Here is a 72089-nt window from a genome sequence, read left to right as displayed (position 1 = left end):
GCCACCCGTTTCAAACGAAAAGGCCATTTCTTCTTGCGTGCTTCTACTACTCGTAATTTGTACCAACATTTTGGTGTCCATACTTCAGGGATTTTTCTTTTCATCTCTTCTATAACACCAAAGTCATGGTCACAAGATAGTAATGTATGCCCATGTATAGGAAATTTATGTTCAACTGCATGAAAATTTCCATACATGAACACTATAGTATGAGATGGATACCAAATTTGTCAGAATATGAAATTACTGAAGGTTTCAACAGAGTAGACTCCATGGTTATCTATAAATAATAAATGGTACCATGTTGAAACCACTGACATGTTAGTCATATGTTTATCCAGTCAACAATATATTTCAATATTTTAGATCCAAAGTGCATTACCTGAATTATTAAACTCCACAAAAGTCCAAAAGTCAAACTTTCTTTGAGCAGAATATCTCTTGTTCTTTTGTTCAGTCATTTTCTAAAGGTTGCCTGGCTCTTGCACTAGAGAATGCTTAGTTAAAAATACACACAACAACTAATGGCCTCTGCGGTGTAAGAATGATGATAATGTTTGGTTTGTGGGGCACTCAACACGACGGTCATCAGTGCCCATACAAAGTCCCAGTTCTTACGCAATCCATTTTTCTTTTTTCTTTTTTGTACAGTCCATTCTAGACACAGTCAAGAATGATAATGATGAAGTGATGAGGACAACACAAACAACCAGTCCCTGGGCAAAGAAAATCCCCAACCCAGCCGGGAATCGAAACCTAGACCCCATGATCCAGAGGCAGCAATGTTAGCCACTAGACCACGAGCTGCAGACGTCGTGTAAGAATGGAAACAGATACACTATGTGATCAAAAGTATCCGAACACCTCCAAAAACATACATTTTTGATATTAGTGCATTGTGCTGCCACCTACTGCAAGGTACCCCGTATCAGCGACCTCAGTACTCATTAGACGCGATGAGAGAGCAGAATGGGGTGCTCCGCAGAACTCATGGACTTTGAATGTGGTCAGGTGACTGGGTGCCACTTACGTCATACGTCTGTATGCGAGATTTCCACACTCATAAACATCCCTAGGTCCACTGTATCTGAAGTGATAGTGAAGTGGAAACGTGAAGGGACATGTACAGCACAAAAGCATATGGGCCAACCTCGTCTGTTGATTGACAGAGACCACCGACAGTTGAAGAGGGTCATAATGTGTAACAGGCAGACATCTATCTAAACCATTACACATGATTTCCAAACTGCATCAGGATCCACTGCAAGTACTATGACAGTTAGGCGGGAGGTGAGTAAACTTGGATTTCATGGTTGGGTGGTTGCACATAATCCACACATCACGCCAGTAAATGCCAAATGGTGTCTCGCTTGGTGTAAGGAGCGTAAACATTGGACGATTGAACAGTGGAAAAACGTTGTGAGGAGTGACGAATCACGGTACACAATGTGGCGATCCGGTGGCAGGGTGTGGGTGTGACGAATACCTGGTGAACCTCATCTGCCAGCATGTGCAGAGCCAAGAATAAAATTCGGAGGCAGAGGTGTTACGGTGTGGTAGTGTTTTTCATGGAGGGGGCTTGCATGCCTTGTTGTTTTGCATGGCAATAACACAGCACACGAATACATTGATGTTTTAAGCATTTTCTTGCTTCCCACTGTTGAAGAGCAATTCAGAGATGGCGACTGCAGCTTTCAACACGATCAAGCACAGTCTGTGGCGAAGTAGTTACACGACAATAACATCCCTGTAATGAACTGGCCTGCACATAATCCTCACCTGAATCCTATAGAACACCTTTGGGATGTTTTGGATCGCCGACATCGTGCCAGGCCTCACTGACCGACATCAATACCTCAGCTCAGTGCAACAATCAGTAAAGGATGGGCTGCCATTCGCCAAGAAACCTTTGAGTCCCTGATTGAACATATGCCTGGGAGAGTGGAAGATGTCATCAAGACTAAGGGTGGGCCAACATCATACTGAATTCCATAATTACCAATGAAGGGCGCCACGAACTTGTAAGTCATTTTCAGCCAGGTGTCCAGCTGCTTTTGATAACAAGTGTAATGTACTCCATTATTTAGCAAGTGATAGCAGATGGCATCAGCAGTCACTCAATTGTATAACGTCATTTTTTTTTTAAAAAATGTGGTTTATGTAAGGGCCACAGCCTTGGACGCAGCCGCCTTGTGCGAGAGGGAGCTGAAGTTGTCTTGGAATGCTGATAAACTTCGATGTCAGTATACACCAGCCACAGAGCACCTTCATGCACACAGTAGTCACATCGGGCCACTGGCTGCTTGCACGGGCAGAACTGTTTCCAACACGAGTGGTTTCGTCGCTGAATTTATGTCCTTTCTGGCTCAAAATGGAATCTTGACAAATTCTTGTTTTTTCATGGTAGGTCGTCAGACACAGTTATGTCAGGTCATCGTAGCAAGCACATTATTGTAAGTTTTTTTATAGAAATAAAAATGTGATGGTTAATAACTCGTAGTTCTTGTATTTCTGTACCTCATGGACCCAGTAATCCTGAGGAGGCTATCAGCCGAGGACATAAAACTCGTAACCACCTTATAGTTATCAGCTTTATGCACAAGAACACAAAATTGTAAGATTTATGAACAGGAGATATCACAATTGGAGCACCAATCAGACAGGGGCTCCCACTGATTCCTTGAATAGGTGTGAGCTGTTGCGGGACCCAGTGGACGGCGCACCTCTGTCACATTCAAAATGCCATGTGGGATGTTGATAACTGATCCACAAGCGATTTCCACAATGCCTCGATAATGATTCTGTCTTGTTCACAGAGCGATCACTGCCACATTATTCTTCATCATTGAGACTTGTGCGCCACCAAATCACTCTGTCGTATGAACCTCCATTGTTTCTGTATACTTCCACCCAAGAAAGGCTGTTGCTTCGCTGTTCCCCTTTAAATCAGAAAACGGATTAACATGCGATTAAAAGCACCTCATTTTAAACATGCAAGCCCTGAGTAGTATTTGGATGAACAGACACAGAGAGACGGACAAAAGGGCTCTGCGAAAATAATGTTAACCGCTTTGATAGATCTGTAAAAAGCACTGAAAAGTACTGCATCAGAATTTTTTGTGTGAAATTTCTTAAGGTTTTTTTAAAATTAAATAAACGTTATTAACATTATATACATTTATTCTTTACATTCACATATTTGCAGCCCTCTGCCGCTAGAAGGCCTCGAATTGTAGTGCATAACATGGCGGTGTGTAACGTAACTGTCGGTACATGAGAAACAGTGTGCTGTAATAAGAGTTTCGAATTCCAAGAGTTCGTCCACACATGATGCACCCTTTCCTTCTGCACAACAATGCCAGGCCACACACATGCATTGCGACATCTGCAATAATCCAACGCCTTCGATTCACTGCCATCAATGGTCCTCTATACAGTCCCGACTTTTGATATCGAGGCCTTCACTATGGTAGTGATGAAGCAGTGCAAGCAGAGGTGAGCCTATGGCTCCATCAACGAAGTCAGACATTCTGCAGTAACAGTATCAACAATTTTGTCTCTTGTGGGAGTAATATGTTCGTTGCCACGGTGACTATGTTCAGAAATAAATATGTAGGCATGATAAAATTACGACGCAGAATGTTAATAACGTTTGGTTTATTTAAAAAGCTCTAAGAGTTTTCACATAAAAAATTCGGAGGCATTACCTTTCAGCACGCGGTTGTAATACATTTTCTAAATAAAATATTTTTTATTATAGTGTTTGAATCACTGGTTGGAACAGATAAAAGCTTTTCGTTTTTTATGGATTTTTACTGACTACAACAAAGCATATGGAGGATTTATAATATGTCTTAGCCGTGTATTTGTGTATGTAAGTGGCTATGTTAATACCGGGTGATCAAAAGTCAGTATAAATTTGAAAACTGAGTAAATCACGGAATAATGTAGATGTTGTTGTTGTTGTGGTCTTCAGTCCTGAGACTGGTTTGATGCAGCTCTCCATGCTACTCTATCCTGTGCAAGCTTCTTCATCTCCCAGTACCTACTGCAAACAACATCCTTCTGAATCTGCTTATTCATCTCTTGGTCTCCCTCTACGATTTTTACCCTCCACACTGCCCTCCAATACCAAATTGGTGATCCCTTGATGCCTCAGAACATGTCCTACCAACCGATCCCTTCTTCTGGTCAAGTTGTGCCACAAAGTTCTCTTCTCCCCAATCCTATTCAATACCTCCTCATTAGTTATGTGATCTACCCATCTAATCTTCAGCATTCTTCTGTAGCACCACATTTCGAAAGCTTCTATTCTCTTCTTGTCCAAACTATTTATTGTCCATGTTTCACTTCCATACATGGCTACACTCCCTACACATACTTTCAGAAATGACTTCCTGACACTTAAATCTATACTCGATGTTAACAAATTTCTCTCCTTCAGAAACGCTTTCCTTGCCATTGCCAGTCTCCATTTTATATCCTCTCTACTTCGACCATCATCGGTTATTTTGCTCCCCAAATAGCAAAACTCCTTTCCTACTTAAAGTGTCTCATTTCCTAACCTAATTCTCTCAGCATCACCCGACTTAATTCGACTACATTCCATTATCTTCGTTTTGCTTTTGTTGATGTTCATCTTATATCCTCCTTTCAAAACGCTATCCATTCCATTCAACTGCTCTTACAAGTCCTTTGCTGTCTCTGACAGAATTACAATGTCATCGGCGAACCTCAAAGATTTTATTTCTTCTCCATGGATTTTAATACCTACTCCGAATTTTTCGTTTGTTTCCTTTACTGCTTGCTCAATATACAGATTGAATAGCATCGGGGAGAGGCTACAACCCTGTCTTACTCCCTTCCCAACCACTGCTTCCCTTTCATGTCCCTCGACTCTTATAACTGCCATCTGGTTTCTGTACAAATTGTAAATAGCCTTTCGCTCCCTGTATTTTACCCCTGCCACCTTTAGAATTTGAAAGAGAGTATTCCAGTCAACATTGTCAAAAGCTTTCTCTAAGTCTACAAATGCTAGAAACGTAGGTTTGCCTTTCCTTAATCTTTCTTCTAAGATAAGTCGTAAGGTCAGTATTGTCTCACGTGTTCCAGTATTTCTACGGAATCCAAACTGATCTTCCCCGAGGTTGGCTTCTACTAGTTTTTCCATTTGTCTGTAAAGAATTCGTGTTAGTATTTTGCAGCTGTGGCTTATTAAACTGATTGTTCGGTAATTTTCGCATCTGTCAACACCTGCTTTCTTTGGGATTGGAATTATTATATTCTTCTTGAAGTCTGAGGGTATTTCTCCTGTTTCATACTTCTTGCTCACCAGATGGTAGAGTTTTGTCAGGACTGGCTCTCCCAAGGCCGTCAGTAGTTCCAATGGAATGTTGTCTACTCCGGGGGCCTTGTTTCGACTCAGGTCTTTCAGTGCTCTGTCAAACTCTTCACGCAGTATCATATCTCCCATTTCATCTTCATCTACATCCTCTTCCATTTCCATAATATTGTCCTCAAGTACATCGCCCTTGTATAGACCCTCTATATACTCCTTCCACCTTTCTGCTTTCCCTTCTTTGCTTAGAACTGGGTTTCCATCTGAGCTCTTGATGTTCATACAAGGGGTTCTCTTATCTCCAAAGGTCTCTTTAATTTTCCTGTAGGCAGTATCTATCTTACCCCTAGTGAGACAAGCCTCTACATCCTTACATTTGTCCTCTAGCCATCCCTGCTTAGCCATTTTGCACTTCCTGTCGATCTCATTTTTGAGACGTTTGTATTCCTTTTTGCCTGCTTCATTTACTGCATTTTTATATTTTCTCCTTGTTGTTATTGTTGTGGTCTTCAGTCCTGAGACTAGTTTGATGCAGCTCTCCATGCTCCTCTATCCTGTGCAAGCTTCTTCATCTCCCAGTACCTACTGCAACCTACATCCTTCTGAATCTGCTGAGTGTATTCATCTCTTGGTCTCCCTCTACGATTTTTACCCTCCACGCTGCCCTCCAATGCTAAATTTGTGATCCCTTGATGCCTCAAAACATGTCCTACCAACCGATCCCTTCTTCTAGTCAAGTTGTGCCACAAAGTTCTCTTCTCCCCAATCCTATTCAATACCTCCTCATTAGTTACGTGATCTACTCACCTTATCTTCAGCATTCTTCTGTAGCACCACATTTTGAAAGCTTCTATTCTCTTCTTGTCCACACTAGTTATCGTCCATGTTTCACTTCCATACATCGCTACACTCCATACAAATACTTTCAGAAACGACTTCCTGACACTTAAATCTATACTCGATGTTAACAATTTTCTCTTCTTCAGAAACGATTTCCTTGCCATTGCCAGTCTACATTTTATATCCTCTCTACTTCGACCATCATCAGTTATTTTACTCCTTAAATAGCAATACTCATTTACTACTTTAAGTGTCTCATTTCCTAATCTAATTCCCTCAGCATCACCCGATTTAATTTGACTACATTTCATTATCCTCGTTTTGCTTTTGTTGATGTTCATCTTATATCCTCCTTTCAAGACACTGTCCATTCCGTTCAACTGCTCTTCCAAGTCTTTTGCTGTCTCTGACAGAATTACGATGTCATCGGCGAACTTCAAAGTTTTTACTTGTTCTCCATGAATTTTAATGCCTACACCGAATTTTTCTTTTGTTTCCTTTACTGCTTGCTCAATATACAGATTGAATAACATCGGGGAGAGGCTACAACCCTGTCTCACTCCTTTCCCAACCACTGCTTCCATTTCATGCCTCTCGACTTTTACAACTGCCATCTGGTTTCTGTACAGATTGTAAATAGCCTTTCGCTCCTTGTATTTTACCCCTGCCACCTTCAGAATTTGAAAGAGAGTATTCCAGTTAACATTGACAAAAGCTTTCTCTAAGTCTACAAATGCTAGAAACGTAGGTTTGCCTTTTCTTAATCTTTCTTCTAAGATAAGTCGTAAGGTTAGTATTGCCTCACGTGTTCCAACATTTCTACGGAATCCAAACTGATCTTCTCCGAGGTCCGCTTCTACCAGTTTTTCCATTCATCTGTAAAGAATTCGCGTTAGTATTTTGCAGCTGTGTCTTATTAAACTGATAGTTCGGTAATTTTCACATCTGTCAACACCTGCTTTCTTTAGGATTGGGATTATTATATTCTTCTTGATGTCTGAGGTTATTTCACCTGTCTCATACATCTTGCTCACCAGATGGTAGAGTTTTGTCATGACTGGCTCTCCCAAGGCCATCAGTAGTTCTAATGGAATGTTGTCTACTCCCAGGGCCTTGTTTCGACTCAGGTCTTTCAGTGCTCTGTCAAACTCTTCACGCAGTATCTTATCTCCCATTTCGTCTTCATCTACATCCTCTTCCATTTCCATAATATTGTCCTCAAGTACTTCGCCCTTGTATAAACCCTCTTATGTACTCCTTCCACCTTTCTGCCTTCCCTTGTTTGCTTAGAACTGGGTTGCCATCTGAGCTCTTGATATTCATACAAGTGGTTCTCTTCTCTCCAAAGTTCTCTTTAATTTTCCTGTAGGCAGTATCTATCTTACCCCTAGTGAGACAAGCCTCTACATCCTTACATTTGTCCTCTAGCCATCCCAGCTTAGCCATTTTGCATTTCCTGTCGATTTCATTTTTGAGATGTTTGTATTTCTTTTTGCCTGCTTCATTTACTGCATTTTTATATTTTCTCCTTTCATCAATTAAATTCAATATTTCTTCTGTTACCCAAGGATTTCTATTAGCCCTCGTCTTTTTACCTACTTGATCCTCTGCTGCCTTCACTACTTAATCCCTCAGAGCTACCCATTCTTCTTCTACTGTATTTCTTTCCCCCATTCCTGTCAATTGTTCCCTTATGCTCTCCCTGAAACTCTGTACAACCTCTGGTTCTTTCAGTTTATCCAGGTCCCATCTCCTTAAATTCCCACCTTTTTGCAGTTTCTTCAGTTTTAATCTACAGGTTATAACCAATAGATTGTGGTCAGAGTCCACATCTGCCCCTGGAAATGTCTTACAATTTAAAAACTGGTTCCTAAATCTCTGTCTTACCATTATATAATCTATCTGATACCTTTTAGTATCTCCAGGGTTCTTCCATGTATACAACTTTCTTTCATGATTCTTAAACCAAGTGTTAGCTATGATTATGTTGTGCTCTGTGCAATATTCTTCCAGGCGGCTTCCTCTTTCATTTCTTAGCCCCAATCCATATTCACCTAATATGTTTCCTTCTCTCCCTTTTCCTACACTCGTCTCCCTTCACAATCTGAATAATTTCTTTTATTTCATCATACATTTCTTCAATTTCTTCATCATCTGCAGAGCTAGTTGTCATATAAACTTGTACTACTGTAGTAGGTGTGGGCTTCATATCTATCTTGGCCACAATAATGCGTTCACTATGCTGTTTGTAGTAGCTTACCCGCATTCCTATTTTCCTATTCATTATTATGAAAGAATAAAATGACGATAACGATGTCATATTTGGTATCAAATGATCAAATGGAAGGTCTAGTAATGACCACATTTGATATATATATTGTTGTTGTGGTCTTCAGTCCTGAACAACAACAACATACATACTGTTCGAATATAAAGAGTCCTGGCACTGGCACTCTCTCTTACAATACATGTGTAAACCATAGGAGCTACAGCATTGTATTTGGTACTGAGTTGTAGCTATCAAGATCTACAAAAAGGTCACTGAGAGGACATATGTATGTGTTATGGTTCAACCACAAACATCAATTTTTTTGTTTCATAATGGTTGTGCCATGTGAACTCAGAAGTCACTTAAAAATGGTGATGATGGGTCAACTACCAAAGGTTGATGCTCTTCGAGACTTTTATGTAGATCTTCTTGAGATCAGCACTTGTACTGTTTCTCCTGGATGGACATGAAGGTGAAATGTATAGATTACATGTTTTTACGGTAAGTATTGTATGAGTAACTTGCGAATTTTACCAAGGAACAATATATTATGCTACAATGTGTGCCTATTCCATGGAACTGAGATTCTGTGAATAACACTGTCTTTTAGCAGTCTTGGTTAACAATTCACAAATATCAGACACAACACACATTCCAGTTGACAGATGCTCAAGCACGTTACCCAGCACCCATGATCTCTTGCAAGATGACTGGTCCAGCAGGGTACAGCCATACAGCAGTGTGAGGAGGGGATCTACCCACATCTTTCAGCTTCCTTCTTAGAGTATCATCACACATTCCAACGGATAGGTAACTTCCTGTCTAGCATTCACATCAAATCCTGAAAGATTGTTTCGTGCACTAAATATGTTGTTCAATACCTCCTTCACATCACTCAAGTCAAACAGCAGAAAATATGGAATCAAGTCCTCCAAACTTAAGCAGAAAGTACTATTTGCTTTGTTATAATGTTGCTCTTTTTATTTAAAACCCATTTTATTTTTAAATATGCAGGAATGGGAAAATGAGAATGTGTAAGAGAAAAACGGAAAGGGGCTAATTTTTTACAGAGGCTATAACTGGAAAGGCAGAAACAGTATTGCTAATGGGGAAAGTAAAAGAAAAGTTGCCGAGTCCTTGGGAACAAACGAATGTACGCTAAGGAAGTGATTATAAGCAGTTAAGTATTTCATTATTATTGTTGTTGTTGTTGTTCTTACTATTGTTGTGTATCTACAGTGTCTTCTGTTATTCTGCTGATATGTATGCATAATGCAACATATCTAAGTTGAAGGAGATTTTTATATATCTTTGCAGTGCTATGCCTCCACATCAGTTGGTAGATTCAAGAAGACATTCAGTCCAGTCATGGAAGAAGAACTTTCAGATCACTGTCTGCACCCAGATAACAGATTTTATAGTCTGATCAGAAGACAAATGATGAGACTGTTGTTCGATTTTGGAGAGCAGAATATTCTTAATCTCAGGCTCAACTGAACTCGAAAATTGGTTAGAAAAGCTTAAATGCTTAACTTTAACAACAGAGAGGGATTATCTCTCTGTAGTCCTGAGCAGTGCAGCCTGGGCCAAATTATGTGGTTCAACAGAACCCAAGTAGATCAATTTTTTAATAACTTCAATCTGTGCCATGATGAGAAGCAGTTTCAACCCAACAGAATGTTCAATGTGGATGGGACAGGGATGTCAACATGTAGCATGAACAACCTTAAGTTTTGTCTCCAAATAGGCTAGATAACAGTCTGAAAGACAGCGTCAAAGGAAAGAGGAGAAACTGTAGTAGCTGTCTGCTGCTTCAGCCCAACAGGAATCTACAACCCACTAGCCTTGATTTTCCCTCGTAAATGTTTGAAGATAGGACTCTCCTCTCTAGCCCCAATAGGAATGTTAGCCCCTGGTTTTTGGACCAGGTTTCATAAACTCCAAACCATAAGTTCAATACTTGAAACACACTGTCCAGCACATAATACTCTCAACAGTGATCCTGTACAACTCATTTTGGACGAGCATGGCTCCCATTGGTACACAGAGTCCACATCAGGCTGTCTGTAGCAGGAAGGAGAGGGCCAAAGGAAGACTGAACATCATTCATGCTGTGAACTTTCTCTTTATATTAATAGACCTCGTTAAGCTAGATTTATTAAATACCTATTGGAAAAACACTTCCAGTTGCGTTGACTACTAAGAAACAATAATTTACAATCATAAAACTGTACCAGATTGATTAACAGCAAGCGAATTACATAAAATAATAAAAAACTGTAGCAGTAAAATAAAAGAACTAACAGCTCTTTCCCAAAAGAAACATTTAAGTTTAACAATCCAAAAATAGAGGTATACTTTGCTAATCCGGCCGCTGTGGCCGAGCGGTTCTAGGCACTGCTGCTGCTGTGATTGCAGGTTCAAATCCTGCCTCAGGCATGGATGTGTGTGACGTCCTTAGGTTAGTTAGGTTTAAGTAGTTCTAAGTCTAGGGGACTGATGACCTCAGATGTTAAGTCCCATAGTGCTTAGAGCCATTTGAACCATTTTGTATACTTCGCTGATAATCTCAGTATAAGAAAAATATGACATTGCCAGATAGCATAGGGCATGCAAGAGAAATAACCAGAAAAAACTGATGTCAAATATTGGGCCCTGAATGGTACAATAGCCAGTAAGAATCTTCCCAAAAATAACAGATATTAAACCTCCTAGTGTTTGGACAGTTCAAGAACAGTGCATGCAAGGATTAAGATTAATAACCTTTCAGTTGGCCGAGCCACACTTGAATAAACACATTTAAGTAAACAATCTAGTAATTACTCTATATGCAAATTAGCTGGTTAACATTTCAAAAATTTACACGAGCTAGAAATTTTAAAAAAATAAAATAAAAGGAAAGCTGGAGTAGGAGCGCAATGATTAAGACACAAATAAATACATCGATTTGTTATACAACCCTCTCTTGGCAATGCCTAGTGGGCTTGGAAAGATTAAGTGGCACAGGAGCCCCGGTGGGCTTTTCAGTTGAGCGCAGGCTTGGCTCCACTTTTGGATGCTGCGCCTCCTGTATCAACTATGCTGATTTGACCCATGACTGACCAAAATAAACATAAATGGCAGCCTAATTAACAGATAAATACAGAATTAAGTACAAGAACTGTGCCAAGCTTCTACTGTATACTAAATGTCACCGCACGACAGTCAAAATTACAGCAACAAGAAAAACTGGGGAATAATTTTTCAGTGAGTGAACAGAGTGAAATCAATGAAACCTGTAAGGTGGCCAAAACCTAAACACAGTTACCAAGTAAGAAGTTCTACTGCCAACCACAATTTGTATGAAACTAGCACTACATGAGTGAAGGGTAAAAAAGTAAGTGGCATGTAGAACAGAGCACAAAACCCCGACCTAACACATTCAGTTGAAAAACTAACCCCTGACTAAGAGCAGATAGAACATAACTTTTTGAATAACTTTATACCCACACATAAGGTAGTAGTAACAAATACAAAATAAAGTTTTCACTGAGAGAGACTTCATAATGAAGATTACGAGGCCTCACCATTACAGACAAATAAAAAGAAAACACAGTCAGACTTGGGTGTATAAACACCCAATAAGACAACAGATGAAACTGCAGGCTTCAGTAACAGTAGATGTAAGACGTTTGACACATGAAATTAATCCACTTCATACACAGATGTGTGCCACCACAAATCTGATGCCTTACAGCAAATAGTCAGATTGAAGCATTATGTAAAGAAACAAATTCAGTAGTTTTGTAAGAGTGCACACACAACTTTCCTGCCTGAAAATAGAAGTGGGATCAATAATTAGAAGTCTGATATGAAACCAGACGTGAACGTCAAACAAACAACCAGAAAACTACTCAGCTAAACAGTCACACTATGGTACAGGAAATGACAGTTACAGCTATGGTTACTGCCAATGACTGGCTCACTCACATCCGATAACCCAAATCTGAAGCTTGCCAGATGTACCCGTGCAACAATCCAGGAAGAACAGCTTGGAGCTGGCACACAACTTCAACACAGCAGCAGTCTGTTGTCCATCTCTAGGTCCAGTCAGTCAATCACTGAAGAACACAACATGCTACTTCCCTCGATACACATCCCATATGTCCAAAGCTTTGCAGCAGATGACAATTGAGGTAATAATGGTTCACATTCCAGGAAGCTGCCTGAATGACTCCTCCTGGTATCGCTGATATCCTCAGGGCCTGTAAATGTTAACCGCCAAACTTGTACCAGCCATCAACTGCTAGCACACTACTCGCCTCACCACCTGCTTCCAACTTGGCCACCTCACCCCTGAGCTAACTGTTTTCACCTTCCTGGTCATACTCTCATTGCCCTCACACCCCCGAGCGCCATGTGCCCTCTTACGGCAAAGATGTTCTACTAGAGACCGTGGTGCGACCTATCGATTACAAAATGATTCACCCATTATACTCTTTAAGCTACTGGGGAACAGATAAGTTCATGGCTATTACTTCATGGACACCGATTAGACAGACAGCTGTGAATGCTTTTATTGCTAGCTACATATTCCACAGTAGCCACAATCCAATATTTAAAACTGAAATATCCTTTGAGTTAAAGAGAATACTCCTGTTCAGTCCAGATGTCTTCACACGAAAAGACTGCTCTTTCAGAAAATTACTGACAAAACCAAATGTCCAACAACTGAAGAAGACAAAGGAGCCGACCACAGGCAAATTCTGCTCCTCAGTGACAGATGATATGCCTGTGCAGTCACTAGGAGAAAAGCAAGAATATGACACAAATGAAATTCAGAGTGTTGATATACAGGCAGGTTTAGGTGTAGCTAATTTTTATCCACTGCCACAATATGTTTGACCTACAGCAAAGTGGAAAATGGCAAAGAAATCTGAGATTTTGTGTGGGGTCTCTGTTCAGAAATGTGTTGTTAGAAAAACAAGCTAATCCAAACAAAACCAAAAGGAGACAAACTACCAGTAGCGAACAATATAGAATCTCAGTATAAACTGCACTTATCCATGTGACCACTTTACAAATAACCAGGTCCAAATCTAACAAGGGTTCCAATGGTTTGAATTGTCCAGGGTGTGGTGAAGCCTAGTAGGAGCCTGTCACAGAATTCTGGATCATGTGTAATAACTGCTCCCACTGATGTCATAAGGAATATACATACTATGAATGTCATACGAATTTTCTAAAGATTTATGTTAGTGCATACACTTTGACTAGATGTCGGGTACTCTTACCAGACAATGTGGCTACGAGTATGAAATGAGTACGGCTATAAGTACGGATCAGCAGTATGTTACATATATTGACACTTAAGGTTTATGCTAAAAGTTTGGCAACTGTAACTGATATATGTTGTTCCTAAATAAACCAGAAATGATTTAGTATAAGGATGGTTTGTTTTAGTGTTCTCATCTACTAGATATGAACAATTAAATACTAAGTGTGTGCTCTTCCTGACTTTCTCCTATAAATCTCTCTCACTATGTTGACTGGCAGACAGGATTGCTAGAATTTTTAAACTAAATACTGTCTTAGGGAATAATCGTCTGAGGAAATGCAGCTAAGGTAAAAAAAAAAAGTATTTATTCCACGAAAGTGTGCAACCAGTACACTATGTAAAGTTGATAACTCAACATATTGCAGAAGGCTCTTCAGGGATCTAGGTATTCTTAACACTTATTTAGCAATATACGTACTCCCTCATCATATCTCCAGTTAACACCAGCGCATCTCTGATGAACTCTGCAATTTTCAACCACAACATTACACTGAAGAGCCAAAGAAATTGGTATACTGCCTAATACCGTGTAGTGCCTTGCGAGCACACAGAAGTGCCGCAACACAACACGGAGTGAGCTCGACTAATGTCTGAAGCAATGCTGGAGAGAATTGACACCATGAATCGTGCAGAACTACCCATAAATCCATAAGACTACGAGGGGGTGGAGATCTCTTCTGAACAGCACATTGAAAGGCATTCCAGATATGCTCAATAATGTTCATGTTTGGGGACTTTGATGGCCAGAGGAGTGTTTAAAGTTGGGGACGGGGGGGGGGGGGGGGTGTTCGTGGAGCCACTCTATAGTAATTGTGGACGTGTGGGTGCTGCATTGTCCTGCTGGAATTGCCCAACTCAGTAAGGGATACACAATGGACATGAATGGATGCAGGTGATCAGACACGATGCCTTCGTACATGTCACCTGTCAGAGATATATCTAGACATATCAGGGGTCCCATGTCACTCCAACTGCACATGCCTCACATCATCACAGAGCCTTCCCCAGCTTCAACAGTCCCCTGCTGACATGCAGGGTCCATGAATTCATGAGGTTGTCTCCATACACATACATGTCCATCTGCTTGATATAATTTGAAATGAAACTAATTCGACCAGGCAACATGTTTCCAATCCTCAACAGTCCAATATCAGTGTTGATGGGCCCATGCGAGTCATAAAGCTTTGTGTAGTGCAGTCGTCAAGTGTACACAAGAAGGCCTTCGGCTCCGAAAACCCGTATTGATAATGTTTTGTTGAATGGTTCATGTGCTGACACTTATTGATGGGCCAGCATTGAAACCTGTGGAAGTGTTGCACTTCTGTCACACGGAATGATTCTCTTCAGTCACTGTTGGTCCCATTCTTGCAGGATCCTTTTCCAGCTGCAGCAATGTCAGAGATTTGATGTTCCAGCCACAGCGATATCAGATATTCGATGTTTTACTGGATTCCTGATATTCATGGTACAATCGTGAAATGGTCATATGGGAAAATCCCCACTTCATCACTTACCTCAGAGACACTGTGTCCCATCGCTTGTGCTCCGCCTATAACAGTATTTTCAAACTCACTTAAATCTTTAAAACCTGCCATTGTAGCAGCAGTAACTGATCTAACAACTGCACCAGACACTTGTTGTCTTATATAGGCATTGCCAACTACAACGCTATATTCTGCTTTTTACATATCTCCATATTTGAATGCTCATGCCCATACCGGTTTCTTTCGCACTCCAGCATATAAGTAAAAATAATTTCTATACAGACTATGTAAGTTTATAAAAGTAGTAGATGAAGTTTAGTATTCAGGCTGTAAAATAGCTAATTTTGGCCAAAGTACAGAGGATATAAAATGCAGGCTGACAATAGGAAGAAAATTAGTTCTTAAAAAGCACTCAGCACTCCGTCTTCAGGCCACAAGTGGTCCATCGGGACCATCCGACTGCCGTGTCATCCTCAGTTGAGGATGTGGATAGGAGGGGTGTGTGGTCAGCACACCGCTCTCCTGGTCGTTATGATTGTTTTCTCTGGCCGGAGTCGCTACTATTCGGTCGAGTAGCTCCTCAACTGGCATCACAAGGCTGAGTGCACCCCGAAAAATGGCAACAGCGCATGGCGGCTGGATGGTCACCCATCCAAGTGCTGGCCACGCCCAACAGTGCTTAACTTCGGTGATATCACGGGGACCAGTGTATCCACTGCGGCAAGGCCATTGCCATTTCTTAAAAAGAGGAATGTATTAACCATCAACACAAATGTAATTGCTAGGAAGCATTTTCTGAAGGTACTTGTCTAGTGTATAGCCCAGTATAACAGTGTAATAAGGATTATAAGCAGTTCCGACAAGAAGAAAACAGAAAGTTTTGAAATGTAGTGCTGTAGAAGACTGTTTAAGATCAGACAGTTAGATTGAACAAATGAGGAGGTAATGAATCAAACTGAGAAAAAAACAGTTTGTGGGGCAACTTGACTAAAAGAAGGGATCTATTAACAGGGCGCACCCTGAGGCATCAAGGAACCGTCATTTTGGCAATGAACGGTAGTGTGAAGAGTAAAAATTGTAAAGAGAGACCAAGCCTTGAACACAATAAGCAGGTTCAAATGAATGTAGGTTTCAGTAGTAATGCTAAGGTGAAGAGGTATATGTAGGATAGACTATGATAGAATGTTGCGTGAAATTAATCTCCTGGGACTGAAGAACACCACAACTAGTTTCTCAACAGAATTGCATACTTTGGTACCAAAGTCTGTAACAAGTTGTCTGTAGTCATTAGGTAGGAAATTGTAGCCACTTCAACAATTTATCAGAATATTTGGTCTTTGTATTAAACTAATCTTGGCATTGCCAGTACATAGACAGCCACTTTTGGTCTGTATAAATGAAATGCTTTGTTTGAAGTATCAGATAAAAATAGCAGGTGACTGGTAAAACACAAAGAGTAGTGGCCTCTTTCAAAGTATGCATTTCCCAACTAATGTACATATATAAAACACTCTATATGTAAGTCCCATAATTATCAGTGTTAAGTACATTCAAAACATTTACTATTTTTTGTCAGCAATTTTCTTCAGCCATAAGCATTAGTGTCTACTTCAACACGTTAAGACTTGAATGTTGACCTTCTGTCACATAATGCTGACCGAGAGCACCTAGATTTATTGATGTCCAGATTTGATTATTTTCCACAGTAAAATTCCCTATGAGGATTGAAGAGTATATTTTTACTGATAATTTGTATTTAGATCACACAACCTGTATTTATGTAGGTGTGAAGCCAAGAGTCAATGGTTTATCTGACTTTGATGGTCAAATGTTAACAATAAAATTTCCTGATCAGTGAGATACAGATCGCAGAAGGCAAGTACTATATCACACAATGCTGATGAGAAATTTATAAAGCAGGCACTGTTGATGGAAAATTTAACTCTTTCTTAAACATATCATACAGCATATTGAGTCATATTTTCCTCTGAAACAAATGAAGGAGAAATGAACACTAGTAATGGTAAGAAATGGACAACTGGGGATTAAAGTATCTCATGCTGAGAATGGAGACTCTACGTAATTTAGAGAACTAGTAGTAGTCAAGATCTGAAACTCCATCTCCACTGGTATTGTAAAATCCTTCCATCAGTCAATAAAACGGCAAAGCTCATTTACTACACACAGAAATACACTACAAGAATAAGGCAACAACGATTTGGAACATTATTAAACCGAAAAAAAAATCAAAAATAATTATCCAAATGAAACAGAGGCACTAGAATACAGAAATATAAATTGTGATACTCTCACATCACTGGTCACCAAATTCAATGATAACTTCTTCACAGTAGCTGCAAACACTGCAGGCAGTAATTAACAACCAAATACAGATGCATTAGATTTACTTGTGCAAAGATTTCATATGACTCCAACATACATCAGTTTCAAAAATACAACCCCCCAATGAGATTACAGAATGCATCACCTCACTAAAATGTAGTAATTCTGTTGGCTGTGATAATGCTTCTTGCAGAATATTCCAATCTTGTGCTGACTTGATAGGGTTACCCTTAAGACATTGTGAGGATTTCAGCTGGCGTGAAGTATGCTTTTATCTTATACCAGACAGATCCTCCACTTCTTCCAGCTGTTTTTCCTGTAAAACTACTTTTACTATGAAGAAGATCAGGCTATGTACTCTGGAACAATCTCATTTATTGGACAGACTACAACTCAAACTCAGTATACAACTCAGATTACAACTTACATTTTTTAGAGTAACATCTCATCAGACAAATTTCCATTTCCAGACTCTTCTCTTTTCTTTGTTGTACAATCTTAGATCTGTGTTGACAAAAATCATGAAATGTTGCCAGGGAGGAGCTCCCTGGCATGACACATGGTGCTGCGGACTCTGAGTGATTCCTTGTGATGACTGAAACTCATCAAAAGGGTGTCTTCCACTGCCACCCAACACCCCAGGAGCACCTCAAACACAAAAATCTGACCCCATCAAAGCCAAAACCATCTCAATACCTTAACTAACAATAATAACAGTAATAAGTTTAGCTAAATGCCACTGATGAACAATTACTCAATTACCTTAACTGCAAAGGTATAGGGTGTTTCACAAAATCCCTGAAATATTAACCAACATTTCTGTAGCCTTACAATATCTTTGTCTCCAATCAACGAGCCAGGGCATATTTCCTGACAGATAAAAATTCATTGTAATAACACCAATTCACAAAACTGGAGATATGCAAACCAGCCTCTAATTACAGACCTACACCACTCCTTCCAATCTTTTCAAAACTGTCTGAGAAAGTAATCTATGATGGGAATGCTGACTCAGTTTGGCCTTTGTAAAGGTTTCTTCATAGAGAAAGCAATACAAGACATAAAAAACGCAGCCCTAGCAGAGACAAACTTGTAAAATTATCCTTTTGACATAATTTGTGGTCTTTGCAAAACCTGCAAGAACAGGGCGAATGATTACTGAAGAGAATTTTTCAGTGTGACAGAAGTGCAGGTTTTGGCAAGATCACAAACTACATCAACAGGATAATTTTCCAAGTTTATCTCCACTAGGACTGCATTTTTTGGGCCTTGTATTGATTTCCCTGTGGAGAAACCCTTACAAAGGCCAAACTGAGTCCGCATTCCATCATAGATTACTTTCTCAGGCACTTTTGAAAAGACTGAACCGAGTGATGTAGGTCTTTAATTAGAGGTGGTTTGCATATCTCCAGTTTTATAAATTGGTGTTATTACAATGAATTTATATCTATCAGGAAATATGCCCAGGCTTACTGATTGGACACAAAGATATTGTAAGGTTACAGAAATGTTGGTTAATAATTCAGGGATTTTGTGAAACACCTATACCTTAGCAGTTAAGGTATTTGAGTAATTGTTCATAATTGGCATACAGATAAATTTAAGCAGTATTATTATTGTTATTATTGTTAGTTAAGGTATTTAGATGGTTTTGGCTTTGGTGGGGTCGGATTTTTGTGTTTGAGGTGGTCCTGGGATGTTGAGCTTTTGGAGCCGAAGGCCTACTTGTGTATATTTGATGACTGAACGACACAAAGCTTTACACCTCGCCTGGGCCCATCAACACTGACGACTATTGATAACTGGAAATATGTTGCCTGGTTGAACAAGTCTTGTTTCAAATTGTATCGAGTGGCTGGACATGTATGGGTATGGAGACAACCTCATGAATCCATGGACCCTGCATGTCAGTAGGGGACTGTTCAAGCGGGTGGAGACTCTGTAGTGGTGTGGGGAGTGTGCAATTGGAGTGATATGAGGCCCTAATACATCTAGATTTGACTCTGGCATGTGACACATATGTAGGCATTGTGTCTGATCACCTGCATCCATTCAAGTCCAGTGTGCATGCCAACAGATTCTGTCAATTGCAGCAGGACACTGCAACAGCCCTAACTTCAAAAATTGCTACAGAGTGGCTCCACGAACACTCTTCTGAGTTTACACACTTCCACTGGCCACCAAATTCCCCAACATGAACATTATTTAGCATTTCTGGAATGCCTTGCAATGTGCTGTTCAGACGAGATCTCCACCCCCCTCACACTCTTGCAGATTTATGGACAGCCCTGCACGATTCATGGTGTCAATTCTCTCCAACACTACTTCAGACATTAGTCGAGTCCATGCCACATCTTGTTACAGCACCTCTGTGTGCTCTCAGGGGCCCTACACGATATTAGGCTGGTGAACCAGTTTCTTTGGCTCTGCAGTGTAAATCCATGAAGATCTTCTCCTTCATGGGTTCCAAAAAATACACTGAATGAATGGAGTTGATGTGTTACTTTACTCATCTACATGCCCGAAGGTTTCATGATGTTTTGTCTGGAAGTAGCAATGGACAACCCTGCCTGAAGATCTGACAGGTCACTCTGCTGGTGAACATGCAGGAACCTAGCATTAGTCCCCTGGTATTAATTACTTTTGTGGCTGTAGTGCCTGCCATAAATTCGTCTCCTGTGCCAACATCTTCATCCCAGAGTAGCACTTGCAGCCTACATCCACAGTTGTTTGCTGAATGTATTCCACTCTCTGTCTACCTCTGCACTTTTTTTGCCTACTGAAGCTCCCTCTAGTACTATGGAAGTGATTCCCTAATGTCTCAACAGATGCCCTATAACCCTGTCCCTAGTCAATGTTTCCCACATATTCCTTTCCTCTCTGATTCTGCACAGAACCTCTGGATTCCTCATCTTATCAGTCCACCTGATTTTCAACATTCATCTACAGCACCACATCTCAAATGCTTCAATTCCCTTCTGTTCCAGTTTTCCCACAGTCCATGTTTCACTACCATACAATGCTGTGCTTCAAGCGTACATTCTCAGAAACTTCTTCCTCAAATTAAAGACTATGTTTGATGCTAGTAGACCTCTCTTGCCAAGGAATGCCCCTTTTTCCAGTGCTAGTCTGCTTTTGCTGTCCTCCTTGTTCCATCTGTCACTGGTTATTTTGCTGCCTAGTTACTAGAATTCCTTAACTTCATCTACTTTGTGATTATCCATCCTGATGTTACGTTTCTCGCTGTTCTCATTTCTGCTACTTCTCGTTACTTTTGTCTTTCATTGATTTACTCTTAAGCCATATTCTGTACCCATTAGGATGTTCATTCCATTCAGCAGATCATACCTAATTCCTCTTCACTTTCACTCATAATAGCAATTTCATCTGTGAAACATATCATTGCTGGCCTTTCACCTACATCTAGATCTACATGACTACTCTGCAATTCACATTTAACTGCTTGGCAGAGGGTTCATCGAACCACAATCATACAATCTCTCTACCATTCCACTCCCGAACACCGCACGGGAAAAACGAACACCTAAACCTTTCTGTTCGAGCTCTGATTTCTCTTATTTTATTTTGATGATCATTCCTATCTATGTAGGTTGGGCTCAACAAAATATTTTCGCATTCAGAAGAGAAAGTTGGTGACTGAAACGTCTTTGCTGTAATGACTTCCATCCCAATTCGCGTATCATATCTGCCACACTCTCTCCCCTATTACATGATAATACAAAACGAGTTGCCCTTTTTTGCACCCTTTCGATGTCCTCCGTCAATCCCACCTGGTAAGGATCCCACACCACGCAGAAATATTCTAACAGAGGACGAACGAGTGTAGTGTAAGCTGTCTCTTTAGTGGACTTGTTGCATCTTCTAAGTGTCCTGCCAATGAAACGCAACCTTTGGCTCGCCTTCCCCACAATATTATCTATGTGGTCTTTCCAACTGAAGTTGTTTGTAATTTTAACACCCAGGTACTTAGTTGAATGACAGCCTTGAGAATTGTACTATTTATCGAGTAATTGAATTCCAACGGATTTCTTTTGGAACTCATGTGGATCACCTCGCACTTTTTGTTATTTAGCGTCAATTGCCACCTGCCACACCATACAGCAATCTTTTCTAAATCGCTTTGCAACTGATACTGGTCTTCGGATGACCTTACTAGACGGTAAATTACAGCATCATCTGCGAACAACCTAAGAGAACTGCTCAGATTGTCACCCAGGTCATTTATGTAGATCAGGAACAGCAAAGGTCCCAGGACGCTTCCCTGGGGAACACCTGATATCACTTCAGTTTTACTCGATGACTTGCCGTCTATTACCACGAACTGCGACCTTCCTGACAGGAAATCACAAATCCAGTCGCACAACTGAGACGATACCCCATAGGCCCGCAGCTTGATTAGAAGTCGCTTGTGAGGAACGGTGTCAAAAGCTTTCTGGAAATCTAGAAATACGGAATCAACTTGAGATCCCCTGTCGATAGCGGCCATTACTTCGTGCGAATAAAGAGCTAGCTGCGTTGCACAAGAACCATGTTTTCTGAAACCATGCTGATTACGTATCAATAGATCGTTCCCATCGAGGTGATTCATAATGTTTGAATACAGTATATGCTCCAAAATCCTACTGCAAACCGACGTCAATGATATAGGTCTGTAGTTCGATGGAGTACTCCTACTACCCTTCTTAAACACTGGTGCGACCTGGGCAATTTTCCAATCTGTAGGTACAGATCTATCGGTGAGCGAGCGGTTGTATATGATTGCTAAGTAGGGATCTATTGTATTAGCGTAATCTGAAAGGAACGTAATCGGTATACAATCTGGACCTGAAGACTTGCCCATATCAAGCGATTTGAGTTGCTTCGCAACCCCTAAGGTATCTACTTCTAAGAAACTCTTCTATGGTCTGCAGTACACCACAGCTGCCTTGGCAGCAGTTATAAATAACACCATTCTGTCATGCGCAGTATACTTTAACCATGGAGGCATGCAAACAGTTTTCAAACTTAGCAATTTCAGAAATGCTTCCACCCTCAGCCTGGAAGCTCATGCCCTTTTGGACATCAGATACATTGCTTCATTTCCAAATTACTATGACTGCAATGACCCTGCCCCCAAGATGCATTACATGCCTTCCATTACTAGTGCTACCATCTGCTGTCTGTGACTGGTTATTGCATATTAAAATTGAACATAGGCAGTCATCACATTAATGTGACTGGAGTGTGTATTAAGCTGAAAAAGCCTTAAAGATAAATTATCATCTGGAATTGGTGACATCCCATATTTAACTGTAAAGAACCACATAAACAAAATGACTGTACCAAAATTTATCTTTGATCTCAGATATATTTCCTAATTGCATGGAAGTCAAAAAATTTATCCCACTTTTTAAGGGAGGTCGAAAATAATGCGAGAATTAGAAGCTGAGATCATTGTTACCTTTGTTTGGTAAACTTCTTGAAAGATTAATTCATCTAAAATTAATTAATTTTCTGGAAAGGAACTAAATCCTCTCTGATGCTTAGCAAGGCTTCAGGAAGAATACAGCTATGACTGTTATCGTTGCGACTGGTGCTTGAACACTACTGTCAAGTGTGAAGTTCACGCAGTTATTTGATTTTTGAATGCGAAAAGCATTAAACTGGTTGAAATTCATTGTCAGTTGACGGAAGTATGTGGTCAGTCGTGCATGCATGTCAAAAATGTTCCAAGTGGTATGGAGAGTTTAAAGCCAGTTGCACTGAAATTCACAACAGAGATAGGAATTGTAAGCGATCAATTTCCTACAGGACAGTCATGAAGGTTAAGGAAATCATGCATAATGCTCAGAGTATCACTCTGGATACTCTCAGCATTTTCCCTAATTCTACTCGAAAAGTTGCAATTTCAGAGGCTGTGTGCAAGATGGGTACTGTGTATGCTGACGGAAGACCACAAACAGCAACAAGCTGATTCTTCCCATGAATCTCTTGACCACTGTACAGATGCAAAGGACAACTTCTTGGACTCTACTGTCACGGGTGACAAAAGCTAAGCTGGGTATTCAACTTTACACCTGAGACAAAACAACATTCATGTGAGCAGCAGCATCCCTCTTCTTCCAAGAAATGAAAATTCAAACACAGTCTGCCGGTAAAGTCATGGCAGCTGCCTTTTGGAGCCAGAAGGGCACACTGTTTTTGCATGCTGCGATGAGAATAAATGCTGACAGGTACTGTAAAATAATGGAAGAACTCAGAAGGAACAATAAGAAAACTCAGAAGGGCAGTTCAGTACTGGAGAAGAGAAATGTTGAGCAAGAGTGTATACACTGTCCACAAAGCCAGTCCACACATCGCCCGTCGAACCATTCATCTCCTGCAGATTTTGGCTGGCACGTCATCACCCATCCACCTGACAATCTAGACTTGGCAATGAGTGACTACCACCTGCTTCCTAAACTGAAGGAACATTTACATGGAGAGCATTCCCCTCCAATGATGAGGTGAAAGGTGAGGTTAACACTTCCTGAAAGACATGGTGGCAAGCTGGTGTGACATGGACATTGTAAAACTGCCACAGCATCTGCCAAGAGGCATTGGTATTCTTCAATATTTAAAATTATGATGTAGAAAAATGTTATTTGTATATCTAAAAATATAAGAAACCTCACTTTCGGGTTTGCCCTCGCAAATCTGACATTCTCCTCACTCAGAAGAGAGCTGTGAGAGTAATGAACAGTCCAAAGCCAGCTATGACATCTCTCCTGAAAATCACTCATTTTACCTCTTGGCAATTTCTACATTTTAGAAATATGTATTCGGAAAAAATAATATTGAGAAATTCAGCAAAAATGTGAATGTCCATGATCATGCTACAAGACAGACAATAAAACTCAACGTTTGAATAATTCTTATCTCTGCCTTTAAAAATTCACCATTAACCAAATAATGTAAAATCCAGGATGGAATAATGGCAGTATTACAGAAAGGATAGATTGCTATTCATGATATACAAATGTTGAGCCACAGACACAAGAGAAAGAATTGCTATACATATGAGCTTTCTGCCAAAAGGCCCTTTCCCAAACATAGAAAACACACATTTTCACATAAGCACTGAGACCTTAGTGACCAGAGATGGTAGCTATTTGTGTGTCAGTTGTGCTTATGTGAATGTGAAGAAGGCCTTTTGGCCAAAAGCTCACATGTATAGCAGTCTTTTTATTGTGCCCACATGCGACATAACATCTCCTCTATATGGTGAGTATCCTTCTGTCCTTTTCACACTACTGTCACCATTTAACTAAGGCATTCAACTTTACTACAGTCTGCTATCAACTATAAAAAACATGAAGTTTCTGTCTTCATTTGATAGTAATGTAAAACCCTTCTAGCTTGATTATAGCATTTACAATGTATCCAAGTTTTTGGCCCATACTTGTGTGAAGAAATATACTATCTGCAACTATAGGAAGTGTATGCTTTGAGAGACGGGGATAGAGACAGAGGGAGGGAGGGAAAGAAAGAGAGAGAGAGGGGGGGGGGGGGGGGAGTAAGCTGTGACTATGCCAACCACGCATTTGTTTCGTATATGTGTGAATAGGATGTGAAACAAAAATAACGTTTTCAGGAATAAAACCTATGTAAAATCAGGTTTCGTAAATTCTCGTCACATCACCTCACATCATTAATGATTGCATCATACTATAAGTTGTCCAATATCATAATGCATGTGTTGTGCATCACCATGTGCATGTGTTGTACAACAATAATTCAAAGGAGAAATAAATAAATATAAATAAACACTATTAGTGGAATTATAATTGTATAGAGTAAAACTCTAACTTTATAATCTTATCACCTTTATCACATTTCTTATGTATTGGGATGGGTAATTGCATCAGTAATTAATACACTGTTATAATTCATCTAAACGATGTTTCTAAATACTGTTTGGTATTTCATGTTACTAATGCACCTGTGTTTTTCTGTTTCATGTGAGGTGTGTGCACACATTATGACAATGAGGTGTTATTTGGCAACTTAAGCAAAAGTAGCCATTGCTGAGAGTATAACAACAGTTAAAGTCTGTAAGGAGATGGAAGCAAATTTGTCACAAGGAGCAGTCCAAATTATTACTTATACAAATATTTGAAAAAAAATCCCTCCTGATGAACTACCAATGTAAGGTATAGGAGCATCCAGTTGACAAGCTACACTGTAATTATCTTTTATAAAATTAAAGTGTGGTATGGTTTTTATTTATTTTGAAAATAACATTAAATTGACATCACTTTTATTTCTTTTGAAAATAAGAAAAAAGGCTTCTTAATAAAAACAAATTAAAATGTCCAATGGAAAAATAAAGAAATTCATTGCAATATGACATTATAGTTTGCAGGAGTCATGTAAAATTAACAAACTAAATATTTGTTGCTAACATCCAGTGCTGATATAAGTAATCAGTTTCAAAATAATATGGGCCTCTCTCTATCTTTTCTTCTTTTTATTTTTTAAAAAAACTATATGAGATGCAGTAATGTAATAATTTCATGAAAAATAATTATTTTATTGAGATTCATCAGTTTTTCAGTAGGAAATAATGAATATCTTGCTATGCTGAAGTATCAAAGTCTGATGAACTTACGAGACTTACGAGACTTATATTTTCCAGTGTAATACACCACATAAGCAGGATAAAACTCATTATCAGAAAATTTGACAATAACTTGACGGTTTGGCTTGACTGTAGTGTCATACCTCAGTTTTCTTAATTCATCTTTGTAAGGTGGTAAAACCATGTCTGGATTTCCCTCAGTTTCATCTGCTATCATGACTCTGAAAACGAACAAAATTTTTTCCACCATATTTTTGTCTGAGTAATGACTTGCATAACATGAAATAGGAGTCAGTGAGACCCCTTTCCCAAAGATATTTCCAGTTATAGATCCATGTTTTCTCCAGTCAAGATTTTTTTCACAGATTGAAGAAATATTTTCGATTTTAGTACCATGGAAGAGATATTCTTCTTTAATATGACCATATCTGGACATCATTTCTGCTTTTTTCAAAAGATAATAACTATACAAAAAAGGATTTTGCACTTCAACTATTTTGGTGATATTAAAATGCTTTTGTGTAGTACCCTGAAACAATGTTTTTATCATACTGTATTTAGCACTAATACAAGAAATATCAACTAATTTGAATACTTCATCCTGTAATAAGGCTGTCCAGGATATTTCTTGTTCATAGACGATCATATGAAGACTCTTTTCTGATTTATTTTTTGCACTGTCTGCCACTTCCTCATTTCCTTTTTCAACCAAAAGTAAGCCGTGGTTTTCTGCACTATGTACTTCATTAGGTGCTACTATCGCATCTGATGATGTCTCAGCTGGAAGCATGCAGTGAGTTTCTTCATCATGTACTTCATTAGGTGTTAGTATTATGTCCGATGGCGTCTCATTGTTTCCTTCTTCTGCTGGACTCAGTTGGTTCGTTGTGAATGTGTCATTTGAGATGAATTCCTCACACACTGGCTTTGTAATTCCCCTATTTTCCACATTCTGATTTTTATCCTCAGTGACCAGAACAGCAATTTCTTGCACAGAACTTCCTGAGGCTGATTCATCAGAAGCTGTTTCATTTCTTTCTGAACCATCTTCAGTTTCTGATTTATTGATTTCTTTTGCTGTACATGAGCAATTATTTTTCCCATAAGGTGCTTCATTCAGTGTGGTTGTTTCCTTATTCTGGGGCTTTTGATTTTGATCTTCCAACATTATTATTTCCTTTTGAGGATATTCCGTGCCTGAATTATCATTGACTGGCCTCTTGGTTACACTTATTAGTACTTCCTGCCCTACGGAGACTGGCTTCACACCTTGCATTTCTAGACCATGGAATTTTTCCAGTGACTTGGGAAACAGTGTCTCTTCTTGATTGTCCACTATGGACATTTTGCTCTTTGTTAGTCCCTTATATGCTGCTTCCTCTTCAGCTTCATTTATCTGTCTTTTCCCAACTGTAGAAGAGCAATCAATTTTGTTATGAAACACTTCACTTGTTATTGTTTTCTTGCTTAAAGTATTTTGATCATCATTACTGTTGTCTCCATGAAATAAATCTGCAGTTATATTAAGAGGAAAGCTAGTAACTGACTGTTGAGACTCTTGCTCATTTATATTACTTTCTGACTCCTTATCTGACCGAGTACAAACATGAAAATCTTCTATGTTGTTCGCAACACTTTCTTCAGCCTGTAATTTGTGTTCTGTTTTTAACTTCTTTGTTGGTGGATCTGCAGACATCTCAGCTTCTTTTCCCTTCAATAATGTTACACACTGATCCAGACCAGATTGTATGTTTGCTTCATTATAGCCTTGTGCTTCTCTCAGTTGTTGTGCAACTATGTCCACTCCTGACAGTAAACAGCTTTGTGAGCAGTTTTCACAATTCACAAACTTGGTGTTGTCTTCCAGGTATGTGTCTTTTACATCAGGTTTCCCACAAGCTTCCTGAATATGTATATTTTGTATATCCATAGTACTTGTAACTTATCTTCTGCCTGTAAAGGAAGCAGATATGACTCATAAGTTATTACTGCATTTAACTACATTAGATTAGATTAGTACTTGTTCCATAGATCATGAATACAACACTTCGTAATGATGTGGAATGTGTCCATACAAGATATTACATTAGACAAAATATTGGGAAATTACCCACTTACTATATCCAAAAATTCATGTAATGAGTAGGAGGAGTTGCCATTAAGAAATTCTTTCAATTTCCTTTTAAATGCTATATGGCTATCTGTCAGACTTTTGATGCTACTAGGTAAGTGACCAAAGCCTTTGGTGGCAGCATAATTTACCCCCTTCTGAGCCAAAGTTAGATTTAACCTTGGGTAGTGGAGATCATCCTTTCTCCTAGTGTTGTAGCCTAGTACACTGCTATTACTTTTGAATTCGTTTGGATTGTTAATAACAAATTTCATAAGTGAATATATATATTGTGAGGCTACAGTGAAGATTTCTAGCTCTTTAAATAAATGTCTGCAGGATGATCTTGGATGATCTCCAGCAATTATTCTGATTACACACTTTTGTACAATGAGCAGTATTTTACTCAATGATGAGTTACCCCAGAATATGATGCCATACGAAAGCAGAGAATGAAAATAGGCATGATAAGCTAATTTACTCAGATGTATATTGCCAAAATTTGCAATGACCCTAATAGCATAAGTAGCTGAACTCAAACGTTTCAGCAGATCCTCAGTTCAACCCCTCATCAATGCATACACCTAGAAATTTTTAATATTCTACCTTAGCTACCGATTTCTGATCAAAGTCTATATTTATTAATGGGGTCATTCCATTTACTGTGTTTTGTGAAAGTTTAATGAGAGCCCATTTGAAGAGAACCACTTATTGATTTTCTGAAAAACATCGTTTACAATTTCACCAGTTAATTCTTGTCTGTTGGGTGTGATAGCTATAATTGTATCATTGGCAAAAAGTACCAGCTTTGCATCTTTGTGAATATAGAATGGCAAGTCTTTAATATATATTAAGCACAGCAGAGGACCCAAGACCGGACCTTGCGGCACCCCATTCTTGATTGTTCCCCAGTTTGAGAAATCACCAGTTTTTTGCATATTATGTGAACTGTTTATTTCAACTTTCTGCACTCTTCCAGTTAGGTATGATTTAAACTATTTGAGCACTGTCCCGTTCATAGCACAGTACTTGAGCTTATCTAGAAGTATTCCATGATTTACACAATCAAAAGCCTTTGATAGATCACAAAAACTCCCAATGGGTGACTTCCGGTTACTCAGAGCATTTAATATTTCATTAGTTAAAGTATATATAGCATTTTCCGTTGAGAAGCCCTTCTGGAAACCAAACTGACATTTTTTTGAAACTTTATTTTTACAAAGGTGTGAAGCTACTCTACAATACATTACTTTTTCAAGAATTTTGGATAAGACAGTCAGAAGAGAGATTGGGCGGTAGTTGTTGACATCAGTCGTATCCCCTTTTTTATGCAGTGGTTTAACAATGGCATACTTCAGTCTATCTGGGAACATACCGTGCTTCAGAGAGCTATTACATATGTGGCTAAGAATTCCACTTATTTCTTGGGAACAAGCTTTTATAATCCTGCTGGAAATGCCATCAATTCCATGTGAGCTTTTATTCTTGAGAGAGTTTATTATCTTCCTAATTTCAGCAGGAGAGGTGGGTGGAATTTCAATTGTATCAAATGGTGTGGGTAAGGCCTCTTCCATTAACTGCCTTGCTTCTTCTAATGAACATTTAGATCCTATTTTGTCTACAACATTTAAAAAATGATTATTCAAAATGTTTTTGACTTCCGGCTTGTTGTTTATCAAGTTTCCATTCGCTTTGATGGTGATGCCATCATCCTGTGCTCTTGGTTGCCCTGTCTCCCTTGTAATAATATTCCAAATTGTTTTGATTTTGTTATCAGAGGCATTAATCTCAGACATGATGCACATGCTTCTGGACCTTTTAATAACCTTTCTTAATGTAGCACAGTAGTTTTTTTATAATATTTGGCTGTTTCTGGGTCATTACTCTTTCTTGTTGTTAGATACAGTTCCCTTTTGTGGTTACAAGATATTTTTATTCCTTTAGTAAGCCAAGGTTTTTTGCATGGTATCTTATAATGTGATTTAACTACTTTCTTGGGGAAACAGTTTTCAAATTCTCTTACAAGTGTATCATGAAATAAGTTATATTTTAAATTAGCATCGGGTTCAAAACTGGCTCTGAGCACTATGGGACTTAACATCTATGGTCATCAGTCCCCTAGAACTTAGAACTACTTAAACCTAACTAACCTAAGGACATCACACAACACCCAGTCAGCACGAGGTAGAGAAAATCCCTGGCCCCGCCAGGAATCAAACCCGGGAACCTGGGCATGGGAAGCGAGAACGCTACCGCACGACCTCGAGCTGCGGACAGCATCGGGTTCCTTGTATACCTCATCCCAGTCTAACTGCTGAAGATTTTCTCTTAAATTTCTAATTGTTGAGTCATTAATTGAACTCACTAACTTGGAGGGTAGTTTTGAATTACTGAATGGAGCTATGTCATATACTGTAACTAGCTGAGCATCATGATCAGAAAGTCCATTCTCAACAGGACAAGAATTTATGTTTTTAAACCTATCTTGGTCTATAAAAGTGTTATCTTTCAATGTGCTGCTGTCCTTTACTATCTGAGTAGGAAAATTAATGACAGATGTCAAATTGAAAGAACCGAGCAAGACTTCCAGGTCATTCTTCCTATTACACTCTTTCAGTGAATCAACAATGAAGTCCCCACAAATAATAATTTGTTTTCCCCTATCTGACAGATAGCACAACAAGGCATCCAAGTTTTCCAGGAATAAATGAAAGTTTCCTGAAGGGGACCTCTATACTGTTACAATTATAAAAGAGCCCTCCTTCAGTTTAAGTTGACAGGCACATGCTCCTATATGTTCCTCTAGACAAAACTTTTTTGTATCTAAGCTTTCTACACAGTGATAACTTTTGACATATATGGCAACTCCTCCTCCCACTTTATTCTCTCTACTCATATGTGGAGCTAGTTTATAACCACTGATATTTACCTTTTCCATATCAGACACAATGTGATGCTCAGACAGGCATAGTATATCTATTAAATTATCAGATTCAATGTCATCTAAACAAACCAGGAGCTCACCTACTTTATTCTTCAATCCCAGAATATTTTGGTGAAAAATGGTAACATTATTTTTTTACTTTACTTTTGTGAGAATCTACTTTTTTCTTTAATCCACCAATATTTTGGTTAAATATGGTGGCATTATTATTTACTTTCCTATTGTGAGAATTTTGTGAGTTTTGGACCTCTTTAGCACCTGACAGCCTGAACTTCTCACTGGACACTGATATTAGTCTAAAAAAGAGGTACATCCATGAGTACTAGTGTCCCCCCCTTATGGATTTCGCTAACAACCCTGCCAGTTTACCCTTCCCTTTCCTACTGAGATGTAGGCCATGCCTTGTGAAATCCCCCCTATCAATAGCCTCGACAGGAACCAATCCAATGTCTGACAGAGTGGCCGCCCTACGCAACTGATCAAACTCCATATTTACCCTCCTGACAGAGTGGTTCAAATGGGGCTGATGATGCCGCATGAAAGCAGGCACCAGCCCAACATTGGTATGGGCATTATAAACACTAGACAGAAATGATGAAATGCAACCACTAATTTTTTATGATTGATGCGTGATACGCACAAGTAACAGCACACAAACTTTACCTTTTACACCTCAAAATTTTCTTGCCCCATACATCTATCCCACATCCGTTGCCACATTAATTTCCTCTCCCTCCACTCCTCTCGATCTGAGTAACAGCTCATAAATGGTTAGCACATGGGTGTGTTTGAGTGACAATGTGTGAGAGTGCAGAAAGTATAACATCTTGAAAGTTATGAACAATCTCTCTATTATTATATATATTTGTGCAATACATCAATCAGCCATAGGTGAGTGATTGCCTTTCCTCATTTATGGATTTTCATTCACAATATCCTGCCCGTCTAGCCCAATGCAATTTCCTGTAACATCACTTAGTGACACCTGTTACCACTGCAATCCTGTCACTGTTCACCAAGGCCTTCAAAAGCTCAACTTCATCTTTTGCCAAGGCTTCTACACATCTTTATGTGCCTTGAGGTGAGGCATATCTTACCCAAAATATTGCCCTCAGTACAAAAAGCAGTATTCCATCACCTACCCAGCCTATGGAGTACCCTAGTTCATCCCTATGATATACCCTGCACCAAATCCTGCACCATTACAACATCCACACCTACTATGGTACCCATCCCTGTGGATGAACAAGGTGAAATACATGTTCTGTACATCTATCCACCAACTACTACTGCACTCCTGAACAGGCTCATATAGTCCTTAAAAAATCGCATTACACAACACACATGAAAGCAGTCATGTTACACTAGATTCATTGCAGAAATTACTGGAGAAAATTCCATGAGTGGATAACTGACCACCTACTTACTAACATGAAATGATTACCAGCAAACAGTGGCTAACTGCTAACTCAGCCACTCTGTTGCTGAAAATTCTGCACACAACACCAAGACTTCAATATCTGATATAGTATCCAAATATTTGGATTCTCCAGCCCCAGTGTCTTTGAAATATGTTAATAGAACAGTCTCTCAAGCATATCCACCTTCCTCCCAAAATGTCTCGCCTAAAGCTCTGTGACTCCCTTTCCCATGACTTCAGCCTTAGCCATTACTTTTCTTCTCCTGTCATTTACCACACCAGTCACTGTCAATCCAAAGTTAGTGATTTGTTGCCTTTACCCACGCAATCCCTTACTGTTCACAGCTTGGACAACTCAATACATCTGTTTTTCAGAGTGTTCTTTTTCAATCCAAAAGTATTTCCAAAGTTTTTGCAGTTCTTGCATCAACACGCATCAGTCAGCTACTAGGTGAGTGTTTAGCTTTCCTTGTTTGTACTTATTACATACGTCCAGAAATTACTGTTTTGAAAAATAATTATATACAACTGATAAAAATTCTTCATTTTATAGCAAAATCTGTGTATGGCAAACCTGGTAATGTTTACAACAGATATTTGATGACAATGACACTTCCTATGTCAAGAAATACTCTCAATTATTAACAAATTGAGAACAATGAGGTATCGACCACCATTTTGGAAACGTTCTGGATCAAACTGTGAAATTTTCTGTGAAAAAATGATTTCTTATTTTTAATACAAATTTAAGGAAAATAGATCTACATGAATCAAAACAAAATGACCAAAACTTCAAACTATTATTAGAAAAACAGAATGAATTGACGTGAATATTTACACACCACCACTATCACCCTTGATAGCAATAAGATTTTTAGCCTGGTAAATCTGGATGATTTAAAATGTTGCATGTACAAACTCATTCCATCCCTTGAGATATACACGAGTAGGATAAAATAATACAAATATCCATTTAATATAGCATGGAGCTATCTATGGCACAAACACAAACACAAAACACTCTCATGTACCCAATTCTTTAACACTCAAATTTATGGGACACACACCAAATAGGGCTAACAGGGGATAATAAATGTTTGCAAAGGACACTATGCAGGTAACAGGTTAGTTTGACCAACAGGAAAGTGTCAAAGAAATGCTGTAAAAACTGAAGAGGCACACACTTGAAAACTATTTCTCACACAAAAGCTTACTTATTAATATTTAAGTATCAAGTGAAGAATCTTGGAATATGCTACAAACTCTTATATATCATTCCCATAGGGACCACAAGGACAAGATTAGACCACATATTGCTGCACAGAGATGCAGTTATTCTTCTCACACTCTGTGCTCAAATGGAGTGGGATAGAACCATGTTAGCCTACATGGTTCAATGGAAAGTATTCTCTAAAATGCAGAGTATAGATGTAGTCATAGCCATGTAAAGAGAGATGGTCCCTATCACAGAAATTAATCTGATATGTCTTTGGTAGTAGAATGAATTATGTACAGCAGCCATGGTCAATATTATATGAATGCCGTGGAAGAGTGAATCTTTATATTTTTCTTAGGATATTAAACATAAATGTAAAACTTATGTTCCAGCACTGCAATTTTGATCCCTTAAGCCACTCCTTTTCAATCAGCCTTAAAATATGCAGGCAGTAAGTCATCTGTTATGAGTAATATGAAGTATAACTTTGCAGCTTACACACTCAAGTGCATGTGGAGAAAGTAAGACATCACAATCAAAGTGACAAATATGCACATTGCAGTATTACCTTGGGTTGGCTGTTATGAATGCTGAAGTATTTACTACACAAAAGGAAGGTCTTACATCATAAAAAGCAGGAAATTTGCATGAACTTATGAAGGCAAACAAGACACATCCATGGAGATACAAAATAGAAACAGGATAAGGTAGATACTACATACAGACTCATTGTGATTTCCACAGCCATCAAAGCCAAGTCCTATAAACAACAGTTGAGCAATCAGAAGAAGGCAGGCAAAAGACAAGATGAATTACAGCGCTAGCCATTAAAACTGGAACATCAGGGAAGACAGTAAGTAAGAAGATTTACTTTTGTGTATAAACAATTCAATTAAGCTTCCCAGTGTGGTTGCAAATTTTCTTGGAGTAGCATTATTGTATTGTCTCATGTTAGGTTCTTTATTATGTCAAAATGCCATACGTGCAAGAAGATGAAAATGTGCACTTGAAATTCAGCGAACAGTTACAGCTTGCCAATAGTGTGGAATGAAACACTTCATTTAAAATAAATTGACTGTCTGTACAAAAAATTAATGAAAGCAAAATTCCTTTAGCAAACAGACAAAAATAACTTCAGTGTCCTGCAAGGCAATTAATGCAACTACCAAGAATGGGGCAATAAAATTAAATCAGGAAACTGAAACTGGTGACATATTTCAGCCTTCTGTAATTATGTACTTTAATTTTCTTGATAGTTCCTAGCCACAGAAATCCGTCTTGTTTTCATCTGATGCGAAAGCTGTAGACGGAGAGGAAACAGAAAATCATTAAACAGAATCATAGATCTTGTAGAGACTATCCCCTCCCCACTACTACTCTGACCACTCTGCACATGCGTGAATCTGGAAGCTTGGGCGCACCAGAGAAATGTTTCTGGGTAGCATCTGGCTGCTTGTTGCTACTGCTGATACAGTTAGCAGCCACACTTCAAGTAGCCAGAAGTGGGAGAAGGTACTGCTCACACGCGACTCAACTGAGCATGTGCATGAGCCCGCTGGCAACTGCGCAAACGGACCTAATGTAAATAATAGTGACACCATGCTCATGCTGACTGGGAGCAGTTTGTTGATATTAACTAGTGCTTCATCCTACAGCCTTTAACGCATTTTTCTGTTGGCAGATGCTGGTGTGTGCACTGTGCTTTCTTGTTCTCGTAAATGACACATTTCTTTGCAACTTAAGTTTTATTTTGGTTTTTTTCTCTCATTCATGTTTTATTGTTGCAGTAGTGGGATACAGCAAAATTTTTTTGTTGGAGCATCAGTTCCTACCAGTCAAAATAACAAAAAATTAACTGAAATCTAACAAATGAAAAATTCCTGGAACTCTAAAAAATTCCCGTTTTTCCCAATTTTCTTCCAGAGGAAGAAATTCCCAGGTTTTTCCCAGATCTCCTGGTTGTCCATGGGCATGCATATACACCAGGAGAACATAATATAATTATTGCTAACACTTGGTTTAAGAATCATAAAAGAAGGTTGTAAATGTGGAAGACACATGGAGACACAGGAGGTTGATTATATAATGGTTAGACAGAGATTTGGGAAACAGATTTTAAAATTGTAAGACATTTCAAGGGGCAGTGTAGATCCTGGGGTACGAACCATAGATTAAAAATGAAGAAATTGGAAAAAGTAGGAGATTAAGGAGTTGAAAGAACCAGAGGTTGTTGAGGGCTTCAGAGGGAGAATTAAGCTATGGTTGACTAGAATGGGGGAAAGGAATATCGTAGAAGATGAATGGGTAGCTTCAAGAGATGAAATAGTGAAGGGAACAGAGGATCAAATACATAAAAAGACAAAGCCTAGTACAAGTCCTTGGATAACACAAGACATAATGAATCTAACTGATGGATGGGGAAATTTTAAAACTGCAGCAAATGAAGCCGACAAAAGGAAATACAAACCTTTAAAAAAACGAGATTGACAGGAAGCACCAAATTCCTATGCAGGAAGGGCCAGAGGACAAATGTAAGGATTAGAAGCATATTTTATTAGGGGGAAAGATAGATTTCACCTACATGAAAATTAAAGTGGCCTTTGGGGAAAAGAGAAGCAGCTGTATGCATATCAAGAGCTGAAATGGTAAACCAGTAAACCAGCCCTAAGCTAAGAAGCGAAAGCTGAAGGAGTATACAGAGTGTCTATACAAGGGAGACGAACTTGAAAGCAATATTATAGAAAGAGAAGTGGACGTAGATGAAAATAGGATGGGACATACAATACTGTGAGAAGAATTTGACAAAGCTCTGAAAGATCTAAGTCAAAACAAGGCCCTGGGAATAGACGATATTCCATCAGAATTACTGATAACCTTGGGACAGTCAGCAATTACAAAACTCCTCCATCTGGTGTACAAGATATATGAGACAGACGAAATACCCTCACACTTAAAGAAGAATGTGGTAATCCCAATTTCAAAGAAAGCAGTTGCTGACAAATTCTTCCCATAAATACCAATCTTTCTGAATTTCACAGGAGGTAACTCTATCCGGAACATATTCTTTGTTCCCATAACCTCCCTGGCCTCTATCTTTGCTAGACCCAATCCTTCACTTACATCTATTGACTTACTCGCTTCTACTTGAGTGTCTCATACATCCTTGTATCCCCTAGCGCACTTACGTGAGTGAGTCAGTGCACAAATGGTTTAATTCATACTTAACTGGAAGAATGCAGAAGGTTGAAATTAACAGTACAGATAGTCTACAAAAACCAACATAGTCCTCTAACTAGGGAGGTATCAAGAATGGTGTCCAACAGGGTTCAGTCTTGGCTCCCTTATTGTTCTTAATATATATTAACGACTTGCCACTCTATATTCATGAAGATGCAAAGTTAGTTCTTTTGCTGATGATACAAGTATAGTAATCGCACCCAAGAAGCAAGAATCAGCTGAGGAAATTCCAAATGATGTCTTTCAGAAAATTATTAAGTGTTTCCCTGCAAATGCACTCTCACTAAATGTTGAGAAAACGCAGTTTATACAATTCTGTACAGTAAATGGCATAACACCACTGATAAATATAGACTATGAATGGAAGTCTGTTGTTAAGATAGAATACTCAAAATTTCTGGTTGTGTGCACTGATGAGAAATTGAACTGGAAGAAACACACCGATGATCTGCTGAAACGGTTAGGTTCAGCTACTTATGCTATTCGGGTTATTGTAAATTTTGTTGATAAACATATCAGTAAATTAGCCTACTATGCCTATTTTCATTCACTGCTTTCATATGGCATCATATTTTGGAGCAATTTGTCATTAAGAGAGAAAGTATTCATTGCACAAAAGCGTGTAATCACAATAATAGCTGGAGCCCAACCTAGATTACCTTGCAGACATTTATTTAAGGAACTCAGGATATTCACAGTACCTTCACAATACATATATTCACTTATGAAATTTGTCATTAATAACCCATCCCAATTCAAAAATAACTGCAAAGTGCATAGTTACAACACTAGAAGAAAGGATGATATTCACTATTCTGGATTAAATCTCACTTTGACACAGAAAGGGGTGAATTATGCTGCCACAAAAATCTTTGGTCATTTGCCAAATAGTATTGAAAGTCTGACAGATAGACAACCAACATTTAAAAGCAAATTAAAAGAATTTCTGAATGACAGCTCCTTCTACTCAATAGATGAATTCTTAGATATGAAGTAGTAAATGTAAAAAAAAAAAAAAAAAAAAAAAAAAAAAAAAAAAAAAAAAAAAAAAAAAAAAAAAAAAAATTAATTAATTAATTAATTTGTGTAGGTTAGGTTAGTGGTGTTTAAAGTCCCGTCGACAACGAGGTCATTAGAGACGGAGTGCAAGCTCGAGTTATGGAAGGACGGGGAAGGAAATCGGGCGTGCCCTTTCAAAGGAACCATCCCGGCATTTGCCTGAAACGATTTAGGGAAATCACGGAAAACCTAAATCAGGATGGCCGGAGACGGGATTGAACCTTCGTCCTCCCGAATGCGAGTCCAGTGTACTAACCACTGCGCCACCTCGCTCGGTAAATTTGTGTAAATGTCGTATTCATGATCTATGGAACAAGAATTAATGTATGTATGCACGTATCTCCCCTTCTCTGTTCCTCTCCCTTTTTCCCCACAACAGAGTCACCTGATTCTGCTAAGTTCATCCCATGGCTCATGAGTCAAGACCTGAAAGACCTTTCCCTCATAATCAGTGAAGAGCTTTTGGATAGCGCAAATGAGAGCAAGAATTTCCTTAAGAGAATCTTTCACTGGTGATGAGATGTGGATCTATGGTTATGATGTTAAGATGAAGGTTCAATCTTCACGATGGGTCAAGAAATGTGCTCCAACACCAAAAAAAGCTCATCAGATCAGGTCAAATGTCAAAGCCATGCAGATAGTTTTCTTTTGACTCTGAAGGATTGGTTCATCATGAATTTGTACCACATGGACAAACTGTTAATCAAACGTAGTATCAGGACGTTGAGCCATGCCAGCTTTGCAGCTATCGATATTTATTCAGAGATGCTAACTTTTCAGCACTTGTGGGTCGGTCGCGAGGTGGCACGGCTGTGAGTGGATCGACAGGTGAGCGCGAGAGGTTGTTTGGAGACGGGGAGGAGACGGTGCAATTGCCTGAGGAGGGGAGGTAACTCGGTCAGTGAAGAGGTGTTTTGAAAAAGCATTGTACAGGGACAGTTGTAATGGCTGTGTCTTGAGATGGTTTGCGCAACCAAGCAGTTGGTGGCCATTAACCGATTACATTTTATTGGGAGATTGTACTGGTGACCTACTTTTCTGATGCTGTTGGACAATTATTTCACTGACCTGATAAGGTGACATCATTCTGTTTATGTCTTTCACCAGCCATGCACTTTCTGCTTTACGTATTGCAAGTGTACCTCACCTGAAACAAACTATTAGCAAGTGCTCAGTTATAAAACTCTGTTAGTAATCCTTGTTGTGGTTGGATGCTACGCAATTTGTTGCATCATTCTGATCGAACTGTCATTGCTTGGTGTCTAGTAGCATTGACGTTCTGCCTTACCATCCAAGCTGTGGGGCTTATTGTGTATAATGTTTTAAAACTGAGTGTTAAGTTTGTTTCAGGTAATATTGAGGATCTTGAACTGTATGATGTATCAAAGTATGCTAACTCTGTGAGACACTTGTGCCGAGGTTTGAATGTCGGCATCCAACAAGGGCTTGATTATCGTAAGGAGAAAATATTATTTAGTGTCTTTTTGGGGATACCACGCATGGAAGTGAGCTCAATCAGTTATTTAAAATATCTCAACCCTGAATCTTGTTTAAGTGTTACTTGTAACCTAAATTTAGCAGTCGCAATTTGTTTTAACTCTTTCAATACTGCTGCAATGCCTTTTATTTTAAGTTGTTTTAAGTGATTGATTTTGGTTTTATTAACATAGCACTGTTTGAGACATTCCTTTGTAGCGTGTTGTTGCTACATCTGCACATGCGATTTGTTGGACTATAATTGTTGACAATTTGTTCCACATCTGTGCCTAAGTGGAGGGACTGGGCTACACCTTTGGGTTCTCACTTGTTCTTGTATCTGACGGAACTGAACTTTCGGTTAAGGCCCAGGTGCACCCAATGACAGCCCTCTGAGTTAACCATTCGTGGGGAGTGAAGTCGGACGCACCTACTGTACATCACGCCCTCGGTCAGGCCAATAAAGAGGGCCCAAGCGGCACAACCACGCATGGCCCGTGTTGGCTACTCTGCAGGACATTCATGTCTGCGCTTGGCCAATGCCGTGAGCCAGGAACTATTTGTAAGAGAAGTGTCTGATGTATAATATTGCATGCCTGGTTGGGAGTCCGTATGTAAGATTACTGTTTATTGTAAATGAATATATTTGGGCAAGGTTTTAAAACTGTCTGTAAGTGAATGTACAATAGCCCTTTGGGCGTGCAGTGTTTTCTATTTTCTATAAAGAAGGTTTTACCTTTCTCATTTGAAAATTTGTTATACACTCATTGGTGATTAAAGCCAACTGATAGGCTTCATGTATGAATGTTCTCTCACTGGGAGTTTATTATTATAAATGATATTCCTTCACTATTTTGTTAATACAAAAAATAGTATTTACAGTTCATGTGTAAGGTTACCCTTTTTTTCAAAAAGAATACATTTGGGCAAGGTTTTAAAACTATCTGTAAGTGAACTTACAGTAGTCCTTTAGGCGTTCAGGGTATTCTATTTTTTTTATAAAAAGCCTTATCTTTCTCATCTGAAAAGTTGTTATACTTTCTTTGGTATTTAAAGCCAACTGATAGGCTTCATTTACACATGTTCTCTCACTTGAAGTTTATGCTAATTGTGACTTCTGTTGATTAACTTCAATATATATTGTGAGCAATAAAATGTGAATGCTCCCCTATCCTCAGGCCAGTCCTTCCACTTAGTCCTTTGGGCATTTTATGATATGCCAAGGTAATACCGGTATCAGATGTGTTGTGATGCCTGTGAGAAAATGTGAGAAGGAAATGGCCTGAAGCGTGGTGACACAATTCATGGCTCTGCACCCTCACATTCATCCCTGTTGGTGCACGACTACTGCACAAAAAACGAAATCACTGTGCTGACTCATCCTCCACACTCTGCAGATTTCTTTTTTTATTCCCAACACTGAAAACCCTGTTAAAGGACAAAGATTTGCAACAGTAGATGAGATAAAAGAAAATTTGCAGACAGCACTTCATGTCATCCAGCAAGAGGCGTACTAAGACTGCTTCCAGAAATGGAAACAGTGTTGGGAGCAGTGTATTAATTGAGGAGGAGAGTATTTCAAAGGAGACCATGCACAATAAGTAAAAGGTAAGTGCAGAAAAAGTTTGTGGACAAAGTTCCAGAATTTTTGAACAGACCTCACATTATGGTCAAATGTTAACAATAAAATATACCAACTATTTCAGTATAGATCACAGAAGAAAAGTACTGCATTGAGAATCATGAACATCGATTTTAAAAAGGTGTTTTAGAGAGAAATTATGGGAAGAATGCTGGGTAGACAGTGTTAATGGAAAATTCAATTCTTTCTTAAACATATTCTTTAAACAATGGAAGCTGTCGGTACCAGTTTGGATTACCACAATCGACGGTTTAACATCTGCGTGTGCTTGTAGGCTGAATAATAGAAGTAGGGTTGTCTCAGCTCGATGTAATAATTTATTAACGAAAGCCTGCGGTCGGAACAGACAATAATACACTGCAACCGATAACTCGTGCGAAGGCATGAGAAAAGTTCAGCATGGTAAATTATTCCATATCTAACACATTTGGATTCACGCTTCCGCCACAGAGTAGAACGTAAAACAGAAATCAACAATCAAAGAGTAAATCACAGAACAAATGTCACTTGTGTATAGCGTCTCTGGCGTCCAGCAGAAAGTTTCACGGCACTGTACTTTCAAACACCCGTGCATGTCACGGCACTGGACAATGACAGAAGATGCTACAGAAACTCTTGGTTGGAAAATCAACAATGTAGGAAAAGACAGATTGCCACTTACCATAAAGAAGACATGTTAAGTTGCAGACAGGCACAATTAAAGAGCATTCTGGTCCGAACGTGAAATGTCTTTGCTTGTGCGAATGAATGGTGTGTGTTTCTTCTTCTTCTTCTTCTTTTTCTTCTTTTAACATGTTCTTACAATATTATTGAGTTTTTTAATCCAAAATACTTTTGAGTCTTTTAATCCCCTAAACCAAATACAGACAAAATTGAACAACAGCAAGAATATGGGGTGGATGGCTGCAGGAAAAAAGTATCTTGTGCTATAAAAAAAAGAGCTCTATGTAATTCAGAGAACAAGGACTAGCCAACATTTGAAACTCCATTACCATCAATATTGTCCAACTCTCCAGTCTGTTATTAAATGCTCATTTATTATGCACATAAAAAAACACTAAGAATAAGGCATAATTATTTGGAACATTATTAAACAAGAAACAAACAAACCTAATTATCCACATGAAATTAAGTCCCCAGAAAACAGCTCTAGCAGAAACAGTGACACTTTCAAATCACTGGCCACCAAATTCAGTGATTACTTCATCATAGTGGCTGAGAACACTGCCGGCAATATCAGACGTGTTAGATTTTTTTATACAGACATTGCATGCACCACCAATAGACATTACTTTCAAAAATACAGCTCCTATGGTGGTTACATAACTCATCAGGTTACTAAAAAGTAGTATTTCTGATGGTGTTTCTAGCAGAATATTAGAACCTTGTGCTGACTTGCAGCATATTTCCTGTCATACTGAAATATGTTGTCATAACATCCAATAAAACTGTTGATATGCAGAACAACTCTAATTACAAACCAATATCACTCCTTCAGCCCTTTCAAAAGTATCTGAGGGAGATCCTATGATAGAATACTGACTCATTTAACTGAGCAGGACTTGTTAACCACCTCTGTTTGACCTTTAAAGGTTTCTCCATACAGAAACAATTGCAACAGCTCAAGAAAGAACTGCTAACAGAGCTAAACATGAAAAATTATCCTGCTGGTATGTTCAGGAACCTAGCCAAAGGCTTTGATTGTGTGTGTCACAATATCCTGCTTGACAATCTCCAGAGAGTCTCATTAACAGACAGTATCTTGGATATTAAAATAGCCTCAGAATGGGGGAGCATAATATGCGGAGTACCACAGGCATAAGTACTAGGCCCACTCTTGTTGCTAACCTACATAAATGGTCTTCCAGTGACTTTAAAGGGCAGTTCAAAAACTAATAGAAGCACACTAATGAAGGTCCCAATCGTAGAACATACTTGACAGATAATAGCTAAACAGGCCTATGAGTGATTCTTTGCTAATGCAGTTGCATTAATGAGTAATTTTACTAAAATAGTGAAGTAACTTAACAGTGATAAGAAACAAATAAAAGAAAAACCAGACACTGTGATTGCCATAACCTATAGGTTAGGAATTTTATTACTACGAATGAAAGAAGCATCTCAGTCTTCAAGAAACATGGAAAGACAACTTGTAGAGGCCATGGAAAATCATGTGTCACATATTATGCCTGAAACTGAAGAGGTCAACATTGCTAAACTGAGGCAAAACCCAAATGCAAGACTGGAGTGTATCCAAAAAACAGCACCTATCACTGTCACCAATCATAATAGTAGTAAAAAGACTATGAATCTATCAGGGGGTAATTTTCCAATGACATATAATGGTGAAGTATCAAACATTGCTACTGTGGCATCTGCATCAAGTGCAAACAATCAGTACATCAGTGAAACAAAATCTATCACTGAAAACAAATCAAATACACATGTAAATGACAGGGTGAATGGAAACTCTTCAAAAAGTGTCAATAAAAAGTGGCAGGAAGTGAACAGTTGAGGAGGCTTAAGAAATTCAAATGTAGCTAAAATAAATAAATAAAAAGAACCACTCAAAATCACTGCAGACACAGCAAAAGGAAATAAAATAGGGAAAAGCAAGTGAACAGTATGCCTTGAAACCTAATACGTAAACATTCGAAAATGTCAGTGCTAAAAACAGTAGTAAAGTTATAATACATACTGACAATGAAAATCGACTGCTGTTACGTGAGAATAATGTCCAATTCCACCTAATCAAAGAAAACGGTGGCACCACAGCTAAAACTCTAACTAACTTCTTACAACACACTTCTCCAGATTACAGCAGTTTTACAGTTGAACAACTGGAGATGAACAGAATAAATAACAGCTTTGACATTGGTGTTGATTTTTTACCTAAAAGATAAAATTATTGACAACAGTATATGGCCGAAGAATGTTGGGATGAATCGTTTTTTATTCTGGAGGATGCTACCTGTACAGCCAACACAAATGTGCAGTGCCTCTGGAGAAAATTTTATATATTGTCACTCTTTCTTGAGGAACTGAGTACCGATGTATTATTATGCATGTGTCAGCACTGGCTAGCCCAATCAGAAACATGATACTATGGATATACTGATTATCTGCATGGTGACGTGTCTGTGTATGCAAATAGTAAGTGCAGTACCAAGAAAATTGACATAAAACTTATATGTAAATCTGGGCTTAGAACTATTTGCTTTGGGGCTGCCAAATGCTAACTTAACAGTTGTTTCTGTGTACTATTCCCCACATGGCAATTCTGAAAATTTCATCAACCAACTGGAATCTGTCTGTGTCATCTAGTGTGCCTAGGAGTAACGATTGCCTATGTAGAGACTTCAACATTCATATCACAGAATATAGTGATAAACTGAGAGCTTTCATAAACTTAGTGGGCAGCTGTGGCCTTTTTGTGGCAAATTATCTACCAAAAAGAGCAGGTGTCTGTCTTGACACAATTGTCACAAGCCTAAATAGCTGGCACTACAAAGTGTAATTTGCCCTACACTAGTAGGTCACACTGCAATAATCATGAAGCTATGGAGAAACTCAGTAAGTACACAACAAATTCACAGCTAGCGTTCAAATTATGTGTTCCTCAATAGGGTTGTTGCAATGAAACATTTAGATGCTTTCAAAACTTCAGTGTCTGCTGTAAACTGACACCAAACAGTTGGAAAATTGGCACCAAATGATGCATTCAGTTGCATGTTCCACCCTTTTAAAGTCGAATTTGATGAAATTTTTTCACTAAAACCCAACAGTTATTCAACTAGCAAATCAAAGTACACACAGAAGTAAAGATAGTGTATACTACTAGACTAACTAAAATAAAATACATTGTCCAAATACTAAATAAGCTCAAAGCAAGTAAAGACACAGACTGTTATTCACATTCCAAAGGGATCTACAGAAAGGAAATAGAAAAAGCAAAGAAGAAAAATAATGCCAAATTTATTGAAGAAACTGACAATCCTTGCACAGCAACATTGGGTCTGGTTAATGAACACAGGAAAAGAAGCACCACTTGCTCTAATTCTTGCAGTCCAATGAATTTAATTGATATTTCATAACAACAGGCGAAAGTAAAGTACGTGAAATTCCAAACTCTGCAGCTAAAATTCAGAAATAAATGCATCATGACAAAGAATAAGACTTGTATCCAAATGACATAATAAAAACTGTAAAAAAGAAGTACAAACCCTCAGGGAGTCTCAATATTTAGAGCAGACTCTGTAGTACATCAAACATTATAATCCAGGAAATTGGACAGCCGTAATAAATGTCTCCATGCTTGGGAATTTCCAGACTCCCTAAAAGTAGTACACGTAGTACCTATTCACAAAAAAGGTAACCCACATGAAGTGTCAAGCTGCAGGCCCATATCTATAATACCAGTACTAGCTCAGGTGATGGAGCCCGTAATGAAAGATCAACTATTGTGTTACTTTTACAATGCACAAAATGACTTTCGGAAGGGCAGGTCAATGACAACAGCAGAACACCAATTAGTTACAAGTATAAGTCTGTGTTTTGAAGACAAAGAGTTTATAGCAGTGGTACTCTGTGACCTCAGAAAGGCATTCGACTGTATCCCAAATAAGGCTCCACTCAGAAAACTAAAATCATATGCTATCGGAGAATCTGTTCTGCGAACTCTTGAATCCTAACCAAGTAACAAAAGACAGGCTGTTATCAGTACAAGAAGTTACAACGTGGTGTGCCAGAGGGATCCATAACAGGGCCTCTGTTGTTCCCAATTTTCATTAATGACTTAGGCCCTTTTTTCAAGCTTGTCCTCAAAGGGAGAGGCTGTTCAACAACCAGTAGTCCTATTCAGTTAAGCCAAGGCATGATTCACCATGAACAAGATGGAAGTTGATGACGACAGAGAACACAGAGGATGATGTGCATCCTCAGTGATACTGGAGCGCTGGCTGACACAACATCCATTAAAGGTCTGGGCATTTTCATTGATACCACATGAACCTTGCTTCAGCACTCTTAATATGTATGTTCCAAACTTTCACAGATCCTATATCTCTTGAAGAAACTAAAAAGTATAACATCAGAACAGTAACTGCAAACAGTGTACTATGCAATGTTTCACATCCACATCAGTTATGGAGTGTTGCCATGGGGCCATTCTGCAGACATAAATCATGAGAGCAACAGAAAGAGAAATGAAGTTCATCAGCACTGCACTTGCAATGAAGACAGTATAGCTCAGCCAAGATATCTATTAACAAAGGCCCAAAACAGCTTCCCAATGGCAACCTTAAAACTATTTAATGCACTGACTAAATATATTACCCTTTATCAATGCAGAAATTTAGAACTAACATTTTGTGCAAATTAAAAGAGCAATCTTTGTACAGTATTGAAGAATTCTTCTCTGGTAATAGCACAGAATCTACTTCAGCTGCAACCGAGTACTGTAACTACAACAGCACCTCTGCCATTTAATTACACTATGTTCTTGTATTGATTTTATATTTGAGATATTGTTGTCAAGTATACTGTAATCTAGTCAACTTTAATATGTTGTATAGTATCCACATTAGTATCATGGTATAAATTACAATACTGTACTCATTTTATGGTGGTAATATTATTGTATCTTGGTAATATTATTGTATCTTTGTAATATTATTGTATCTTAATGCCCGCTATACAGTCTTGGCTGGTGAATGAAAGAATTGGTAATAAATAGTAATAACAGTTTAATTCTTAATCTCTCAAAGACTCACGTTATGCAGTTTCAAACAAGCAATAATAATCAAAACACTAAAGTAAAAATTAATGGTCATACACTAAATGAAAGACACTTTGCAAAATTCCTTGGGGTCTAATTGATTAACAAGATAAAATGGAGTCAACACATTGATAACTGCTGAAACAACACAGTTCCATTTGTTATGCCTTTAGAAGAATCTCCCAGTGTGTTGCTCTAAAAGTCATGAGTGTTTTGCCTTATGGAATTATCTTCTGGAGCAGTGCACTCAAAGTAAATAGTGTCAGTTCTGCAAAACTGAGCAGTAAGAATATTCTGTAAAGTAGATAATCATACATCTTGCAAAGGTCTCTTTAAAAGTCTTGAAATTCTTACCCATTTCTCAACATATTTATACTAAATGGTTTTTGTTGCCCATAATAAAAAATAGTTTCAGTTTGTGTGATAAAACCAGTCACAATACAACATAAAATAATTGTCATGTAAACTTTGTCTCCTTGTGCAGTGTGCAGAATGGAGTTATGTACCCAAGTGGTAAGAGAGTCAACAAGCTCAGTTGTTGTTGTTGTTGTTGTGGTCTTCAGTCCTGATACTGGTTTGATGCAGCTCTCCATGCTACTCTATCCTGTGCAAGCTTCTTCATCTCCAGTACCTACTGCAACCTACATCCTTCTGAATCTGCTTAGTGTATTCATCTCTTGGTCTCCCTCTACGATTTTTACCCTCCACGCTGCCCTCCAATGCTAAATTTGTGATCCCTTGATGCCTCAAAACATGTCCTACCAACCGATCCCTTCTTCTAGTCAAGTTGTGCCACAAACTTCTCTTCTCCCCAATCCTATTCAATACCTCCTCATTAGTTACGTGATCTACCCACCTTATCTTCAGCATTCTTCTGTAGCACCACATTTCGAAAGCTTCTATTCTCTTCTTGTCCGAACTAGTTATCGTCCATGTTTCACTTCCATACATGGCTACACTCCATACAAATACTTTCAGAAACGACTTCCTGACACTTAAATCTATACTCGACGTTAACAAATTTCTCTTCTTGAGAAACGCTTTCCTTGCCATTACCAGTCTACATTTTATATCCTCTCTACTTCGACCATCATCGGTTATTTTACTCCCCAAATAGCAAAACTCCTTTACTACTTTAAGTGTCTCATTTACTAATCTAATTCCCTCAGCATCACCCGACTTAATTTGACTACATTCCATTATCCTTGTTTTGCTTTTGTTGATGTTCATCTTATATCCTCCTTTCAAGACACTGTCCATTCCATTCAACTGCTCTTCCAAGTCCTTTGCTGTCTCTGACAGAATTACAATGTCATCGGCGAACCTCAAAGTTTTTACTTCTTCTCCATGAATTTTAATACCTACTCCTAATTTTTCTTTTGTTTCCTTTACTGCTTGCTCAATATACAGATTGAATAACATCGGGGAGAGGCTACAACCCTGTCTCACTCCTTTCCCAACCACTGCTTCCCTTTCATGCCCCTCGACTCTTATAACTGCCATCTGGTTTCTGTAAAAATTGTAAATAGCCTTTCGCTCCCTGTATTTTACCCCTGCCACCTTCAGAATTTGCAAGAGAGTATTCCAGTCAACATTGTCAAAAGCTTTCTCTAAGTCTACAAATGCTAGAAACGTAGGTTTGCCTTTCCTTAATCTTTCTTGTAAGATAAGTCGTAAGGTCAGTATTGCCTCACGTGTTCCAACATTTCTACGGAATCCAAACTGATCTTCCCCGAGGTGGGCTTCTACCAGTTTTTCCATTCGTCTGTAAAGAATTCGCGTTAGTATTTTGCAGCTGTGACTTATTAAACTGATAGTTCGGTAATTTTCACATCTGTCAACACCTGCTTTCTTTGGGATTGGAATTATTATATTCTTCTTGAAGTCTGAGGGTATTTCGCCTGTCTCATACATCATGCTCACCACATGGTAGAGTTTCGTCATGACTGGCTCTCCCGAGGCCTTCAGTAGTTCTAATGGAATGTTGTCTACTCCCGGGGCCTTGTTTCGACTCAGGTCTTTCAGTGCTCTATCAAACTCTTCACGCAGTATCTTATCTCCCATTTCATCTTCATCTACATCCTCTTCCATTTCCATAATATTGTCCTCAAGTACATCGCCCTTGTATAAACCCTCTATATACTCCTTCCACCTTTCTGCCTTCCCTTCTTTGCTTAGAACTGGGTTGCCATCTGAGCTCTTGATATTCATACAAGTGGTTCTCTTCTCTCCAAAGGTCTCTTTAATTCTCCTGTAGGCAGTATCTATCTTACCCCTAGTGAGACAAGCCTCTACATCCTTACATTTGTCCTCTAGCCATCCCTGCTTAGCCATTTTGCACTTCCTGTCGATATCATTTTTGAGACGTTTGTATTCCTTTTTGCCTGCTTCATTTACTGCATTTTTATATTTTCTCCTTTCATCAATTAAATTCAATATTTCTTCTGTTACCCAAGGATTTCTATTAGCCCTCGTCTTTTTACCTACTTGATCGTCTGGTCTAACAAAAAGCAAGAAATTGGGAATCCCTATCAATCAAAAGAAAATTAAAAAGTTATCTCATCTGCCACACTTTCTACAAATTATCTGAATATCTGGATCAGGGATTAAAAATTTCTGTCGGCTACACAGCAAGTAGCAGTGTCAGTTGTAAATTTATATGACTCTAAATGACTCATTATTTAAAGGTCTAAAAATATTTTCTTTGAAAAATACCACTACAAACAAGTAAATATTAAGCTACTAATAGGAGATAAACAGCAGGTATCATAAAACTGAGGAGAGAGCACATTTTTCCAAAGTAGTTGCTTTCTTACTAATTTACTCGATTACATTTACATGGAACATGTGTAAATAGCATTAAGCAGTACAGTGACTGTTTGCTGTTACCTGTTGTTGTTGTGGTCTTCAGTCCAGAGACTGATCTGATGCAACTCTCCAAGCTAGTCTATCCTGTGCAAGCCACTTCATCTCCGAATAACTAAAGTAACCTACATCCTTCTGAATCTGCTTAGTGTATTCATCTCTTCATCTCCCTCTACGATTTTTACCCTCCATCTTCCCTCGAATACTAAATTGGTGATCCCTTGAGGCTGCAGAACATGAACTACCAACCAATCCATTCTTCTAGTCGAGTTGTGCCAAAAATTCCTCTTCTCCCCAATTCTATTCAGTACCTCCTTATTAGTTATATGAGATCTACCCATCTAATCTTCAGCATTCACCTGTAGCACATTTTGAAAGCTTCTATTCTCTTCTTGTCCAAACTGTTTACCGTCCATGTTTCACTTCCATACATGGCTACACTCCATACAAATACTTTCAGAAACGACTTCCTGACACTTAAATCTATACTCAATGTTAACAAATTTCTCTTCTTCAGAAACGCTTTCCTTGCCATAGCCAGTCTACATTTTATATCCTCTCTACTTCGACCATCATCAGTTATTTTGCTGCCCAAATAGTAAAACTCATGGGGTTCTCTTATATCCTCCTTTCAAGATACTGTCCATTCCATTCAGCTGCTCTTCCATGTCCTTTGCTGTCTCCGACAGAATTACATCATCGACAGTTATTATTTGTTCTCCATGGATTTTAATTCCTTCTTCAAGTGTTTCTTTTGTTTGCTTTACTGCATGCTCAATATACACGTTGAACAACACCAGGGATAGGCTACAACCCTGTCTCACTCCCGTCTTAACCACTTCTTCCCTTTCGTGCCCCTAGACTCTTATAACTGCAATCTGGTTTCTGTACAAGTTGTAAATAGCCTTTCACTCCCTGTACTTTAGACCTGCCACCTTTAGAATTTGAAAAAGAGTACTCCAGTCAACATTGTCAAATGCTGGAAACAGTATTTTGCAAAACTGACATGCTTTCTTCTGGATTGGAATTATTATATTCTTCTTGAAGTCTGATGGTATTTCGCCTGTCTCATGTATATTGCTCACCATATGGAAGAGTTTTGTCATGGCTGACTCTCCCAAGGCTACCAGTAGTTCTAATGGAATGTTGTCTACTCCTGCAGCCTTGTTTCGACCTAGGTCTTTCAGTGCTATGTCAAATTCTTCACACAGTATCATACCTCCCATTTCATCTTCATCCACGTCCTCTTACATTTTCATAACATTGCCCTCAAGTACATAGCCCTTGTACAGACCCTCTATATACTTCTTCCACCTTTCAGCTTTCCCTTCTTTGCTTAGGACTGGTTTTCCATCTGATCTCTTGGTATTCATACAGGGGTTCTCTTTTCTCCAAAGGTCTCTTCAATTTTCCCATAAGCAGTATCTATCTTACCTCCAGAGATACTTCTACATCCTTACATTTGTCCTCTAGCCATACCTGCTTAGCCATTTTGCACTTCCTGTCAATCTCATTTTGAGACATTTGTATTCCTTTTCACCTGCTTCATTTACGGCATTTTTAGATTTGCTTCTATCGCCAATGACATTCATATCTCTTCTGTAATCCAATGATTTATACTAGCCCTCATATTTTTACCTACTTGATCCTCTGCTGCCTTCACTATTTCATCTCTCAAAGTTACCCATACTTTTTCTATTTATTTCTTTCCCCTGTTCTTATAAACCATTACCTAATGCTCTCTCTGTAACTCTCTTCAACCTCTGGTTCTTTCAGTTTATCCTGGTCTAATTTCCTTAAATTCCTACCCTTCTCCAGTTTATTCGGTTTTATTGTGGTCAGAGTCCATATCTGCCCCTGGAAATATCTTCAAATTTAAAATCTGGTTACTGAATCTCTTTTCTACCATTATATAATCTCTCTGAAACCTTCCACTGTCTCCAGGCATCTTTCATGTGTACAGTCTCCTTTCATTATTCTAAAACCAAGTATCACCTATGTTATGCTCTGTGCAAAATTCTGCCAGGCAGCTTCCTCTTTCATTCCTTACCCCAGTCCATATTCACTTACTGCTTTTCCTTCTCTTCCTTTTCCTACAATCAAATTCCAGTCCCCCATGACTATTAAATTTTTGTCCCCCTTAACTATTTGAACAATTTCTTTTGTTGCATCATACATTTGCTCAATTTCTTCTTCATCTGCAGAGCTAGTTGGCATATAAACTTGTATTACTGGCTTAGAAGTGGGCTTCGCGTCTATCTTGGCTACAATAATGTGTTCACTACGGTGTTCGTAATAGCTTATCTGTGTTCCAGTTTTTTAAATTCATTATTAAGCCTATTACTGCATTGACTGATTTTGTATTTATAATCCTGTATTCACCTGACCAGAAGTGTTGTTCCTCCTGCCACTGAACTTCACTAATTTCCAATATATCTAACTTTAACTTATCCATTTTCCTTTTTAAATTTTCTAACCTACCAGCCCAATTCACAGATCTGACATTCCACACTCTGATATGTAGAATGCCATCAGAGAATGTTTCTCCCGATGACGTCCTCCTGTGTAGTGCCACCCAGAGATCTGAATCGGGGACTATTTTACCTCCGTAATATTTTACCGAAGAAGACGCCATCATCATTTAACCATACAGTAAAGCTGCATGCCCTTGGAGAAAATTATGGCTATACTTTCCTCTTGCTTTCAACTGTTCGCAGTACCAGTGCAGCAAGGCCGTTTTGGTTGATGTTACCAAGCAACACCCCTCAATCGTACTTTATATTGTTCCACGTCCCTGATGGTTCTCCTTCTTGATATAGTATATAAAACGTGATTGAAGAGTGCGTGTGCTTGAAAATGGTTGCCATATGACTGTCTAATGACTGAGTACTATACTAATGTATATCTGTTCCCTGGTATGAGTTTGTTTTCTGGGTCAACTCTCTTACTGCTTATAACTCTCAGGACAGGCATAAAGAAGAGTGACCAAAAAGGATGGGAATTCTTCTTTTGCCACGTATTTATTTTCTTCGAAGTGCAGTGTTTATTAAGAAATATACAATAATATTTCCTAATATCTTCCTCAAAAATGAAAACAGACATGGGACGGAAAAAAACTTTCACACTCACCAAGTAAAAACAGGACTTTGCCAACAAGGAGCACTACAATATATTTAAATTATGTAGAATAACTGCCAAAAGAAATAATTGTAGAAAATGACCTCACAAAATTCAAAGCAGCCTTGATAGGATATTTACTTATGAATTGTGTTCCTCCACAAAGTTTGAGGCAATAAAAGTCTTAAAAGCTTGTAAGAGTGTTGCAGGGTAGGTTGTGCAGAGAAACAATTGTTAAGAAAAAAATTCTACATGTTGCCCTGTTTCGGAGCTAATTAGCTTTGAAGTTAGCCAATCAGGCCACTGTGCGCACAAATTCAAGCATGTTGTCATATACAACTAGTGTCAAGTATTCTCACAGTATAGGTGATAGTGCACGAGACTGCTCAGCTTTTGGTTTTTGTTTAATCCTTGATACTGTGCCATGCCCAATTTTTGTATCTGTCTCTTGTTCAGTTTTAGGAAAGCAACCGAACATGTTTGTGACACTTTCTGTGGAAGGCTGCTTGAATTTGTGTGCGCATTAGCCTGATTGTCTAACTTTGATACTAATTAACTCAGAAATGACACAATGTATCGACTTCTTTTTAACAGTTATTATACAGCACAACACACCATTCAGTTGTAATTATCTCTAGGGCAATAAGTTAATCACTTGTGAAGCATGTATATATGTCACTAATTTATTTATAATTACCTATTTAAAGTTTATATATGCTTAAACCATGCCTGTTCACAAATACTGTTATTACACAAACATACAGTAAATGTTGCAACTTATTTGTATCACGGATATGTAATAGATATTCAGTCACAATTCTCTATTTAAATTTAGTACAGCTATAAATAATACCTTATGCAATATCTAACGCGCTGAACCATAAGTGTGAGACTTACTGGACCACACAAAATATGATACACAACAATACCTGAAACAAATCTACGAAAAATGGCATGTACTATAACTTACTACCTGGATAAAAAATACTGTTGGCTGAACACAATCTTGGTGCCATTAAGAGAGGGTTGTTTTTCATTTTTCATTTTAATATTCTCCTATAATGTACAAGTAAAATTATTTGTGTTCTATGTGCTGTGTAGGTCTATCAATTCGACAAAGGTTGTTCGTTGCTGTGGGACGTGATCTGCTGGCAACATGCAAACCATGCACCTGTACTTGGTAATCAAAAGGAAGCATGGGAGATAAATCATGTGTTGACTGCTGGCCACCACCTGGAGTGTTGGTTCCAGGCTGAATGCGCTCTTGAGCCCCAGCTTTCAGCTAGCAATGTCATGACACCTTTCCCATTTGTTGCTTGTCAGACTTTGTACCAACACTTCTTGACTACCATGACTAGCTACTCCTTCACGAACCAACCTGGGTACAAATCTCTTGCATGGTCCTCCTATATATGTTCTTACAGAACATTTACAATTTACAGCCTTTACAAGGTATCTTTCTCCACCCAGTTGGTCTACTTGTTCATTCCATTTTCTCCTATTTTCCTTTATTTTCTCATTTAAGTTATATATTCCTAAATGTTTCCTTACCTCTTCATTTCTTTCTTGGTCTTCCCTTGTACATCCGTCCACACTTCTTAGAAATCATATTTCTTGTGACTGTATTCTACTTTCTTGATATCTTGTTCTTGCCCACACTACACTTCCATTAAATAAGGGTTGGTACTGCTATTGTTTTATAAAACTTCAGCTGGGTTTCTTTTCTGGATTTATTCTGCAAACTTTTTACAATAGTTAAACATAAGGAAGTACAGGGTGATTATAATTAAAGTTAAACTTTCAAGCTGCTGTAGAAATAACACCACTGTTCAGAATGACATCAAATTGCAACGGAATATTATCGGAGAAGGGGAAACACATTGACAGAAGAAAAATAAATAGTTACAATATATAACAATAGATGACACTGTAAGCATCTTAATTTAATAGTGATCAGCTACAATTGACAAATGAAACACACAACATTGCCTAAGGTGCACGTTTGATGTTAAACAAACTGTACTACTCAGTGTGCATGGGTGTACAGGTATGATACTGTTAGTTACATAAGAACATCCACCATCAGTCAAATCGGTTTTTAATTGTCCTGAGGCCAAAAACCGCATAAAAAGCATCAATCAAAATCAAATTGTATTATTAATTTCCATGTGACTGGTGCAAAACATGATCAATATGCTGTCCACCATTTCCTGCAACAAGTTGAAATTGAGAAACAGCACGTTCCTCGAAGCGTTTCCGGGGTTATGTTCAGAATGTGTTGTGCAATGTGAGCCTTCACTGCAGCTAAGTTTGCAATCTGAACACTGACCACCACCCCCTTTCAGAGAGCCCCACAGCCAGAAGTCTCACAGATTAAGATCAGGTGACTGGGATGGCGACACTGTAGGGAAATTGTGGCTGATGAATTCTAGCATTTCCGAAATGGCACTTCAGCAGCTGCTTAACTGGATTTGCAATGTGCGGAGGTGTGTCATCTTGCATAAAAATGATCCCACCCACACATCCACGCTGTTAGAGAGCTGGAATGACATGATTGTGCAAAAGGCACTCATAGCACTTACCAGTGATGGTACAGGTAACAGGACCAGAACCACCTGTATCTTCGAAAAAATATGGCCCTATGATAAATGATGCCATAAACCTGCACCACACAGTGACCTTTTAAGGATGAAGTGGTACTGGTTGATTTGCTTGTGGATTTTCAGTTGCCCGTATTCGACAATTCTGTGTACTGACCTATCCTGTCAGATGGAAGTGGGCTCTGTCTGTCCACAAAATCTTCCACAGTCGATTATTGTCCACTTCCACGTGAGCAAGAAATTCGAAAGCAAAGGTTTCTCTTGCTGGTAGGTCAACAGGAAGCAACTCATGCACATGGGTAATTTTGAATGGAGAGCAAAGAAGGATGTTTAGTTGGATTTTAAACACCATGCTCAAGGATATGTCAAATGTTCGGGCAATTCTCTGTGCACTAAACATTTGCACACCACCACTCATCTCCTCCTGCATTGATGTGGCCACTGCTTCCACTGACAACAAATTGATTCATTTCCTCCCTCTACCAAGTTGCACACCAAAGAACCCACCTTTTTGAATTTCCGAGTTATTTTCTCCAGACCCACAGCAGTCATGGGACCAATGCCTTTTTCCAAACCCTTCAGTGACCGGAACTTCTACAGAGCAACATGTGCGCAGTCATCATTCTTGTAATACAGCTTCACAAGCAGAGCGCGATCCTGCATAAAGACAGTAATGGCGAACATTGCAGACACGAAAGGAGGAAAAGCCGTGTACCTGGCATGTTCATGGCAACTTCAATGGGTCGTGCACATGACAGGGGTTTTCATTTACATATTCTGACACACACACACTGCCATCTATTGATCAATTTAAATCACTATTTTTTTTCTTCTGCCATACATTTTCCGCCTTCTCGGATAATATTCCATTGCAATTTGACATAATTCTGACCAGTGGTGTTATTTCTATAGCATTTTGAAAGTTATAACTTTAATTATAATCACCCTGTAAATTTACTTAATTTTTTTTTCCACATCATGGTTATATTCATAACTGATATTGCATCTTAGATATTAAAAATGTTTTACTTGCTCGAAGATTTTATTATTCAAGACTATTTTAGATCTTACTGGTTGAGTCTGACCTGAAATGTCATTACTTTCATTTTATCTACTGACAATGCAAGGTTGTAATCTGAGACTATCTGCTGCAACTAATTTGGAGGTCATTTTCATTCTCTGTAATCAGAGTTAGGTCATCTGTATATAAAATTGCACTTAAGTCTCCTATCATAATCTAAAAGAACTCCATTTATGTTCAACATTTTCCATTTGCTGATAACTTCATTTATTTGTATATTGTTGAGTGTTGGAGAAATACAGCATCCTTGTCATACTCCTTTGTTTGTGTTAATTGGCTTTGATGTTATATTTAGCATGTTGTTGTTGTTGTTGTGGTCTTCAGTCCTGAGATTCGTTTGATGCAGCTCTCCATGCTACTCTATCTGTGCAAGCTTCTTCATCTCCCAGTACCTACTGCAGCCTACATCCTTCTGAATCTGCTTAGTGTATTCATCTCTTGGTCTCCCTCTACGATTTTTACCCTCCACGCTGCCCTCCAATACTAAATTGGTGATCCCTCGATGTCTCAGAACATGTCCTACCAACCGATCCCTTCTTCTAGTCAAGTTGTGCCACAAGCTCCTCTTCTCCCCAATTCTATTCAATACCTCCTCATTAGTTATGTGATCTACCCATTCTTCTGTAGCACCACATTTCGAAAGCTTCTATTCTCTTCTTGTCTAAACTATTTATCGTCCACGTTTCACTTCCATACATGGCTACACTCCATACAAATACTTTCAGGAACGACTTCCTGACATTTAAATCTATACTCGATGTTAACAAATTTTTCTTCTTCAGAAACGCTTTCCTTGCCATTGCCATTCTACATTTTATATCCTCTCTACTTCGACCATCATCAGTTATTTTGCTCCCCAAGTAGCAAAACTCCTTTACTACTTTAAGTGTCTCATTTCCTAATCTAATTCCCTCAGCATCACCCGACTTAATTCGACTACATTCCATTATCCTCATTTTGCTTTTGTTGACATTCATCTCATACCCTCCTTTCAAGACACTATCCTTTCCGTTCAGCTGCTCTTCCAAGTCCTTTGCTGTATCTGACACAATTACAATGTCATCGGCGAACCTCAAAGTTTTTATTTCTTCTCCATGGATTTTAATACCTACTCCGAACTTTTCTTTTGTTTCCTTTATTGCTTGCTCAATATACAGATTGAATAACATCGGGGATAGGCTACAACCCTGTCTCACTCCCTTCCCAACCACTGCTTCCCTTTCGTACCCCTCGACTCTTATAACTGCCATCTGCTTTCTGTACAAATTGTAAATAGCCTTTCGCTCTCTGTATTTTACCCCTGCCACCTTCAGAATTTGAAAGAGAGTATTCCAGTCAACATTGTCAAAAGCTTTCTCTAAGTCTACAAATGCTAGAAACGTAGGTTTGCCTTTCCTTAATCTTTCTTCTAAGATATGTCGTAGGGTCAGTATTGCCTCTTGTGTTCCAACATTTCTACGGAATCCAAACTGATCTTCCCCGAGACCGGCTTCTAACAGTTTTTCCATTCATCTGTAAAGAATTCGTGTTAGTATTTTGCAGCTGTGACTTATTAAGCTGATAGTTCGGTAATTTTCACATCTATCAACACCTGCTTTCTTTGGGATTGGAATTATTATATTCTTCTTGAAGTCTGAGGGTATTTCTCCTGTCTCATACATCTTGCTCACCAGATGGTAGAGTTTTGTCAGGAATGGCTCTCCCAAGGCTGTCAGTAGTTCTAATGGAATGTTGTCTACTCCGGGTGCCTTGTTTTGACTCAGGTCTTTCAGTGCTCTGTCAAACTCTTCATGCAGTATCACATCTCCCATTTCATCTTCATCTACATCCTCTTCCATTTCCATAATATTGTCCTCAAGTACATCGCCCTTGTATAGACCCTCTATATACTCTGTCCACCTTTCTGCTTTCCCTTCTTTGCTTAGCACTGGGTTTCCATCTGAGCTCTTGACATTCGTACAAGTGGTTCTCCTTTCTCCAAAGGTCTCTTTAATTTTCCTGTAGGCAGTATCTATCTTACCCCTAGTGAGATAAGCCTCTACATCCTTACATTTGTCCTCTAGCCATCCCTGCTTAGCCATTTTGCACTTCCTGTCGATCTCATTTTTGAGACGTTTGTATTCCTTTTTGCCTGCATCATTCACTGCATTTTTGTATTTTCTCCTTTCATCAATTAAATTCAATATTTCTTCTGTTACCCAAGGGTTTCTACTAGCCCTCGTCTTTTTACCTATATATGTAGCATACCAACAAAAATTTCAGTGTTTGTGTATAGACTCTTAATGGCATTTATAAGGTGAGATGAATAATCTTGTTCAGCCACGATATTCCATAGCATTTCTCTACTCACATTATCAAAATCTGTGCCCCATAATTTAATGCCATCTCAAGGATGCACTACTCATGCCTATCCTGACCATGTCTATTCTACACCTTACAACATTCTTTAGGTTGAAAGTAGTGACAGGGGCGGGAAGAAATTGAGAAGCAAACATAACTTTTTAATTCTTAGAGAAACTTTAGCCCAGATTACTATTTATATGGCCAAATATTTTGGAAAAGTACTGTGGGAGTACATCAACCAGTCTTTGGATTGGAAAAAAAAAAACAATCATTTTTTTATGAATGTGACAGCAAATTATTTCAAAGTGTTGAGGTTTCCAAATAAACTACTAACTTGCTTTATTACTCCTCTCTAGAAATATTCCAATAAAGCCAGTTGATTTCTCCTTTTTCTGTTTATATGGTGTGTCTGATTAACTTAAAATGAGTACCAGAAAGCAATCTGGAGTGAGGAGCGGGTGTTTGAGAGGTAGACTAACTTAAAATGAGTACCAGAAAGCAATCTGGAGTGAGGACCGGGTGTTTGAGAGGTAGACTGACACTATCAAATTTTTATTAAAACTAAACACTCATCCAAATTTTATCATTAATCACACTTTTACTGTTTGGGTACTCCTTCTGTGGATTATATGTCCCAGTGGATATTCAGCAAATAATTTTCAATTAAATCATTCACAGAAATTTGCAGCTACACAGAACTACTTCCTTTAATATTTTAATTTACAAGAAATTACTTAACCAAAAGACTGTAAAAGCATAATGATCATTTACACAACTAAAATTTACTTGATCCTGCTTCAGGCACAATTTTCTATTAAACATGAAATAGTACTTAAGGATTATTTTTTGGATTTATGTCTACACCCCGCACATCATACAAGGAAAGCATCTCACATGCTGTCACAATCAGGTAGGCTTTAACAATCCTTAAGGTTACATTAATTACCTACACTTGACAAGGATTAGTAAATTTCTTCTGACCGCAGGTTGGTTAGCAATGCAGGCACCCCAATAACTTCACACTCACTACATAAACAACTGCCACACAGCATACAGTGGCAATTGGCTCCAGACTAGTATTACTGACAATATCCACTGCCAGTCCTTAAATGCCATATATATCATACATTTCGTCAGGTAATAGCCTTACTGCTTTGCTGTCTATCAGTCACACAGCCTACTTGCTGTCCATCAGTCACACAGCCTACTTCCATTGTACAAAATCCAACAATCTCCACCCCCAGGAAACAATTGCACAACATCTCCGTAGGCATACCCAACCTTGAAATCTGAATAAATGCACACAATCTGTACTGAGCATGCCCAGGAGGAACCTGCCATCTCCTCATGCCAACTAATACTGACTGCCACCCTCCTTCTAGTTCTGGTTTCTGACCCAGGATGGAGCCACTGCCAAGCACCAAAGACATTTGCCATCACAAATGTGTCACTCCACGGCACATACTCCCCCACTCCCCCAACAAGCAACTACCATTTAGGATCCTTAAGCAAGGGTCCCCTGCCTTCAACTTACTGGCTTTACTTGGGGCAGGTTTCATAAACTCCATAATCTCCCAAGGCTTGTGATACTGTGGTTGTAGTTTTGTGGTGATCTTATGAATAGCCTTACCAGCTGCCCTCCGATTCCACAATACAATCTTATCCACAATCTGGTAAGGTTTAGGCCACCAGCCATTGTTACATTTTAGTGCTCACACCCATGAACATTTCTGATACTACTGGATGCTTTCCTCCACTGGACAACAAATTTCTCTGGCAAAACTTTGTCAGGCAACAAACCCAAAACAGACATGTTGCTCAGTGGAGCAGTAGCTTCAAACACAAAAAATAAGTCACCAGACATGGCCCTATGACACTCATGCCTAGCCATATTAAGGGCTGGCATTAACCCTGGTAGAGGAAGGTCCCATAAGGTTTTTTTTCACAACTGTGATTAGCGATTAAAGCAGAACACAAGTTCCTATTAACTCGTTCTGCATAGGAGAGGTTCAGGTGGTACAGGATGGTAGTGTTATGGTGTATCTCTAGGCCCACATAAAAGTTCTTGAAGACATATGATGTAAGACATGTAGCACTGTCTGTAATGAAGGACTGTGGTAGGAAGCACATAGCAAACACACTCTTCAGTTTATGAATCACCACCTTGGTGGTAGCTACCTCAAACCATGTCAACTGCAAGAAGGCATCTATGCAAACAAAAATATAGGTATTACCTCCTTTAGACTTAGGTAGTGGCCCCACAAAATCAGTATACATCTTATATCATACCTTTTCCACAGGTTTAGGGGTAAGGAGTCCTACCTTACTGTTTTGAGCAGACTCACTTTCCACAGACGGCTTACAAATAGATATTCTGTTCTTTATATCTCTGTCCATGTTGTTCCACACAAATTTCCCTCTAATTTCTTGTCTTAAACATCCAAAATGACAACCAACGAGTGATTCATGGTAATAATGAAAAATACACTCCTGGAAATTGAAATAAGAACACCGTGAATTCATTGTCCCAGGAAGGGGAACCTTTATTGACACATTCCTGGGGTCAGATACATCACATGATCACACTGACAGAACCACAGGCACATAGACACAGGCAACAGAGCATGCACAATGTCGGCACTAGTACAGTGTATATCCACCTTTCGCAGCAATGCAGGCTGCTATTCTCCCATGGAGACGATCGTAGAGATGCTGGATGTAGTTATGTGGAACGGCTTGCCATGCCATTTCCACCTGGCGCCTCAGTTGGACCAGCGTTCGTGCTGGACGTGCAGACCGCGTGAGACGACGCTTCATCCAGTCCCAAAAATGCTCAATGGGGGACAGATCCGGAGATCTTGCTGGCCAGGGTAGTTGACTTACACCTTCTAGAGCACGTTGGGTGGCACGGGATACATGCGGACGTGCATTGTCCTGTTGGAACAGCAAGTTCCCTTGCCGGTCTAGGAATGGTAGAACGATGGGTTCGATGACAGTTTGGATGTACCGTGCACTATTCAGTGTCCCCTCGACGATCACCAGTGGTGTACGGCCAGTGTAGGAGATCGCTCCCCACACCATGATGCCGGGTGTTGGCCCTGTGTGCCTCGGTCATATGCAGTCCTGATTGTGGTGCTCACCTGCACGGCGCCAAACACGCATACGACCATCATTGGCACCAAGGCAGAAGCGACTCTCATCGCTGAAGACGACACGTCTCCATTCGTCCCTCCATTCATGCCTGTCGCGACACCACTGGAGGCGGGCTGCACAGGCGTTGGGGCATGAGCGGAAGACGGCCGAACGGTGTGCGGGACCGTAGCCCAGCTTCATGGAGACGGTTGCGAATGGTCCTCGCCGATACCCCAGGAGCAACAGTGTCCCTAATTTGCTGCGAAGTGGCGGTGCGGTACCCTACAGCACTGCGTAGGATCCTACGGTATTGGCGTGCATCCGTGCGTCACTGCGGTCCGGTCCCAGGTCGACGGGCACGTGCACCTTCCGCCGACCACTGGCGACAACATCGATGTACTGTGGAGACCTCACGCCCCACGTGTTGAGCAATTCGGCGGTACGTCCACCCGGCCTCCCGCATGCCCACTATACGCCCTCGCTCAAAGTCCGTCAACTGCACATACGGTTCACGTCCACGCTGTCGCGGCATGCTACCAGTGTTAAAGACTGCGATGGAGCTCCGTATGCCACGGCAAACTGGCTGACACTGATGGTGGCGGTGCACAAATGCAGCGCAGCTAGCGCCATTCGACTGCCAACACCGCGGTTCCTGGTGTGTCCGCTGTGCCGTGCGTGTGATCATTGCTTGTACAGCTCTCTCGCAGTGTCCGTAGCAAGTATGGTGGGTCTGACACACCGGTGTCAGTGTGTTCTTTTTTCCATTTCCAGGAGTGTATAAGGAATTATGTCTTATGGAATCACAATTTTTAGTTTTTTTTATCATACCATGAAATATAACAAAACAAATTCTTGTTAAATAAATAAGGTGTGTACAGTTCACCCTTTTACAATTTTTCTTTAATACCATGAATTTCCATGTCCTTAACTTGATAACTTGGATTTCTTTAAACAACTGGGGCACACAAATTAGTACTTGTTGGCATTTGCTCTCCCATCTCACCATCTGTTTTTAGCATCCTACCAAGGGTATCGGCTATTACATTATCAGTTCCGCAAATACTGAAGGTATCAAATTTAAAGGCAAGTGTTTGTGTTGCTCATCTTGCTATTCACCATGTTTTCCTGGATCCATCCAAAACTCAATGAAACACTGAATCACAAATATTTTTTTGCAGCTGATACAAATATCCTAATTACAGGAAACACCCCAAATCAACTATGCGCAGATGTACATAAACCTAAGCACAATTGTATGGTTGGTTTGAGGGGAATAAGCTACTGACAAACACAAAAAACAACATCCCTAAATTCATGTTTACAAGGTGATGCATACGACACCAGTATGATAATAAACTCCAATAAAATTACACCTTCCTCGGAAATAAAGGTTTTAGGCATTTGACTTCAAAATGACTTCAAATGGCATACATACATAAACAAAATAAATGGAATGCTAAATAGAATAAGTAATAGACTGCATTTACTCTCTGTTAAAAGAAATTTCCACAGCATTCTACTGTATGGAATTATATTCTAAGTTAATACAGCACATAGTTCAGTCATTTCCTTAGCTCAGAAAAGAACTATAAGAGCAATGTATCATGTTTGACAAACAGATTTTTCCAAACCCCCCTCTCAAAAGTCATCAGTCCTAACACTTCTCTATTTGTATATACTATAAATTTGTAAATATATCAGAACAAGTTTAAAAGACATAAATAAAAACTTTAATATGCATGAGCATGATATATGGCAAAAGGAACAGGATCGTGTCCAATAAATAAGGACACCATCCAACAAAACTTCCACTACAAAGAGTGCTATACAAGTTTACAACAGTCTTCCACTTTTTCATAAAACCCCAAGGGCATTCTTACTGGACCATTGTTTCTATTCACCAACAGAAGCTTAGGACATTTGAAATACCAGAGACTTGAAACAAGGCAGTGTAGCTACTACAATAGTGCAAATTCTTTTATGGACAAAGCAAAAAATTCATATGCTTGCTGAAATAATACTGTTTTTGCACTTCGTGTGTGTGTGTGTGTGTGTGTGTGTGTGTGTGTGTGTGTGTGTGTGTGTTTTATATCTGACACTTCCTGGCAGATTAACACTGTATGCCAGACTGAGACTCAAATTCAGGACCTTTGCCTTTCTGGGCAGGAATGCTAGTTCTGCAAGGTTCACAGAAGAGCTTCTGTGAAGTTTGGAAGGTAGGAGACGAGGTACTGGCAGAATTGAAGCTGTGAGAATGGGTCACAAGCTGTGCTTGGGTAGCTCAGTTGGAAGAGCACTTGCATGCAAAAGGCAAATGTCCCAAGTTCGAGTCTCAGCCTGGCACACAGTTTTAATCTGCCAGGCAGTTTCATATCAATGCACTTTCCACTGCAAAGTGCAAATCTCATTCTGTTTTGTGTTTGTTTGTGGTTTTGTATTGTATCCCATAATGTGGAAAGATTTTTAGGATGAATAAATAAATAAACATTTATCAATTTAGACAGAAAAGCATCATCAAATGATGTGCTTCAGGTTTTCATGTTAAGTATACTATTATATTTTTGTGTGTAGCTCCAATCGCATCTTCTTGCAATGAACAGAGCCTTTCCTCCATAACAAAAAGCAGTGGTTAGGACAGACAAACTGTGAGACAAGGATAAAACTAAACTCAGAATGGGAAACCACTATCTGGAACGTTATCCACTCCTGCTCTGAACATAATTACTGTATATGCTCTTCTAAAGACTTTACATGACTATTACCAAAACTTGTAATGCTTATTGTTGAACAAAGAAAATACTCAACACAAATAAAAACACTGTGAACTGCTGTGTATACACTTGTGAGTGATCTAACTAAAAATTTCATATACAGTGTTTTTGTTCCTCTACTGTCATGTGCGGAACATGTGCGTGATGACAGTAACACCAAATCATATTACAAGAGGCTATCAGGCCTGTTGTAGAAGGTCCCATTATGTCTAACCAAGGAGTAATTCAGCTTTCAGTACACTAAAAATCCACTGGTAACTACACAATTGTTATGGACCATGTGTGGGTAAGAAAAGTAACATATAAACAATTTTTTTGGTTTGTAGTAACAGACAACTTAACCCAATTCTATATACTAGTATGGCAAGCCTAATTTTTGTTAAAATATCAAAAATCCAAAGGATGATTAGTATGGTAAGAACTTTAACACTTTAAATCACAACCATTTTAAAGCATTTCCAGCCCTGGTTTAAAGAAACAAAGTTCATTCAAAATGTGAGGTTTGTTACTGTCATTCTAAAACAAACTAAATTTCACTAGTCACAGAGCCATTTATCCATCGAGGACACAATATTATCCCCAGTTACTTTACTAAAACCTGACTCATGTGTCTGGACTGGGTTTCAAATCCCACAATTCCTGCGGACAGTTCCAATATCTCAGTAACTAATCCATCTCATCAACTCCAACTGAAAAAACAATAAGCGTACACCTGTAAGAGAGAAATTTGGTAGACTTTACTGGCTGCTTCTGGAGAAGATAAAAAACAAGTAACACAGAACATAGCTGATAATTTTGGAAGTGTGTAGGATGTTAAGCATAGTAAGACGGGTAGAATAACAAAAATGATAGTATCTGAACAAGATGAAGGCTCCCATGGCGCAGATGATGCAGATTTTGCAACAATAGAGGAAGAATTAAATACCCTGAATCAGTCAACTACAGAGTTAGGTGTTAGCCCTGTTAAGAAACCATGGTCAGTGAAGTCAAGTCATAAGCTCTATGCATCATGAAAGTGCAGATAAATTACTAAAGTTATGGATTAATACACTACAGCAAAACTGATCACCCTCTTCAAAGAAGAAGTTCCATCTTCAGAAGAAAATGATTCAAAGCACTCCTGCACCTCTTGCCAGGAACTTTTCACAAATATAAATTCAGCTGTTGAACACTGCGCATCCTACAGTGAAAAGGTGCAAGTTTTAACTATTATTCCAGAGACATTTTCAAAGAAAACAATTTCGAACCACATTCCATCAGTATCAAAGTACATGGTAGACAAATCAAGAAATGTGAGGGCTGTAAAACGAGTCGTTGGAAGACCAGATCCATGTTGTGGTTATCCTGTAAAAGCAGTTCAAGTTTAAATAGTGCAGTCATGTACTACGACATAAGTGGGTAGTTCCACATGCACCTAGAGCTGTCTGTTTATGTGTGTACTGTGCGAATTTTGAACTGTGTGTGGTAACTCTGAAGAGCTTACTGGAGCACATGACATAGGACACCTTGGTTGGGCGTGTGAAGTCATTAGTCTGTGACGTAAAGCAAATGTGGTGACTGCCTGGAAAGGGAAGACTGTTTTTACAGACACTTGGCCTGGAAGACGTAGCAAATAACTCTGCAGAAATTACATATGCAACATGGGAGGAAAATAAACTAATTAAGAAAACTGTTGCCTTTGGCAATTTCATTGATGAACTAGGTAAATGGTCAGTGAAGGCAGCAACACACCAGCATCTGAAGAAATTGCAACAATAACACATTGCAGAAGTGAAAGGGTGTGTACAGGCTGAAGAACTATGTTTAGTGCTTCACTGTGATTTTGCTGACAACTGGTCTGTAATTCTCCAACATGAAGTACAAGGGTATCAATGGAGTAATGACCAGGTTTGAATTTTTACAGGAGTGACATATTTTCAAAACAAGACCACAAGTGTTTTAGTTATAAGTGATGACACAGGACATGACTCAGCACATGCTTTACTAGCAATGCACAAAATTCTTCAACTGCAAGCAGGGGCAAAGAGGATCATCATTATTTCTGTAGGTACTCCTAGTCATTTTAAAAACCGTTACCAGCTGTTTGAACTGAATAAGTCACTTTTGCCAACTGACTGGGTATACAGTGCTACTGGTCACAGGAAGAGGCCTTGTGATGGTGTAGGAGGCCTACTGAAGCACCATGCTACAAAACATAATCTTTCCAGACCAAATACAGCTGCAATTCAGAATGCTGAAGATTTTACAAGACTCATGAAATCTTACACCTCCAAGTCCTCAATCTTTTGTCCAAAGAGGAAATCGAAGAATTCCATAAAAACAAAAATGAAGAATTGTCCAAACGAACTAATCCTGTTTCAGGAATTCAGAAGACACATTTTCGGACTCAAAGTGATGGACGAACTCATATTGCATGCACTTCAAGGAGCAAGAAATAAGAAATTTTGTTCATTCAGTCAACACCTCAGAAGCAGCAGGCTAATGTTCAGATTCACAAACCTGAGAAGGTGGATGTCTGTGGCGTGTGTGTATGACTATGACTGATGGATTGCAGAGATCATAGACAACAGTTATGAGTTAAACGAAATTGTAGTGAACTTTATGCTACCTCATGGACTAGCTGCTGGATGTAGGTTTCCAACTGAAGGACAGCAACAACACCATCGGTGCTCACTTCCTGTTCACAATGTTTTGAAGTGCTCCAGTTCCTATTGGTTCAACAGGAAGGCATCACTCTATATCAAAGGAAGATACTGAAGCAATTTTTAGTTCACTGACTGGCTAATTTCAGTGCAATGCAGAGAGTACAGAAGTTGCACAAATTGAAAACTTTAATTTTTTTGACCTTTCTCATACATTCTGGGACCATTTAAAACGCTTGAAAAATGAGTCTCTTACTCATCTTTCAAAACTAAAATTTGTAAAAGCTGCTCAAGCTAAAAGTGAAAGCTCTCCTTTTCATGGAATGTTGAACTATATGGTACTAATCAACAGAAAAAAAATCAAAATTTTATGGATTGAAATTTTTGAAACAAAAATTTCCCATAAATTGTAAAAAAAATTTCAGAATGCCATAGTAAATGAACTTTGACAGATAAGTCCAAATGGAGGATTTCTTTGTAATCATAACACAATTATCTTTCAAACAAAAAACACAACAAAATATCTAGAACTGTTTCAGAGATTTTTTCCAAAATTCGCATCTTCAAAATGGTATGCGCAGTGTCATCTTTGGAGGGCTGCATCTCTGAGCAGACGTTTTTTGGAGGAAACAAAAATATATGTGTTCCTTACTTAGTCCTAAATTCAATAACATCAGAGACTATGAAGGTAAGATTTTTTCCTAGCCTGCCTGAATTGATATGGACTATGCCTTATGTATTGCTTCTATCACACTTACAAATCCAAGATCATACTAAATACAGGATGCACAGAAGTTTATTAAGTAGTCATTCTGCATAAACTAGCGAAAAGGGAAAAATGCTACTGTCTGGTACAATAAAAGTTATTCTCTGCCATGCACTTCACAGTGATGTAAAAAGTATGGATGAATTGGTAGACATACAAGAGACAGACAAGTTGATAATCTTGGATACTGCTATGTTATCTTCATGTTCAACAAAATACTTGCATATTCCATGTTTCTCTTTAAAGTTTCTGCAATAAATCATGACAATAATACACCTATAAGATACTTTGTCTGTCCAATTCGGACTTCAAAATGGATTCTCCATAGAACATTCTACTTTTCAATTCACAAATCAGGTTATACAAAAACTAAATGACACAATATAAGACACCTAAGGAATGTACCCCACAGATGCATCACTGAGTTTGTCATTACCAACACGGTAATGTTTTGGGGATTAAGTGGTAAATATCGAAATCTTGTTCATACACTGAATAGTGCGATACCCTACCTTGTAATAACATGATAAAAAGATTTTTCAAAATAGCACAGCTGCAGATTATCATAAAGTAACGTCTTACAGTTTTACGGACAACTATGCAAAGTATCGTTAGTAAATACACAATAAGCGGTAAAACAGAAACTAAAACCACTGCCACTGTAAAATGTAATCCACACACACACACACACACACACACACACACACACACACACACACACGTCAACATTCTTCTTCCGAAAATACTCCACAGTGTGGATACTGAAAAGTAGCATTCACAGAAATCACTGATATCGGAAAATCGCAGTTTAGCCCATCACTACTCCACACCCCAAGGTTTAGCTTGTCCCCGCCGCCCACCCTTCAAGATACCTTATTGGTGCCCCTGACTTAACCATACGAAGTCAAACCATAACTTTTACAGTTAGCACTACAGAAGAAGATCAAAACAACACTCGCCAAACCCCTTGCAGCACACATAGTAAACAGTTAATGGTAACGTATCGCCCAAATAATAAAATACCTACGTATTTAACGCTGTACCAATCAGCTTCCTGTTCCGCAGCACTCCCTAGAACCACTTACGCTGGCACGCAGCTCTCCGGACTCCTAAGGCAGCCTCTGTATGTTGCGGGATTCCCCTACCGTGACGATACATTGGAGCTTCCCCCATAAAAACAATTAATGTACTTATTCCGGGAAACATGCAACATTTCTAATATCTGCTGCTTGCAAGATGCACAAATTATAAAATTCAGATAATAAAGCAATGCCGGTGCAGTCGTATGCTGCGCATTCGTGGTGGAATAGTCTTTCCCTTGCTTTCGTCTTTTGGTATGGAAAAGTATAAAAGAGTTTTGATGTTCTTTAACTGGGATACAAAATTATACCTGTTTAAGTACTTACTAAAGAAAGGTATTTTGGTAATGCAAAACTAACAGTAAGTGAACCGTAGCTTTCTTAACAATATATACTTAAAGTATTCTACCGGTATTATAAATTACTCGGTATCTGAAAACGGTATTGCGAAGTTTAACGTCGCTAATGTGTTCATAATAAATAACGAATTACTGCTTTGCAGTTCAGCGTCTTGATGGATGCTGGCAAATCAGCGTAATGCGGTACTAGATAATTCTATCTGGCTGCTTGTTGACGCGACCTTCGGAACAGGAAGGATCCCAGTTTACGAATTCGATCCGAAGGCGTCCGATGGTAACCGAAATATTACGAAGCTGTTTCACTCCGTACGACCGGCAGACTACAGATGGGTCTTACTCGTTCATTCCCGTGAACTACTTCATTCATTTCACTCTTTGCCGTGAAGCGTTCAAATGAAGTAGTTTATTCATGAAGTAAGGAAGCCTGGCGAAGTTGCCCAGTTCGCCGCTCAGCCGCGGCTGCGCTCGCTTCGCCTCGCTCGTACAATAAAGCTTCGTTAGTTAGTTGTGGTCTTCAGTCCTGAGACTGGTTTGATGCAGCTCTCCATGCTACTCTATCCTGTGCAAGCTTTTTCACCTCCCAGTACCTACTGCATCCTACATCCTTCTGAATCTGCTTAGTGTATTCATCTCTTGGTCTCCCTCTACGATTTTTACCCTCCACGCTGCCCTCCAATGCTAAATTTGTGATCCCTTGATGCCTCAAAACATGTCCTACCAACCGATCCCTTCTTCTAGTCAAGTTGTGCCACAAACTTCTCTTCTCCCCAATCCTATTCAATACCTCCTCATTAGTTACGTGATCTACCCACCTTATCTTCAGCATTCTTCTGTAGCACCACATTTCGAAAGCTTCTATTCTCTTCTTGTCCGAACTAGTTATCGTCCATGTTTCACTTCCATACATGGCTACACTCCATACAAATACTTTCAGAAACGACTTCCTGACACTTAAATCTATACTCGACGTTAACAAATTTCTCTTCTTGAGAAACGCTTTCCTTGCCATTACCAGTCTACATTTTATATCCTCTCTACTTCGACCATCATCGGTTATTTTACTCCCCAAATAGCAAAACTCCTTTACTACTTTAAGTGTCTCATTTACTAATCTAATTCCCTCAGCATCACCCGACTTAATTTGACTACATTCCATTATCCTTGTTTTGCTTTTGTTGATGTTCATCTTATATCCTCCTTTCAAGACACTGTCCATTCCATTCAACTGCTCTTCCAAGTCCTTTGCTGTCTCTGACAGAATTACAATGTCATCGGCGAACCTCAAAGCTTTTATTTCTTCTCCATGAATTTTAATACCTACTCCGAATTTTTCTTTTGTTTCCTTTACTGCTTGCTCAATATACAGATTGAACAACATCGGGGAGAGGCTACAACCCTGTCTTACTCCCTTCCCAACCACTGCTTCCCTTTCATGTCCCTCGACTCTTATAACTGCCATCTGGTTTCTGTACAAATTGTAAATAGCCTTTCGCTCCCTGTATTTTACCCCTGCCACCTTTAGAATTTGAAAGAGAGTATTCCAGTCAACATTGTCAAAAGCTTTCTCTAAGTCTACAAATGCTAGAAACGTAGGTTTGCCTTTCCTTAATCTTTCTTCTAAGATAAGTCGTAGGGTCGGTATTGCCTCACGTGTTCCAGTGTTTCTACGGAATCCAAACTGATCTTCCCCGAGGTTGGCTTCTACTAGTTTTTCCATTCGTCTGTAAAGAATTCGTCTTAGTATTTTGCATCTGTGACTTATTAAGCTGATAGTTCGGTAATTTTCACATCTGTCAACACCTGCTTTCTTTGGGATTGGAATTATTATATTCTTCTTGAAGTCTGAGGGTATTTCGCCTGTCTCATACATATTGCTCAGCAGATGGTAGAGTTTTGTCAGGACTGGCTCTCCCACGGCCGTCAGTAGTTCCAATGGAATATTGTCTACTCCGGGGGCCTTGTTTCGACTCAGGTCTTTCAGTGCTCTGTCAAACTCTTCACGCAGTACCATATCTCCCATTTCATCTTCATCTACATCCTCTTCCATTTCCATAATATTGTCCTCAAGTACATCGCCCTTGTATAGACCCTCTATATACTCCTTCCACCTTTCTGCTTTCCCTTCTTTGCTTAGAACTGGGTTTCCATCTGAGCTCTTGATATTCATACAAGTCGTCCTCTTATCTCCAAAGGTCTCTTTAATTTTCCTGTAGGCGGTATCTATCTTACCCTTAGTGAGATAG

General features: G+C 39.0%; 1 protein-coding gene across 4 annotated transcripts; it reads right to left on the bottom strand.

Annotated features, from left to right (window-relative positions):
• Positions 1-26206: 26206 nt before the first annotated feature.
• Positions 26207-70022, bottom strand: LOC126481480 (uncharacterized). Of its 4 annotated transcripts, none has more exons than XM_050105259.1 (2): positions 69436-69565; positions 26207-28164 (listed from the first exon to the last, which is right to left on the bottom strand). In XM_050105259.1, exon 2 carries the CDS (start codon positions 28139-28141, stop codon positions 26222-26224), a length of 1920 nt encoding a protein of 639 aa, XP_049961216.1. In that variant the 5' UTR covers positions 28142-28164; positions 69436-69565; the 3' UTR covers positions 26207-26221. The 4 variants fall into 4 exon arrangements, 2 of the variants coding, with proteins under 2 accessions (XP_049961216.1, XP_049961217.1); XM_050105260.1 differs by lacking the exon at positions 69436-69565 and adding an exon at positions 39266-39288; XR_007587578.1 differs by lacking the exon at positions 26207-28164 and adding an exon at positions 65604-65712 and having other exon boundaries at positions 69436-69601.
• Between the last annotated feature and the right edge of the window lie 2067 nt (positions 70023-72089).

The sequence above is a fragment of the Schistocerca serialis genome, chromosome 5 (assembly GCF_023864345.2).
Source record: "Schistocerca serialis cubense isolate TAMUIC-IGC-003099 chromosome 5, iqSchSeri2.2, whole genome shotgun sequence".
Classification (NCBI taxonomy): domain Eukaryota; kingdom Metazoa; phylum Arthropoda; class Insecta; order Orthoptera; family Acrididae; genus Schistocerca; species Schistocerca serialis.
Note: the sequence above shows the minus strand (reverse complement) of the source record. Positions and strands in the feature narration are given on the sequence as shown.

Bases quoted from the DNA above. Each gene is read 5' to 3' on its own strand.
- LOC126481480 (XM_050105259.1), bottom strand. From the start codon at position 28,141: ATGGATATACAAAATATACATATTCAGGAAGCTTGTGGGAAACCTGAT.